At 51.9% G+C, this 70,353-nt stretch overlaps 1 protein-coding gene across 26 annotated transcripts; it reads right to left on the bottom strand.

Moving 5' to 3' along the window:
- Positions 1–23,341: 23,341 nt before the first annotated feature.
- On the bottom strand, positions 23,342–41,666 carry LOC111771974 (uncharacterized). 26 transcript variants are annotated; one of them, XR_011421845.1, is made up of 5 exons: positions 32,000–32,189; positions 27,183–28,165; positions 26,768–27,019; positions 25,537–25,982; positions 23,342–25,447 (listed from the first exon to the last, which is right to left on the bottom strand). XR_011421845.1 is itself a non-coding variant. In XM_070222957.1 (4 exons), exons 1-4 carry the CDS (start codon positions 38,241–38,243, stop codon positions 25,386–25,388), a joined length of 417 nt encoding a protein of 138 aa, XP_070079058.1. In that variant the 5' UTR covers positions 38,244–38,368; the 3' UTR covers positions 23,342–25,385. The 26 variants fall into 26 exon arrangements, 1 of the variants encoding a protein (XP_070079058.1); XR_011421847.1 differs by lacking the exon at positions 32,000–32,189 and adding an exon at positions 28,975–29,080; XR_011421837.1 differs by lacking the exon at positions 32,000–32,189 and adding an exon at positions 28,729–28,935 and having other exon boundaries at positions 25,675–25,982.
- Positions 41,667–70,353: the final 28,687 nt, after the last annotated feature.

The raw sequence follows: 70,353 nt of genomic DNA, 5'->3' as shown, positions 1-70,353 counted from the left end.
AGTACGAGGGGAGGGGCGGGGGTGCGAGGGGAAAAGGGTGGGACTAGCACCAGTTGTTTCCAAAGGAAAATCAACGAAGGCAGAAAAGCAAATCCCTCGCGGCTTAAGAAAGCTTCTCCACTGAGATCACGGGCTCCGCAGGGTCTCGGCCATGGGCACAGCGCCTCATCCTGCCCTCCGAGCTGGGCGCGTGCACGAGCCCTCCGGCCCTGGACATGGAGCCAGACCCGCTGCGGCTCAGCTCTCAGCCGCCTGAACAATCACAGCCAAATCACAAAGGGAACCCAAAACTCAAAAACCAAAGGAAAAGAGACGTCCATCGCCGGCCAGCCTTAGCCCCATTCCGGGCAGAGGTGCCGCTGGGGCTCCGGCCCCGCAGGGAGTCAGGGCATCGCCCCATTGGGCTGCCGGCTGCCGACAGGCGGCAAGATTTGCCGAGCACCGTCTCCGAGCGAAAGAGCGGCACGGCGCGGCCCTGGGCTCCGGCCCCCATCTCCCCAACCCCACCTCCAGCCCGCACTCCACTCACCAGCCCTGGGAAGCTCTGCAGCCTGGGCTGTGCTCAGGCCCCGCCTCCGCACACACTGCCCTCCGGGCCCGACACACCGGCTTCTCAGGGCCCTCGACCCCAGCCCCAGCTGCATCTCCACTCCAGCCCAAGCCTTGGCACTACCGGCCTCTGCCGGCCCGCCGCCTGCCAGCCACCCTGGGGCCCCTCTCGCACAGCCACTTCCCCCAATCCCCGGGCTCGGGGCAACTTCCTGTCTTCACTCACTTCGTCGCTCCTCTCTCAACTCTGCAAACCTCAGCTTCTTGGCTTGGCTTTCAGCACACACCTAGTGCCCTGGGCCCGCGGCTCAAACTCACGAAGACACTGCCTTCCCGTCTAGAAGCAGCAGCTTAGAGAGAATCAAGGGTGTCGGTTCTGAAGGTTTTCAGGAGCGCATTTCCACGTTCGCCCACACGGAAGGCTACTCAGAGCGCTTCCCTGTGGCTCCTATCGCCGGGCACCACACCCTCTTTGCCCAGCACCACACCAACGTCTCTTCTCAAAGTCCAGGAACCAGACAGTGGAAACCGGCCTTCCATGGCTGCCGTGGGCTCAGTCGAGCTCCTGACAGAGGCCCTCAATTATTGCAAACAAGTAAACTAAATACATATCAGTAAGATGGAAATGTTGGGTGAACTTTTGAACAACAATTAGCTGTTCTGGTGTATGTACTGAACTTCGAAACCTTTGGTTCCTTGAAACCTTCGAGTTTTGTTAAATTCAGTCAAATGATAGAAATTTATTGAATCTCTAGATCATTTCCAAATAAGATAATATATTAGACAGTAATTCTTAGATAGAGGTTTAGCTACTTTGGGCTTATTTGGACACAGAAACCAAAAGAGGTTTGGGTCTGTTGGGAAACATGTCTTGCATTTTTATCTGAAGATTGTACCATGAAGCAGTATGTTTCTGGAAATTATAAATATATTTATAAATTTGCAAAGCCACAGAATGGCAGTGGAAGGGACCGTTTATAATTGCTTCCTTCTTGGTTTTTACTGAAAACAAGGTCTGTAAAGGCTGAGACTTCGAAGGAAGAGATGAGATTAAAGCTACTCAAAATCAAGAAGCAAGACATCTTTGTGCTCTAAGGAAAGTAAGGTGTATGCTTTCAGTCGAGCAGACTTAAGGAATGGAAATATTTTTCTTGGTTTTGGTAAGAAAGATAAATGGGTCCTAAAAAAGGAAAGAAGCCCTAGGACAAATTTTTCATGTCAAAAGAAGCTTCTAGAGTGATGGGGGAAGAAACTCAAAGAAAACAGTTTTGTGCATGATCCAAATGGCTGATGTTGAAAAGTAGTTGAACCGAGTCAATGAGCTTTCCTATCAAAGGGAAGCTGTTGCTAAATTAGATTTTGGTTTTTGCCCTCTCTTAAAAGGATCATTTTCTTAAACTTTTCTTCTTTTCTGGGGAAAGAGATTAGGAAAGATTTTGATGTCTTATCAAAATAAATTTCCAGTATTGTTTTGATGAGGTCTTGAATCACACCAAGTGGCTAAGATGTTTCACACACCCGTTTGATTTTCTGCACTTGCCTGAAAAACTTTCATGGTCACCGTGTTTCAATGCATAGCTAAGCATGGTTTCCTAGGGATCTAGGCTATGCTGTGGGTAAATGTTTCTAGAAGGGTTTTAAAAATTAGATAACATTCCTAAAATGCTGATTTATCCTGGTTAGCACTCATCACTCTAATTGTTATCTCAAAGTGTTCTGGGTCACAAAAATAACCAAATTTCTTTGTCCATTGCCATTTTGAAATCCTTTGTCATTTACAGACTGTTTGGTTTGACTCTGTTTCTGCAAGTCTCTTTCGTCTTCAGAGAGGGTCACAGAAAGGACTTTGAAATTGACTCTAGAAGACAGGCTTCTGACCAACTTTCAGATCATAAAGTTGAGCTGGTTGAGAAAGTGCAGAACTCTAATGCAGAGACTGAAGACTTCAGGAAACCGCAAAAGAAGCTCAAGCTCCGGCAAGATGTGATCACGTGGGACTGAAGGCACTCTGCTCTCTCAAATCTGGAGAAGTCGGGCTCCTAGCCATAAATCGAATATACGAGCGGCTTCAATTTCCTACTTGGCCTTGCCCACAAGATGCTCTGCTGTGTGAGTCAGCCAGAAACCGAGCAGGGAGGGGGCAGGTGTGGGGGAACCTGCCGGCCAGAGCACAGAGGCCAGAAGCCTGACAGCTTCTGTTGATGTTGCAGCTGAGGGGAGGGGTGCTGAGCACAAGCCCACCCACCGAGCCCACGCCCACCTGGGACCTCAAGAAAAGCCCCACTCTCAGAGCCTCCAGCGTCCTCGCCGGGACTGAAGCAAACCGCCACACTCACTGTGCTCTCCGACAACGCCATGATTGCCTTCCTAAAACACAGAGCCACCGAATTCATGGTGGACCTTGTGGCTACCTTCCTCGTGCAGAAGGGGAAAACGTATCTCACAGAGGCATTGATCGACATGTGGTCGATATGGTTGTTCGAACAGATGGCTACGTTTCTGCTGAAGATGATTCTGATGTTGGCTCTGGGCCGCATGGCTCTGGTGGTGCACCACCTGACTCTCGCTCGAACTTTGCACCGCCAATGTGCCCTGGGTTCTGCCAACGAAGAAGGCAGCCCCGAAAGCATCACTTGTCATGGTGGTCCCCTGAATCGGGAGCAAGCCAGCAGGCAAGATGTCTCCCTCTCTGGGAGAGAATGATCGCTTTCCTGGCCTCGATTCAGCCAGTGGCTGGAAGGGTCTGTCCCCAGTTCTTCCATTACAGCGGCACCACTTGTTTCCAAATGATAATCAATGAAGGCAGAAAAGCAAATCGATCGCGGCTTAAGAAGGCTTCTCCACTGAGATCACGGGCTCCGCAGGGTCTCGGCCGTGGGCACAGCGCCTCATCCTGCCCTCCGAGCTGGGCGCGTGCACGAGCCCTCCGGCCCTGGACATGGAGCCAGACCATCCGCGGCTCAGCTCTCAGCCCCGTGAACAATCACAGCCAAATCACAAAGGGAACCCAAAACTCAAAAACCAAAAGAAAAGAGACATCCATCGCCGGCCAGCCTTAGCCCCATTCCGGGCAGAGATGCCACTGAGGCTCCGGCCCCGCAGGGAGTCAGGGCATCGCCCCATTGGGCTGCCGGCTGCCGACAGGCGGCAAGATTTGCCCAGCACCGTCTCCGAGCGAAAGAGCGGCACGCGCGGCCCTGGGCTCCGGCCCCCATCTCCCCAACCCCACCTCCAGCCCGCACTCCACTCACCAGCCCTGGGAAGCTCTGCCGCCTGGGCTTTGCCCAGGCCCCGCCTCCGCACACACTGCCCTCCGGGCCCGACACACCGGCTTCTCAGGGCCCTCGACGCCAGCCCCAGCTGCATCTCCACTCCAGCCAAGCCTTGGCACTGCCGGCCTCTGCCAGCCCGCCGCCTGCCAGCCACCCTGGGGCCCCTCTCACACAGCCACTTCCCCCCCTCCCTGGCTAGGGGCAACTTCCTGCTTCACTCACGTCCTGGCTCCTCTCTCAACTCTCCAAACCTCAGCTTCTTGGCTTGGCTTTCAGCACACACCCTAGCGCTCTGGGCCCGCGGCTCAAACTCACGAAGACACTGGCTTCCCCGCTAGAAGCAGCAGCTTGGAGAGAAGCAAGGGTTTCGGCTCTCAAGGTTTTCAAGGGCGCATTTCCATGTTCGCCCGCATGGAAGGCTACTCGGAGCGCTTCCCTGTGGCTCCTGACGCCGGGCACCACACCATCTTTGCCCAGCTGACGCCGGGCACCACACCATCTTTGCCCAGCACCACACCAATGTCTCTTCTCAAGGTCCTGGAACCACACAGTGGAAACCGGCTTTCCAGGGCTGCCGTGGGCTCAATCGAGCTCCTGGCAGAAGCCCTCAATTATTGCAAACAAGTCAACGAAATAGATATCAGTAAGAGGAAAGGGCTGGGTGAACTTTTGAACAACAATTAGGTGTTCTGGTGTATGGACCGAACTTCACAACCTTTGGTTACTTGACACCTTCAAGTTTTATTAAGTTCAGTTGAATGATAGAAATTTATGGAGTCTCTAGATCATTTCCAAATAAGATAAAATATTAGACAGTAGTTATTAGACAGAGGTTTATCTACTTCAGGCTTATTTTGACAGAGAAACCAAAAGATCTTTGGGTCTATTAGTAAAGATGCCTTACGTTTTTATCATAAGAGTGTCCTAGGAAGTAGTATGATTCTGGAAATTATAAATATATTTATAAATTTGTAAAGCCACAGAATGCTAATGGAAAGGACAGTTTATAATTGCTTCCTTCTTAGATTCTACTGAAAACAAGGTCTGTAAAGGCTGAGACTTCTAAGGAAGAGATGTGATTAAAGCTACTCAAAATTGAGAAGGAAGACATCTTTGTGCGCTAAGGAAAGCAGGATGAATGTTCTCAGGCAAGAAAATTTAAAGAATGGAAATGTCTTTGTTGGTTTTGGTAAGAAAGATAAATGGGTCCTAAAAAAGGAAAGCAGCCCTAGGACAAATTCTTAATGTAAAAAGAAGGTTCTAGAATGTATGAGGGGAAAAAACTCAAAGAAAAGAGTTTTGTGCATGATCAAATTGGCTACTATGGAAACGAACTGAACGAAGTCAGTGAACTTTCATATCGAAGGGAAGCTGTTGCCAAATTAGATTTTGGTTTTTGCCCTCTCTTAAAAGGATCATTTGCTTAAAGTTTTCTTCTTTTCTGGGGAAAGAGATTAGGAAAGATTTTGATGCCTTATCAAAATAAATTTCCAGTATTGTTTTGATCACGAATTGAATCACACCAAGTGGCTAAGATGTTTCACTCACCCGTTTGATTTTCTACACTTGCCTGAAAAACTTTCATGGTCACCGTGTTTCCATGCATAGCTAAGCATGGTTTCCTAGGGATCTAGGCTATGCTGTGGGTAAATGTTTCTATAAGGGTTTTAAAAATCAGATAGCATTCCTAAAATGCTGATTTATCCTGGTTAGCACTCATCACTCTAATTGTTATCTGGATGTGTTCTAGGTCATAAAAATAACCAAATTTCTTTGTCCATTGCCATTTTGAAATCCTTGTCATTTACAGACAGTTTGGTTTGACTCTGTTTCTGCAAGTCTCTTTCATCTTCAGAGAGGGTCACGGAAAGGACTTTGAAACTGACTCTAGCAGACAGGCTCCTGACCAACTTTCAGATGAGAAAGTTGAACTGGTTGAGAAAGTGCAGAACTCTAATGCAGAGACTGAGGACTTCAGGAAAGTGCAAAAGAAGCTCAAGCTCAAGCAAGATGTGATCACGTGGGACTGAAGGAAGTCTGCTCCCTCAAATCTGCAGAAGTCGTGCTCCTAGCAGTAAATCGTACACAGGAACGATTTAAATTTCCTGCTGGGCCTTGCCCCCAAGTCGCTGTGCTGTGTGAGTCGGCCCGAAACCGAGCGGGGAGGGGCCTGGGGATGGGGCGGAGCATGCCGGCCCGAGCCCATAGGCCAGGAGCCTGACAGTTTCTGTTGACGTTGCAGCTGAGGGGAGGGGTGCTGAACATGAGCCCGCCTGCCTGCCGGCCCGCCGGCCCCATCACGTCGTCGGCCTTGGGTCGACTGTGAAAATAAACGCAGTCTTTTCCAAAGGAGTGGAGACCTTCCTGCGAGGTTCTGGGTTGGTGGCCCTCAGAGCAGAGCTCAAGCTCGGTGGCCGGCACCACGAGCACTGGGGGGGCTTCTCAAGGTGCACAACACCCTGCTGATGGGGCGAGAGATCTGCAACGGGGACAGAGGTGCCGAGGGTCGGCAGCCTGGACCGGGTCCCCTCAGATGGGGGTGGGGCGCTCCCAAGGCTGAAATGCTGACGCGAAGGGTCCCAAGAGGACCGTGAGAACCTCCCGTCTGCACAGGGCAAAGGCTCGGTCGGTGGCTGCTGGGCCCACGACGGGGCAGAGGGTGGGTAGCCGCATTTCCCGCTTGCAGGGGAGCCATCCAAAACAGGACCAGGCCCGAGTCAGCAGCCTCAATGGTGGGACAGAGGAGGGGCGAGAAGAAATCGGCTTCAGAGAATCCCTCCGGAGAAACCCACTTTGGGGGAGGTGGGGGCCGGTAGTCGTGAGGAAGCTGCGGGAGTGAGCAGAAGGCCCTGGATCAGGAAAGGGCGACCTGCGCGCGCGCGGGGCCGGAGAGCGCCGGCTCGCCAACCCACTCACCCCGTGTGTGGAACTCGGGGGCTCCTGGGGGCTCATCTGGCAAGGGGCAGCCTCCGAGGGGCTTCTCCTGGAACCTCCCTCCTGGGCCCAAACCCAGGAGGTTGATGGCCAGCTCTGCGGCAACAGTGCCAAGCCTACCCAGTGTCTTCTCCAACGAGACTCTCCTCAGGAGATCCTTTGGCTCCCTTGGGCCCACACCTGCTGTCAGGAGGTCTCCGAAACCCTGTGGGCACCTGCTCAGGCAGCTGGAAGAGCAGTATGCTCAAGGCTCCCGGAGGCCAGGAGACTCTCCGTCCCTCGGGCCACATCTCCACCCCTGCCTCTCAGGCCCCCTCTCGGGATCCCAGGTGCTTTCACAGCTGACCGCCCTCTAGTGGAAAGAATGCGGACTCCACGGGCTGCGGCTGGACGCTTGCCACGGCACAGGCTTGCATGGAGGCTCTGTTCTAGGGAAGGGAAGGAAAGAAAAGTGGGGGCCAAACGCTGTCAAGCCTGACAGGCCCCCCACACCCGGGAGCGGACCACCAGGCATCCAGGGCACGGGCCTCGACCCTCAGCCCTCCTCTGCGTGTCTCCTCCGGCACCCTTTGGGCTCAAGCCGGCCCTGCATTCCCTGCCGCGCACCCTGTGCCCTCCTCACCTCCCTGCCCACGTGCAACCGCTCAGCTCCTCCCAGGGGCCTCCTTCTCCTTCACGTGGGCCCAGAGCCTTGGAGCATCCCACTTGGGAATGTGCTGGCGGGGCCGGAGGAGGCCTGGGCCGAGGAGGCCAGGACTATGTGTGGCTTTGTCTCCAGCTCGGCCAGGGGGACTATGCTGAAGTGATCGGACCCACACCATGCCCTGGGAGCCAACCGCTTGGGGCTCAGCCCCGGCAGGGGCAGCGGGACTCTGCAAAAGCCTGGGCCTCGCTCCGCCTTCCCTCGACCCTCTTTCCAGCCCTACCCGCTCGCCAGCTTCACTCACCACCCTTCGCCCCGGCTGGGCTCTCACAACCCTCCTGGGCTGGGAAGCCCGCCCCCGCCACCGCCAGTCTCCCCCCAGACGCACACTGCCCTCCCTTCCTCCCTTGAAGCCCACCCCAGGGTCACCTCCACCTCGACCTCTCAGCTCTCCCCACACCCTCCGGTCCCTCCCCGTGTCCGCGTGTCCGCTCTCCGGGTCCCCCGCCACATCCTCTCCCCATCTAACCCTCGCCGCTTCACCACACGCAGGCCTCTCCCGCAGCTTGCCTGAGGAACCTCTGGACGGGAATCGAAATACCCTCCTCATCCGAGGAAGCTTAGACGTCAGGACTCCCCCGCAGCCTCGGGAACTTTGAGTGACATCCTCTCTTCCCCAGAGCCGCACAAGGCCCATCCAGGCAAACTTCGCTCCTTCCCAGGATCTGCTCCTCTCTCAACCCGTGGGGTGGGCGGGAGGCACGACTGGGACACTGGGACGTTGGATCCCCTGCTTCTAGCCCCAGCCTTGCCCATCCGATCCTGTGAACGGGGAGGACAGAGTCTTCCTGATCCTAGGCAAAGAACTCCATTGCCCTCAAGATAGGAAGACTCAACAAGGCTTTAGGAATCCTTCAGGTGGAAGCAGACAGGGAGAAAACAAATCCGTGTTTTATTGGGACTTACAGAAGGAGAGTCTACTCACTGGGGATGGGTGCGGAACGGCACAAGCCAAAGGAGAAAGGGAGTCTTCTCTCCAGAAAATACAAAGGAAAGTGTCCGCGTCGCCAGAAGAAAACCCATCATCGTCCCTCCCCAGTTCCTTCGGTGCTGTGGAATGGCGTCTGCTTGCGCTCCATCTCTGGGGAGCGCTCTCACGTCCCCATCGGAAATGCAGCCCCGCTGCCCTGGGACCACGTCCAAGTCACTGAAGCCGTGTCATGAGAAGCCTGTGCCCACGAGGACCCAGGCAACGTCCTTGGCCACCGCTCTCTGAGACAGTCTCTTGCGTGGGAGATGGAGCACCTTGGCCCATGGCTGGCACATGAGCGCCCTCGGGGAAGCACCGCCACTAATCCAGCAACAAATCTCCAGATGCCAGGGGATGCCTGACGGCTGTGCTTCCCTTAGGAACGATCAGCTCCCAAGTGAAAGGGCCCATGAGACTTGCTGACCCAACTCATGCCACTGACAAGCACACCACTTCGCTTCGTCTCTGTGGCTGCAAAACTGGCCAAGCCTGAAGACTTCACGCCGCGAGAACACAATCGCAGCGCACAACAGGCGAGAAACACAGATCTCTCCAAACGGAGAAGACTTGGCTTTCCTCCTTCATCACGGACACCAGCGAGTCGTTGCAAAGCACCCAAAGGATGCCGAAAGACAGACTCTGGGCCTGGGATCCGTGGGGGCAGACACACTTTTCTCTGGCCCTCCTAAGTCAGGAGGGTGGCTCTGTGCACCTAGCCCTTGGGGGACTGCCTCCAGGGCCCCTGTGGGTGGGGATCTGGGTCCTGGGTCCAGTGGCACATCGTCAGTGTCTTCAAAGATCAGATGCTTTTCTCTTACCTTCACCCATGTTCTGCTGCCAGCGAAACGACCTGTTCTGGAAAGAGCCCAACTCTGGGACGTCGCCTTCCAAAGTGCAAGAAGGAGAGAGCCATTGCGTCCCCGTCCCCGTCCCCGGAGCTGAAAAAGACAAGATATGTGGCGGTTCCTTCTGAGTACGAGGGGAGGGGCGGGGGTGCGAGGGGAAAAGGGTGGGACTAGCACCAGTTGTTTCCAAAGGAAAATCAACGAAGGCAGAAAAGCAAATCCCTCGCGGCTTAAGAAAGCTTCTCCACTGAGATCACGGGCTCCGCAGGGTCTCGGCCATGGGCACAGCGCCTCATCCTGCCCTCCGAGCTGGGCGCGTGCACGAGCCCTCCGGCCCTGGACATGGAGCCAGACCCGCTGCGGCTCAGCTCTCAGCCGCCTGAACAATCACAGCCAAATCACAAAGGGAACCCAAAACTCAAAAACCAAAGGAAAAGAGACGTCCATCGCCGGCCAGCCTTAGCCCCATTCCGGGCAGAGGTGCCGCTGGGGCTCCGGCCCCGCAGGGAGTCAGGGCATCGCCCCATTGGGCTGCCGGCTGCCGACAGGCGGCAAGATTTGCCGAGCACCGTCTCCGAGCGAAAGAGCGGCACGGCGCGGCCCTGGGCTCCGGCCCCCATCTCCCCAACCCCACCTCCAGCCCGCACTCCACTCACCAGCCCTGGGAAGCTCTGCAGCCTGGGCTGTGCTCAGGCCCCGCCTCCGCACACACTGCCCTCCGGGCCCGACACACCGGCTTCTCAGGGCCCTCGACCCCAGCCCCAGCTGCATCTCCACTCCAGCCCAAGCCTTGGCACTACCGGCCTCTGCCGGCCCGCCGCCTGCCAGCCACCCTGGGGCCCCTCTCGCACAGCCACTTCCCCCAATCCCCGGGCTCGGGGCAACTTCCTGTCTTCACTCACTTCGTCGCTCCTCTCTCAACTCTGCAAACCTCAGCTTCTTGGCTTGGCTTTCAGCACACACCTAGTGCCCTGGGCCCGCGGCTCAAACTCACGAAGACACTGCCTTCCCGTCTAGAAGCAGCAGCTTAGAGAGAATCAAGGGTGTCGGTTCTGAAGGTTTTCAGGAGCGCATTTCCACGTTCGCCCACACGGAAGGCTACTCAGAGCGCTTCCCTGTGGCTCCTATCGCCGGGCACCACACCCTCTTTGCCCAGCACCACACCAACGTCTCTTCTCAAAGTCCAGGAACCAGACAGTGGAAACCGGCCTTCCATGGCTGCCGTGGGCTCAGTCGAGCTCCTGACAGAGGCCCTCAATTATTGCAAACAAGTAAACTAAATACATATCAGTAAGATGGAAATGTTGGGTGAACTTTTGAACAACAATTAGCTGTTCTGGTGTATGTACTGAACTTCGAAACCTTTGGTTCCTTGAAACCTTCGAGTTTTGTTAAATTCAGTCAAATGATAGAAATTTATTGAATCTCTAGATCATTTCCAAATAAGATAATATATTAGACAGTAATTCTTAGATAGAGGTTTAGCTACTTTGGGCTTATTTGGACACAGAAACCAAAAGAGGTTTGGGTCTGTTGGGAAACATGTCTTGCATTTTTATCTGAAGATTGTACCATGAAGCAGTATGTTTCTGGAAATTATAAATATATTTATAAATTTGCAAAGCCACAGAATGGCAGTGGAAGGGACCGTTTATAATTGCTTCCTTCTTGGTTTTTACTGAAAACAAGGTCTGTAAAGGCTGAGACTTCGAAGGAAGAGATGAGATTAAAGCTACTCAAAATCAAGAAGCAAGACATCTTTGTGCTCTAAGGAAAGTAAGGTGTATGCTTTCAGTCGAGCAGACTTAAGGAATGGAAATATTTTTCTTGGTTTTGGTAAGAAAGATAAATGGGTCCTAAAAAAGGAAAGAAGCCCTAGGACAAATTTTTCATGTCAAAAGAAGCTTCTAGAGTGATGGGGGAAGAAACTCAAAGAAAACAGTTTTGTGCATGATCCAAATGGCTGATGTTGAAAAGTAGTTGAACCGAGTCAATGAGCTTTCCTATCAAAGGGAAGCTGTTGCTAAATTAGATTTTGGTTTTTGCCCTCTCTTAAAAGGATCATTTTCTTAAACTTTTCTTCTTTTCTGGGGAAAGAGATTAGGAAAGATTTTGATGTCTTATCAAAATAAATTTCCAGTATTGTTTTGATGAGGTCTTGAATCACACCAAGTGGCTAAGATGTTTCACACACCCGTTTGATTTTCTGCACTTGCCTGAAAAACTTTCATGGTCACCGTGTTTCAATGCATAGCTAAGCATGGTTTCCTAGGGATCTAGGCTATGCTGTGGGTAAATGTTTCTAGAAGGGTTTTAAAAATTAGATAACATTCCTAAAATGCTGATTTATCCTGGTTAGCACTCATCACTCTAATTGTTATCTCAAAGTGTTCTGGGTCACAAAAATAACCAAATTTCTTTGTCCATTGCCATTTTGAAATCCTTTGTCATTTACAGACTGTTTGGTTTGACTCTGTTTCTGCAAGTCTCTTTCGTCTTCAGAGAGGGTCACAGAAAGGACTTTGAAATTGACTCTAGAAGACAGGCTTCTGACCAACTTTCAGATCATAAAGTTGAGCTGGTTGAGAAAGTGCAGAACTCTAATGCAGAGACTGAAGACTTCAGGAAACCGCAAAAGAAGCTCAAGCTCCGGCAAGATGTGATCACGTGGGACTGAAGGCACTCTGCTCTCTCAAATCTGGAGAAGTCGGGCTCCTAGCCATAAATCGAATATACGAGCGGCTTCAATTTCCTACTTGGCCTTGCCCACAAGATGCTCTGCTGTGTGAGTCAGCCAGAAACCGAGCAGGGAGGGGGCAGGTGTGGGGGAACCTGCCGGCCAGAGCACAGAGGCCAGAAGCCTGACAGCTTCTGTTGATGTTGCAGCTGAGGGGAGGGGTGCTGAGCACAAGCCCACCCACCGAGCCCACGCCCACCTGGGACCTCAAGAAAAGCCCCACTCTCAGAGCCTCCAGCGTCCTCGCCGGGACTGAAGCAAACCGCCACACTCACTGTGCTCTCCGACAACGCCATGATTGCCTTCCTAAAACACAGAGCCACCGAATTCATGGTGGACCTTGTGGCTACCTTCCTCGTGCAGAAGGGGAAAACGTATCTCACAGAGGCATTGATCGACATGTGGTCGATATGGTTGTTCGAACAGATGGCTACGTTTCTGCTGAAGATGATTCTGATGTTGGCTCTGGGCCGCATGGCTCTGGTGGTGCACCACCTGACTCTCGCTCGAACTTTGCACCGCCAATGTGCCCTGGGTTCTGCCAACGAAGAAGGCAGCCCCGAAAGCATCACTTGTCATGGTGGTCCCCTGAATCGGGAGCAAGCCAGCAGGCAAGATGTCTCCCTCTCTGGGAGAGAATGATCGCTTTCCTGGCCTCGATTCAGCCAGTGGCTGGAAGGGTCTGTCCCCAGTTCTTCCATTACAGCGGCACCACTTGTTTCCAAATGATAATCAATGAAGGCAGAAAAGCAAATCGATCGCGGCTTAAGAAGGCTTCTCCACTGAGATCACGGGCTCCGCAGGGTCTCGGCCGTGGGCACAGCGCCTCATCCTGCCCTCCGAGCTGGGCGCGTGCACGAGCCCTCCGGCCCTGGACATGGAGCCAGACCATCCGCGGCTCAGCTCTCAGCCCCGTGAACAATCACAGCCAAATCACAAAGGGAACCCAAAACTCAAAAACCAAAAGAAAAGAGACATCCATCGCCGGCCAGCCTTAGCCCCATTCCGGGCAGAGATGCCACTGAGGCTCCGGCCCCGCAGGGAGTCAGGGCATCGCCCCATTGGGCTGCCGGCTGCCGACAGGCGGCAAGATTTGCCCAGCACCGTCTCCGAGCGAAAGAGCGGCACGCGCGGCCCTGGGCTCCGGCCCCCATCTCCCCAACCCCACCTCCAGCCCGCACTCCACTCACCAGCCCTGGGAAGCTCTGCCGCCTGGGCTTTGCCCAGGCCCCGCCTCCGCACACACTGCCCTCCGGGCCCGACACACCGGCTTCTCAGGGCCCTCGACGCCAGCCCCAGCTGCATCTCCACTCCAGCCAAGCCTTGGCACTGCCGGCCTCTGCCAGCCCGCCGCCTGCCAGCCACCCTGGGGCCCCTCTCACACAGCCACTTCCCCCCCTCCCTGGCTAGGGGCAACTTCCTGCTTCACTCACGTCCTGGCTCCTCTCTCAACTCTCCAAACCTCAGCTTCTTGGCTTGGCTTTCAGCACACACCCTAGCGCTCTGGGCCCGCGGCTCAAACTCACGAAGACACTGGCTTCCCCGCTAGAAGCAGCAGCTTGGAGAGAAGCAAGGGTTTCGGCTCTCAAGGTTTTCAAGGGCGCATTTCCATGTTCGCCCGCATGGAAGGCTACTCGGAGCGCTTCCCTGTGGCTCCTGACGCCGGGCACCACACCATCTTTGCCCAGCTGACGCCGGGCACCACACCATCTTTGCCCAGCACCACACCAATGTCTCTTCTCAAGGTCCTGGAACCACACAGTGGAAACCGGCTTTCCAGGGCTGCCGTGGGCTCAATCGAGCTCCTGGCAGAAGCCCTCAATTATTGCAAACAAGTCAACGAAATAGATATCAGTAAGAGGAAAGGGCTGGGTGAACTTTTGAACAACAATTAGGTGTTCTGGTGTATGGACCGAACTTCACAACCTTTGGTTACTTGACACCTTCAAGTTTTATTAAGTTCAGTTGAATGATAGAAATTTATGGAGTCTCTAGATCATTTCCAAATAAGATAAAATATTAGACAGTAGTTATTAGACAGAGGTTTATCTACTTCAGGCTTATTTTGACAGAGAAACCAAAAGATCTTTGGGTCTATTAGTAAAGATGCCTTACGTTTTTATCATAAGAGTGTCCTAGGAAGTAGTATGATTCTGGAAATTATAAATATATTTATAAATTTGTAAAGCCACAGAATGCTAATGGAAAGGACAGTTTATAATTGCTTCCTTCTTAGATTCTACTGAAAACAAGGTCTGTAAAGGCTGAGACTTCTAAGGAAGAGATGTGATTAAAGCTACTCAAAATTGAGAAGGAAGACATCTTTGTGCGCTAAGGAAAGCAGGATGAATGTTCTCAGGCAAGAAAATTTAAAGAATGGAAATGTCTTTGTTGGTTTTGGTAAGAAAGATAAATGGGTCCTAAAAAAGGAAAGCAGCCCTAGGACAAATTCTTAATGTAAAAAGAAGGTTCTAGAATGTATGAGGGGAAAAAACTCAAAGAAAAGAGTTTTGTGCATGATCAAATTGGCTACTATGGAAACGAACTGAACGAAGTCAGTGAACTTTCATATCGAAGGGAAGCTGTTGCCAAATTAGATTTTGGTTTTTGCCCTCTCTTAAAAGGATCATTTGCTTAAAGTTTTCTTCTTTTCTGGGGAAAGAGATTAGGAAAGATTTTGATGCCTTATCAAAATAAATTTCCAGTATTGTTTTGATCACGAATTGAATCACACCAAGTGGCTAAGATGTTTCACTCACCCGTTTGATTTTCTACACTTGCCTGAAAAACTTTCATGGTCACCGTGTTTCCATGCATAGCTAAGCATGGTTTCCTAGGGATCTAGGCTATGCTGTGGGTAAATGTTTCTATAAGGGTTTTAAAAATCAGATAGCATTCCTAAAATGCTGATTTATCCTGGTTAGCACTCATCACTCTAATTGTTATCTGGATGTGTTCTAGGTCATAAAAATAACCAAATTTCTTTGTCCATTGCCATTTTGAAATCCTTGTCATTTACAGACAGTTTGGTTTGACTCTGTTTCTGCAAGTCTCTTTCATCTTCAGAGAGGGTCACGGAAAGGACTTTGAAACTGACTCTAGCAGACAGGCTCCTGACCAACTTTCAGATGAGAAAGTTGAACTGGTTGAGAAAGTGCAGAACTCTAATGCAGAGACTGAGGACTTCAGGAAAGTGCAAAAGAAGCTCAAGCTCAAGCAAGATGTGATCACGTGGGACTGAAGGAAGTCTGCTCCCTCAAATCTGCAGAAGTCGTGCTCCTAGCAGTAAATCGTACACAGGAACGATTTAAATTTCCTGCTGGGCCTTGCCCCCAAGTCGCTGTGCTGTGTGAGTCGGCCCGAAACCGAGCGGGGAGGGGCCTGGGGATGGGGCGGAGCATGCCGGCCCGAGCCCATAGGCCAGGAGCCTGACAGTTTCTGTTGACGTTGCAGCTGAGGGGAGGGGTGCTGAACATGAGCCCGCCTGCCTGCCGGCCCGCCGGCCCCATCACGTCGTCGGCCTTGGGTCGACTGTGAAAATAAACGCAGTCTTTTCCAAAGGAGTGGAGACCTTCCTGCGAGGTTCTGGGTTGGTGGCCCTCAGAGCAGAGCTCAAGCTCGGTGGCCGGCACCACGAGCACTGGGGGGGCTTCTCAAGGTGCACAACACCCTGCTGATGGGGCGAGAGATCTGCAACGGGGACAGAGGTGCCGAGGGTCGGCAGCCTGGACCGGGTCCCCTCAGATGGGGGTGGGGCGCTCCCAAGGCTGAAATGCTGACGCGAAGGGTCCCAAGAGGACCGTGAGAACCTCCCGTCTGCACAGGGCAAAGGCTCGGTCGGTGGCTGCTGGGCCCACGACGGGGCAGAGGGTGGGTAGCCGCATTTCCCGCTTGCAGGGGAGCCATCCAAAACAGGACCAGGCCCGAGTCAGCAGCCTCAATGGTGGGACAGAGGAGGGGCGAGAAGAAATCGGCTTCAGAGAATCCCTCCGGAGAAACCCACTTTGGGGGAGGTGGGGGCCGGTAGTCGTGAGGAAGCTGCGGGAGTGAGCAGAAGGCCCTGGATCAGGAAAGGGCGACCTGCGCGCGCGCGGGGCCGGAGAGCGCCGGCTCGCCAACCCACTCACCCCGTGTGTGGAACTCGGGGGCTCCTGGGGGCTCATCTGGCAAGGGGCAGCCTCCGAGGGGCTTCTCCTGGAACCTCCCTCCTGGGCCCAAACCCAGGAGGTTGATGGCCAGCTCTGCGGCAACAGTGCCAAGCCTACCCAGTGTCTTCTCCAACGAGACTCTCCTCAGGAGATCCTTTGGCTCCCTTGGGCCCACACCTGCTGTCAGGAGGTCTCCGAAACCCTGTGGGCACCTGCTCAGGCAGCTGGAAGAGCAGTATGCTCAAGGCTCCCGGAGGCCAGGAGACTCTCCGTCCCTCGGGCCACATCTCCACCCCTGCCTCTCAGGCCCCCTCTCGGGATCCCAGGTGCTTTCACAGCTGACCGCCCTCTAGTGGAAAGAATGCGGACTCCACGGGCTGCGGCTGGACGCTTGCCACGGCACAGGCTTGCATGGAGGCTCTGTTCTAGGGAAGGGAAGGAAAGAAAAGTGGGGGCCAAACGCTGTCAAGCCTGACAGGCCCCCCACACCCGGGAGCGGACCACCAGGCATCCAGGGCACGGGCCTCGACCCTCAGCCCTCCTCTGCGTGTCTCCTCCGGCACCCTTTGGGCTCAAGCCGGCCCTGCATTCCCTGCCGCGCACCCTGTGCCCTCCTCACCTCCCTGCCCACGTGCAACCGCTCAGCTCCTCCCAGGGGCCTCCTTCTCCTTCACGTGGGCCCAGAGCCTTGGAGCATCCCACTTGGGAATGTGCTGGCGGGGCCGGAGGAGGCCTGGGCCGAGGAGGCCAGGACTATGTGTGGCTTTGTCTCCAGCTCGGCCAGGGGGACTATGCTGAAGTGATCGGACCCACACCATGCCCTGGGAGCCAACCGCTTGGGGCTCAGCCCCGGCAGGGGCAGCGGGACTCTGCAAAAGCCTGGGCCTCGCTCCGCCTTCCCTCGACCCTCTTTCCAGCCCTACCCGCTCGCCAGCTTCACTCACCACCCTTCGCCCCGGCTGGGCTCTCACAACCCTCCTGGGCTGGGAAGCCCGCCCCCGCCACCGCCAGTCTCCCCCCAGACGCACACTGCCCTCCCTTCCTCCCTTGAAGCCCACCCCAGGGTCACCTCCACCTCGACCTCTCAGCTCTCCCCACACCCTCCGGTCCCTCCCCGTGTCCGCGTGTCCGCTCTCCGGGTCCCCCGCCACATCCTCTCCCCATCTAACCCTCGCCGCTTCACCCCACGCAGGCCTCTCCCGCAGCTTGCCTGAGGAACCTCTGGACGGGAATTGAAATACCCTCCTCATCCGAGGAAGCTTAGACGTCAGGACTCCCCCGCAGCCTCGGGAACTTTGAGTGACATCCTCTCTTCCCCAGAGCCGCACAAGGCCCATCCAGGCAAACTTCGCTCCTTCCCAGGATCTGCTCCTCTCTCAACCCGTGGGGTGGGCGGGAGGCACGACTGGGACACTGGGACGTTGGATCCCCTGCTTCTAGCCCCAGCCTTGCCCATCCGATCCTGTGAACGGGGAGGACAGAGTCTTCCTGATCCTAGGCAAAGAACTCCATTGCCCTCAAGATAGGAAGACTCAACAAGGCTTTAGGAATCCTTCAGGTGGAAGCAGACAGGGAGAAAACAAATCCGTGTTTTATTGGGACTTACAGAAGGAGAGTCTACTCACTGGGGATGGGTGCGGAACGGCACAAGCCAAAGGAGAAAGGGAGTCTTCTCTCCAGAAAATACAAAGGAAAGTGTCCGCGTCGCCAGAAGAAAACCCATCATCGTCCCTCCCCAGTTCCTTCGGTGCTGTGGAATGGCGTCTGCTTGCGCTCCATCTCTGGGGAGCGCTCTCACGTCCCCATCGGAAATGCAGCCCCGCTGCCCTGGGACCACGTCCAAGTCACTGAAGCCGTGTCATGAGAAGCCTGTGCCCACGAGGACCCAGGCAACGTCCTTGGCCACCGCTCTCTGAGACAGTCTCTTGCGTGGGAGATGGAGCACCTTGGCCCATGGCTGGCACATGAGCGCCCTCGGGGAAGCACCGCCACTAATCCAGCAACAAATCTCCAGATGCCAGGGGATGCCTGACGGCTGTGCTTCCCTTAGGAACGATCAGCTCCCAAGTGAAAGGGCCCATGAGACTTGCTGACCCAACTCATGCCACTGACAAGCACACCACTTCGCTTCGTCTCTGTGGCTGCAAAACTGGCCAAGCCTGAAGACTTCACGCCGCGAGAACACAATCGCAGCGCACAACAGGCGAGAAACACAGATCTCTCCAAACGGAGAAGACTTGGCTTTCCTCCTTCATCACGGACACCAGCGAGTCGTTGCAAAGCACCCAAAGGATGCCGAAAGACAGACTCTGGGCCTGGGATCCGTGGGGGCAGACACACTTTTCTCTGGCCCTCCTAAGTCAGGAGGGTGGCTCTGTGCACCTAGCCCTTGGGGGACTGCCTCCAGGGCCCCAGTGGGTGGGGATCTGGGTCCTGGGTCCAGTGGCACATCGTCAGTGTCTTCAAAGATCAGATGCTTTTCTCTTACCTTCACCCATGTTCTGCTGCCAGCGAAACGACCTGTTCTGGAAAGAGCCCAACTCTGGGACGTCGCCTTCCAAAGTGCAAGAAGGAGAGAGCCACTGCGTCCCCGTCCCCGTCCCCGGAGCTGAAAAAGACAAGATATGTGGCGGTTCCTTCTGAGTACGAGGGGAGGGGCGGGGGTGCGAGGGGAAAAGGGTGGGACTAGCACCAGTTGTTTCCAAAGGAAAATCAACGAAGGCAGAAAAGCAAATCCCTCGCGGCTTAAGAAAGCTTCTCCACTGAGATCACGGGCTCCGCAGGGTCTCGGCCATGGGCACAGCGCCTCATCCTGCCCTCCGAGCTGGGCGCGTGCACGAGCCCTCCGGCCCTGGACATGGAGCCAGACCCGCTGCGGCTCAGCTCTCAGCCGCCTGAACAATCACAGCCAAATCACAAAGGGAACCCAAAACTCAAAAACCAAAGGAAAAGAGACGTCCATCGCCGGCCAGCCTTAGCCCCATTCCGGGCAGAGGTGCCGCTGGGGCTCCGGCCCCGCAGGGAGTCAGGGCATCGCCCCATTGGGCTGCCGGCTGCCGACAGGCGGCAAGATTTGCCGAGCACCGTCTCCGAGCGAAAGAGCGGCACGGCGCGGCCCTGGGCTCCGGCCCCCATCTCCCCAACCCCACCTCCAGCCCGCACTCCACTCACCAGCCCTGGGAAGCTCTGCAGCCTGGGCTGTGCTCAGGCCCCGCCTCCGCACACACTGCCCTCCGGGCCCGACACACCGGCTTCTCAGGGCCCTCGACCCCAGCCCCAGCTGCATCTCCACTCCAGCCCAAGCCTTGGCACTACCGGCCTCTGCCGGCCCGCCGCCTGCCAGCCACCCTGGGGCCCCTCTCGCACAGCCACTTCCCCCAATCCCCGGGCTCGGGGCAACTTCCTGTCTTCACTCACTTCGTCGCTCCTCTCTCAACTCTGCAAACCTCAGCTTCTTGGCTTGGCTTTCAGCACACACCTAGTGCCCTGGGCCCGCGGCTCAAACTCACGAAGACACTGCCTTCCCGTCTAGAAGCAGCAGCTTAGAGAGAATCAAGGGTGTCGGTTCTGAAGGTTTTCAGGAGCGCATTTCCACGTTCGCCCACACGGAAGGCTACTCAGAGCGCTTCCCTGTGGCTCCTATCGCCGGGCACCACACCCTCTTTGCCCAGCACCACACCAACGTCTCTTCTCAAAGTCCAGGAACCAGACAGTGGAAACCGGCCTTCCATGGCTGCCGTGGGCTCAGTCGAGCTCCTGACAGAGGCCCTCAATTATTGCAAACAAGTAAACTAAATACATATCAGTAAGATGGAAATGTTGGGTGAACTTTTGAACAACAATTAGCTGTTCTGGTGTATGTACTGAACTTCGAAACCTTTGGTTCCTTGAAACCTTCGAGTTTTGTTAAATTCAGTCAAATGATAGAAATTTATTGAATCTCTAGATCATTTCCAAATAAGATAATATATTAGACAGTAATTCTTAGATAGAGGTTTAGCTACTTTGGGCTTATTTGGACACAGAAACCAAAAGAGGTTTGGGTCTGTTGGGAAACATGTCTTGCATTTTTATCTGAAGATTGTACCATGAAGCAGTATGTTTCTGGAAATTATAAATATATTTATAAATTTGCAAAGCCACAGAATGGCAGTGGAAGGGACCGTTTATAATTGCTTCCTTCTTGGTTTTTACTGAAAACAAGGTCTGTAAAGGCTGAGACTTCGAAGGAAGAGATGAGATTAAAGCTACTCAAAATCAAGAAGCAAGACATCTTTGTGCTCTAAGGAAAGTAAGGTGTATGCTTTCAGTCGAGCAGACTTAAGGAATGGAAATATTTTTCTTGGTTTTGGTAAGAAAGATAAATGGGTCCTAAAAAAGGAAAGAAGCCCTAGGACAAATTTTTCATGTCAAAAGAAGCTTCTAGAGTGATGGGGGAAGAAACTCAAAGAAAACAGTTTTGTGCATGATCCAAATGGCTGATGTTGAAAAGTAGTTGAACCGAGTCAATGAGCTTTCCTATCAAAGGGAAGCTGTTGCTAAATTAGATTTTGGTTTTTGCCCTCTCTTAAAAGGATCATTTTCTTAAACTTTTCTTCTTTTCTGGGGAAAGAGATTAGGAAAGATTTTGATGTCTTATCAAAATAAATTTCCAGTATTGTTTTGATGAGGTCTTGAATCACACCAAGTGGCTAAGATGTTTCACACACCCGTTTGATTTTCTGCACTTGCCTGAAAAACTTTCATGGTCACCGTGTTTCAATGCATAGCTAAGCATGGTTTCCTAGGGATCTAGGCTATGCTGTGGGTAAATGTTTCTAGAAGGGTTTTAAAAATTAGATAACATTCCTAAAATGCTGATTTATCCTGGTTAGCACTCATCACTCTAATTGTTATCTCAAAGTGTTCTGGGTCACAAAAATAACCAAATTTCTTTGTCCATTGCCATTTTGAAATCCTTTGTCATTTACAGACTGTTTGGTTTGACTCTGTTTCTGCAAGTCTCTTTCGTCTTCAGAGAGGGTCACAGAAAGGACTTTGAAATTGACTCTAGAAGACAGGCTTCTGACCAACTTTCAGATCATAAAGTTGAGCTGGTTGAGAAAGTGCAGAACTCTAATGCAGAGACTGAAGACTTCAGGAAACCGCAAAAGAAGCTCAAGCTCCGGCAAGATGTGATCACGTGGGACTGAAGGCACTCTGCTCTCTCAAATCTGGAGAAGTCGGGCTCCTAGCCATAAATCGAATATACGAGCGGCTTCAATTTCCTACTTGGCCTTGCCCACAAGATGCTCTGCTGTGTGAGTCAGCCAGAAACCGAGCAGGGAGGGGGCAGGTGTGGGGGAACCTGCCGGCCAGAGCACAGAGGCCAGAAGCCTGACAGCTTCTGTTGATGTTGCAGCTGAGGGGAGGGGTGCTGAGCACAAGCCCACCCACCGAGCCCACGCCCACCTGGGACCTCAAGAAAAGCCCCACTCTCAGAGCCTCCAGCGTCCTCGCCGGGACTGAAGCAAACCGCCACACTCACTGTGCTCTCCGACAACGCCATGATTGCCTTCCTAAAACACAGAGCCACCGAATTCATGGTGGACCTTGTGGCTACCTTCCTCGTGCAGAAGGGGAAAACGTATCTCACAGAGGCATTGATCGACATGTGGTCGATATGGTTGTTCGAACAGATGGCTACGTTTCTGCTGAAGATGATTCTGATGTTGGCTCTGGGCCGCATGGCTCTGGTGGTGCACCACCTGACTCTCGCTCGAACTTTGCACCGCCAATGTGCCCTGGGTTCTGCCAACGAAGAAGGCAGCCCCGAAAGCATCACTTGTCATGGTGGTCCCCTGAATCGGGAGCAAGCCAGCAGGCAAGATGTCTCCCTCTCTGGGAGAGAATGATCGCTTTCCTGGCCTCGATTCAGCCAGTGGCTGGAAGGGTCTGTCCCCAGTTCTTCCATTACAGCGGCACCACTTGTTTCCAAATGATAATCAATGAAGGCAGAAAAGCAAATCGATCGCGGCTTAAGAAGGCTTCTCCACTGAGATCACGGGCTCCGCAGGGTCTCGGCCGTGGGCACAGCGCCTCATCCTGCCCTCCGAGCTGGGCGCGTGCACGAGCCCTCCGGCCCTGGACATGGAGCCAGACCATCCGCGGCTCAGCTCTCAGCCCCGTGAACAATCACAGCCAAATCACAAAGGGAACCCAAAACTCAAAAACCAAAAGAAAAGAGACATCCATCGCCGGCCAGCCTTAGCCCCATTCCGGGCAGAGATGCCACTGAGGCTCCGGCCCCGCAGGGAGTCAGGGCATCGCCCCATTGGGCTGCCGGCTGCCGACAGGCGGCAAGATTTGCCCAGCACCGTCTCCGAGCGAAAGAGCGGCACGCGCGGCCCTGGGCTCCGGCCCCCATCTCCCCAACCCCACCTCCAGCCCGCACTCCACTCACCAGCCCTGGGAAGCTCTGCCGCCTGGGCTTTGCCCAGGCCCCGCCTCCGCACACACTGCCCTCCGGGCCGACACACCGGCTTCTCAGGGCCCTCGACGCCAGCCCCAGCTGCATCTCCACTCCAGCCAAGCCTTGGCACTGCCGGCCTCTGCCAGCCCGCCGCCTGCCAGCCACCCTGGGGCCCCTCTCACACAGCCACTTCCCCCCCTCCCTGGCTAGGGGCAACTTCCTGCTTCACTCACGTCCTGGCTCCTCTCTCAACTCTCCAAACCTCAGCTTCTTGGCTTGGCTTTCAGCACACACCCTAGCGCTCTGGGCCCGCGGCTCAAACTCACGAAGACACTGGCTTCCCCGCTAGAAGCAGCAGCTTGGAGAGAAGCAAGGGTTTCGGCTCTCAAGGTTTTCAAGGGCGCATTTCCATGTTCGCCCGCATGGAAGGCTACTCGGAGCGCTTCCCTGTGGCTCCTGACGCCGGGCACCACACCATCTTTGCCCAGCTGACGCCGGGCACCACACCATCTTTGCCCAGCACCACACCAATGTCTCTTCTCAAGGTCCTGGAACCACACAGTGGAAACCGGCTTTCCAGGGCTGCCGTGGGCTCAATCGAGCTCCTGGCAGAAGCCCTCAATTATTGCAAACAAGTCAACGAAATAGATATCAGTAAGAGGAAAGGGCTGGGTGAACTTTTGAACAACAATTAGGTGTTCTGGTGTATGGACCGAACTTCACAACCTTTGGTTACTTGACACCTTCAAGTTTTATTAAGTTCAGTTGAATGATAGAAATTTATGGAGTCTCTAGATCATTTCCAAATAAGATAAAATATTAGACAGTAGTTATTAGACAGAGGTTTATCTACTTCAGGCTTATTTTGACAGAGAAACCAAAAGATCTTTGGGTCTATTAGTAAAGATGCCTTACGTTTTTATCATAAGAGTGTCCTAGGAAGTAGTATGATTCTGGAAATTATAAATATATTTATAAATTTGTAAAGCCACAGAATGCTAATGGAAAGGACAGTTTATAATTGCTTCCTTCTTAGATTCTACTGAAAACAAGGTCTGTAAAGGCTGAGACTTCTAAGGAAGAGATGTGATTAAAGCTACTCAAAATTGAGAAGGAAGACATCTTTGTGCGCTAAGGAAAGCAGGATGAATGTTCTCAGGCAAGAAAATTTAAAGAATGGAAATGTCTTTGTTGGTTTTGGTAAGAAAGATAAATGGGTCCTAAAAAAGGAAAGCAGCCCTAGGACAAATTCTTAATGTAAAAAGAAGGTTCTAGAATGTATGAGGGGAAAAAACTCAAAGAAAAGAGTTTTGTGCATGATCAAATTGGCTACTATGGAAACGAACTGAACGAAGTCAGTGAACTTTCATATCGAAGGGAAGCTGTTGCCAAATTAGATTTTGGTTTTTGCCCTCTCTTAAAAGGATCATTTGCTTAAAGTTTTCTTCTTTTCTGGGGAAAGAGATTAGGAAAGATTTTGATGCCTTATCAAAATAAATTTCCAGTATTGTTTTGATCACGAATTGAATCACACCAAGTGGCTAAGATGTTTCACTCACCCGTTTGATTTTCTACACTTGCCTGAAAAACTTTCATGGTCACCGTGTTTCCATGCATAGCTAAGCATGGTTTCCTAGGGATCTAGGCTATGCTGTGGGTAAATGTTTCTATAAGGGTTTTAAAAATCAGATAGCATTCCTAAAATGCTGATTTATCCTGGTTAGCACTCATCACTCTAATTGTTATCTGGATGTGTTCTAGGTCATAAAAATAACCAAATTTCTTTGTCCATTGCCATTTTGAAATCCTTGTCATTTACAGACAGTTTGGTTTGACTCTGTTTCTGCAAGTCTCTTTCATCTTCAGAGAGGGTCACGGAAAGGACTTTGAAACTGACTCTAGCAGACAGGCTCCTGACCAACTTTCAGATGAGAAAGTTGAACTGGTTGAGAAAGTGCAGAACTCTAATGCAGAGACTGAGGACTTCAGGAAAGTGCAAAAGAAGCTCAAGCTCAAGCAAGATGTGATCACGTGGGACTGAAGGAAGTCTGCTCCCTCAAATCTGCAGAAGTCGTGCTCCTAGCAGTAAATCGTACACAGGAACGATTTAAATTTCCTGCTGGGCCTTGCCCCCAAGTCGCTGTGCTGTGTGAGTCGGCCCGAAACCGAGCGGGGAGGGGCCTGGGGATGGGGCGGAGCATGCCGGCCCGAGCCCATAGGCCAGGAGCCTGACAGTTTCTGTTGACGTTGCAGCTGAGGGGAGGGGTGCTGAACATGAGCCCGCCTGCCTGCCGGCCCGCCGGCCCCATCACGTCGTCGGCCTTGGGTCGACTGTGAAAATAAACGCAGTCTTTTCCAAAGGAGTGGAGACCTTCCTGCGAGGTTCTGGGTTGGTGGCCCTCAGAGCAGAGCTCAAGCTCGGTGGCCGGCACCACGAGCACTGGGGGGGCTTCTCAAGGTGCACAACACCCTGCTGATGGGGCGAGAGATCTGCAACGGGGACAGAGGTGCCGAGGGTCGGCAGCCTGGACCGGGTTCCCTCAGATGGGGGTGGGGCGCTCCCAAGGCTGAAATGCTGACGCGAAGGGTCCCAAGAGGACCGTGAGAACCTCCCGTCTGCACAGGGCAAAGGCTCGGTCGGTGGCTGCTGGGCCCACGACGGGGCAGAGGGTGGGTAGCCGCATTTCCCGCTTGCAGGGGAGCCATCCAAAACAGGACCAGGCCCGAGTCAGCAGCCTCAATGGTGGGACAGAGGAGGGGCGAGAAGAAATCGGCTTCAGAGAATCCCTCCGGAGAAACCCACTTTGGGGGAGGTGGGGGCCGGTAGTCGTGAGGAAGCTGCGGGAGTGAGCAGAAGGCCCTGGATCAGGAAAGGGCGACCTGCGCGCGCGCGGGGCCGGAGAGCGCCGGCTCGCCAACCCACTCACCCCGTGTGTGGAACTCGGGGGCTCCTGGGGGCTCATCTGGCAAGGGGCAGCCTCCGAGGGGCTTCTCCTGGAACCTCCCTCCTGGGCCCAAACCCAGGAGGTTGATGGCCAGCTCTGCGGCAACAGTGCCAAGCCTACCCAGTGTCTTCTCCAACGAGACTCTCCTCAGGAGATCCTTTGGCTCCCTTGGGCCCACACCTGCTGTCAGGAGGTCTCCGAAACCCTGTGGGCACCTGCTCAGGCAGCTGGAAGAGCAGTATGCTCAAGGCTCCCGGAGGCCAGGAGACTCTCCGTCCCTCGGGCCACATCTCCACCCCTGCCTCTCAGGCCCCCTCTCGGGATCCCAGGTGCTTTCACAGCTGACCGCCCTCTAGTGGAAAGAATGCGGACTCCACGGGCTGCGGCTGGACGCTTGCCACGGCACAGGCTTGCATGGAGGCTCTGTTCTAGGGAAGGGAAGGAAAGAAAAGTGGGGGCCAAACGCTGTCAAGCCTGACAGGCCCCCCACACCCGGGAGCGGACCACCAGGCATCCAGGGCACGGGCCTCGACCCTCAGCCCTCCTCTGCGTGTCTCCTCCGGCACCCTTTGGGCTCAAGCCGGCCCTGCATTCCCTGCCGTGCACCCTGTGCCCTCCTCACCTCCCTGCCCACGTGCAACCGCTCAGCTCCTCCCAGGGGCCTCCTTCTCCTTCACGTGGGCCCAGAGCCTTGGAGCATCCCACTTGGGAATGTGCTGGCGGGGCCGGAGGAGGCCTGGGCCGAGGAGGCCAGGACTATGTGTGGCTTTGTCTCCAGCTCGGCCAGGGGGACTATGCTGAAGTGATCGGACCCACACCATGCCCTGGGAGCCAACCGCTTGGGGCTCAGCCCCGGCAGGGGCAGCGGGACTCTGCAAAAGCCTGGGCCTCGCTCCGCCTTCCCTCGACCCTCTTTCCAGCCCTACCCGCTCGCCAGCTTCACTCACCACCCTTCGCCCCGGCTGGGCTCTCACAACCCTCCTGGGCTGGGAAGCCCGCCCCCGCCACCGCCAGTCTCCCCCCAGACGCACACTGTCCTCCCTTCCTCCCTTGAAGCCCACCCCAGGGTCACCTCCACCTCGACCTCTCAGCTCTCCCCACACCCTCCGGTCCCTCCCCGTGTCCGCGTGTCCGCTCTCCGGGTCCCCCGCCACATCCTCTCCCCATCTAACCCTCGCCGCTTCACCCCACGCAGGCCTCTCCCGCAGCTTGCCTGAGGAACCTCTGGACGGGAATTGAAATACCCTCCTCATCCGAGGAAGCTTAGACGTCAGGACTCCCCCGCAGCCTCGGGAACTTTGAGTGACATCCTCTCTTCCCCAGAGCCGCACAAGGCCCATCCAGGCAAACTTCGCTCCTTCCCAGGATCTGCTCCTCTCTCAACCCGTGGGGTGGGCGGGAGGCACGACTGGGACACTGGGACGTTGGATCCCCTGCTTCTAGCCCCAGCCTTGCCCATCCGATCCTGTGAACGGGGAGGACAGAGTCTTCCTGATCCTAGGCAAAGAACTCCATTGCCCTCAAGATAGGAAGACTCAACAAGGCTTTAGGAATCCTTCAGGTGGAAGCAGACAGGGAGAAAACAAATCCGTGTTTTATTGGGACTTACAGAAGGAGAGTCTACTCACTGGGGATGGGTGCGGAACGGCACAAGCCAAAGGAGAAAGGGAGTCTTCTCTCCAGAAAATACAAAGGAAAGTGTCCGCGTCGCCAGAAGAAAACCCATCATCGTCCCTCCCCAGTTCCTTCGGTGCTGTGGAATGGCGTCTGCTTGCGCTCCATCTCTGGGGAGCGCTCTCACGTCCCCATCGGAAATGCAGCCCCGCTGCCCTGGGACCACGTCCAAGTCACTGAAGCCGTGTCATGAGAAGCCTGTGCCCACGAGGACCCAGGCAACGTCCTTGGCCACCGCTCTCTGAGACAGTCTCTTGCGTGGGAGATGGAGCACCTTGGCCCATGGCTGGCACATGAGCGCCCTCGGGGAAGCACCGCCACTAATCCAGCAACAAATCTCCAGATGCCAGGGGATGCCTGACGGCTGTGCTTCCCTTAGGAACGATCAGCTCCCAAGTGAAAGGGCCCATGAGACTTGCTGACCCAACTCATGCCACTGACAAGCACACCACTTCGCTTCGTCTCTGTGGCTGCAAAACTGGCCAAGCCTGAAGACTTCACGCCGCGAGAACACAATCGCAGCGCACAACAGGCGAGAAACACAGATCTCTCCAAACGGAGAAGACTTGGCTTTCCTCCTTCATCACGGACACCAGCGAGTCGTTGCAAAGCACCCAAAGGATGCCGAAAGACAGACTCTGGGCCTGGGATCCGTGGGGGCAGACACACTTTTCTCTGGCCCTCCTAAGTCAGGAGGGTGGCTCTGTGCACCTAGCCCTTGGGGGACTGCCTCCAGGGCCCCTGTGGGTGGGGATCTGGGTCCTGGGTCCAGTGGCACATCGTCAGTGTCTTCAAAGATCAGATGCTTTTCTCTTACCTTCACCCATGTTCTGCTGCCAGCGAAACGACCTGTTCTGGAAAGAGCCCAACTCTGGGACGTCGCCTTCCAAAGTGCAAGAAGGAGAGAGCCACTGCGTCCCCGTCCCCGTCCCCGGAGCTGAAAAAGACAAGATATGTGGCGGTTCCTTCTGAGTACGAGGGGAGGGGCGGGGGTGCGAGGGGAAAAGGGTGGGACTAGCACCAGTTGTTTCCAAAGGAAAATCAACGAAGGCAGAAAAGCAAATCCCTCGCGGCTTAAGAAAGCTTCTCCACTGAGATCACGGGCTCCGCAGGGTCTCGGCCATGGGCACAGCGCCTCATCCTGCCCTCCGAGCTGGGCGCGTGCACGAGCCCTCCGGCCCTGGACATGGAGCCAGACCCGCTGCGGCTCAGCTCTCAGCCGCCTGAACAATCACAGCCAAATCACAAAGGGAACCCAAAACTCAAAAACCAAAGGAAAAGAGACGTCCATCGCCGGCCAGCCTTAGCCCCATTCCGGGCAGAGGTGCCGCTGGGGCTCCGGCCCCGCAGGGAGTCAGGGCATCGCCCCATTGGGCTGCCGGCTGCCGACAGGCGGCAAGATTTGCCGAGCACCGTCTCCGAGCGAAAGAGCGGCACGGCGCGGCCCTGGGCTCCGGCCCCCATCTCCCCAACCCCACCTCCAGCCCGCACTCCACTCACCAGCCCTGGGAAGCTCTGCAGCCTGGGCTGTGCTCAGGCCCCGCCTCCGCACACACTGCCCTCCGGGCCCGACACACCGGCTTCTCAGGGCCCTCGACCCCAGCCCCAGCTGCATCTCCACTCCAGCCCAAGCCTTGGCACTACCGGCCTCTGCCGGCCCGCCGCCTGCCAGCCACCCTGGGGCCCCTCTCGCACAGCCACTTCCCCCAATCCCCGGGCTCGGGGCAACTTCCTGTCTTCACTCACTTCGTCGCTCCTCTCTCAACTCTGCAAACCTCAGCTTCTTGGCTTGGCTTTCAGCACACACCTAGTGCCCTGGGCCCGCGGCTCAAACTCACGAAGACACTGCCTTCCCGTCTAGAAGCAGCAGCTTAGAGAGAATCAAGGGTGTCGGTTCTGAAGGTTTTCAGGAGCGCATTTCCACGTTCGCCCACACGGAAGGCTACTCAGAGCGCTTCCCTGTGGCTCCTATCGCCGGGCACCACACCCTCTTTGCCCAGCACCACACCAACGTCTCTTCTCAAAGTCCAGGAACCAGACAGTGGAAACCGGCCTTCCATGGCTGCCGTGGGCTCAGTCGAGCTCCTGACAGAGGCCCTCAATTATTGCAAACAAGTAAACTAAATACATATCAGTAAGATGGAAATGTTGGGTGAACTTTTGAACAACAATTAGCTGTTCTGGTGTATGTACTGAACTTCGAAACCTTTGGTTCCTTGAAACCTTCGAGTTTTGTTAAATTCAGTCAAATGATAGAAATTTATTGAATCTCTAGATCATTTCCAAATAAGATAATATATTAGACAGTAATTCTTAGATAGAGGTTTAGCTACTTTGGGCTTATTTGGACACAGAAACCAAAAGAGGTTTGGGTCTGTTGGGAAACATGTCTTGCATTTTTATCTGAAGATTGTACCATGAAGCAGTATGTTTCTGGAAATTATAAATATATTTATAAATTTGCAAAGCCACAGAATGGCAGTGGAAGGGACCGTTTATAATTGCTTCCTTCTTGGTTTTTACTGAAAACAAGGTCTGTAAAGGCTGAGACTTCGAAGGAAGAGATGAGATTAAAGCTACTCAAAATCAAGAAGCAAGACATCTTTGTGCTCTAAGGAAAGTAAGGTGTATGCTTTCAGTCGAGCAGACTTAAGGAATGGAAATATTTTTCTTGGTTTTGGTAAGAAAGATAAATGGGTCCTAAAAAAGGAAAGAAGCCCTAGGACAAATTTTTCATGTCAAAAGAAGCTTCTAGAGTGATGGGGGAAGAAACTCAAAGAAAACAGTTTTGTGCATGATCCAAATGGCTGATGTTGAAAAGTAGTTGAACCGAGTCAATGAGCTTTCCTATCAAAGGGAAGCTGTTGCTAAATTAGATTTTGGTTTTTGCCCTCTCTTAAAAGGATCATTTTCTTAAACTTTTCTTCTTTTCTGGGGAAAGAGATTAGGAAAGATTTTGATGTCTTATCAAAATAAATTTCCAGTATTGTTTTGATGAGGTCTTGAATCACACCAAGTGGCTAAGATGTTTCACACACCCGTTTGATTTTCTGCACTTGCCTGAAAAACTTTCATGGTCACCGTGTTTCAATGCATAGCTAAGCATGGTTTCCTAGGGATCTAGGCTATGCTGTGGGTAAATGTTTCTAGAAGGGTTTTAAAAATTAGATAACATTCCTAAAATGCTGATTTATCCTGGTTAGCACTCATCACTCTAATTGTTATCTCAAAGTGTTCTGGGTCACAAAAATAACCAAATTTCTTTGTCCATTGCCATTTTGAAATCCTTTGTCATTTACAGACTGTTTGGTTTGACTCTGTTTCTGCAAGTCTCTTTCGTCTTCAGAGAGGGTCACAGAAAGGACTTTGAAATTGACTCTAGAAGACAGGCTTCTGACCAACTTTCAGATCATAAAGTTGAGCTGGTTGAGAAAGTGCAGAACTCTAATGCAGAGACTGAAGACTTCAGGAAACCGCAAAAGAAGCTCAAGCTCCGGCAAGATGTGATCACGTGGGACTGAAGGCACTCTGCTCTCTCAAATCTGGAGAAGTCGGGCTCCTAGCCATAAATCGAATATACGAGCGGCTTCAATTTCCTACTTGGCCTTGCCCACAAGATGCTCTGCTGTGTGAGTCAGCCAGAAACCGAGCAGGGAGGGGGCAGGTGTGGGGGAACCTGCCGGCCAGAGCACAGAGGCCAGAAGCCTGACAGCTTCTGTTGATGTTGCAGCTGAGGGGAGGGGTGCTGAGCACAAGCCCACCCACCGAGCCCACGCCCACCTGGGACCTCAAGAAAAGCCCCACTCTCAGAGCCTCCAGCGTCCTCGCCGGGACTGAAGCAAACCGCCACACTCACTGTGCTCTCCGACAACGCCATGATTGCCTTCCTAAAACACAGAGCCACCGAATTCATGGTGGACCTTGTGGCTACCTTCCTCGTGCAGAAGGGGAAAACGTATCTCACAGAGGCATTGATCGACATGTGGTCGATATGGTTGTTCGAACAGATGGCTACGTTTCTGCTGAAGATGATTCTGATGTTGGCTCTGGGCCGCATGGCTCTGGTGGTGCACCACCTGACTCTCGCTCGAACTTTGCACCGCCAATGTGCCCTGGGTTCTGCCAACGAAGAAGGCAGCCCCGAAAGCATCACTTGTCATGGTGGTCCCCTGAATCGGGAGCAAGCCAGCAGGCAAGATGTCTCCCTCTCTGGGAGAGAATGATCGCTTTCCTGGCCTCGATTCAGCCAGTGGCTGGAAGGGTCTGTCCCCAGTTCTTCCATTACAGCGGCACCACTTGTTTCCAAATGATAATCAATGAAGGCAGAAAAGCAAATCGATCGCGGCTTAAGAAGGCTTCTCCACTGAGATCACGGGCTCCGCAGGGTCTCGGCCGTGGGCACAGCGCCTCATCCTGCCCTCCGAGCTGGGCGCGTGCACGAGCCCTCCGGCCCTGGACATGGAGCCAGACCATCCGCGGCTCAGCTCTCAGCCCCGTGAACAATCACAGCCAAATCACAAAGGGAACCCAAAACTCAAAAACCAAAAGAAAAGAGACATCCATCGCCGGCCAGCCTTAGCCCCATTCCGGGCAGAGATGCCACTGAGGCTCCGGCCCCGCAGGGAGTCAGGGCATCGCCCCATTGGGCTGCCGGCTGCCGACAGGCGGCAAGATTTGCCCAGCACCGTCTCCGAGCGAAAGAGCGGCACGCGCGGCCCTGGGCTCCGGCCCCCATCTCCCCAACCCCACCTCCAGCCCGCACTCCACTCACCAGCCCTGGGAAGCTCTGCCGCCTGGGCTTTGCCCAGGCCCCGCCTCCGCACACACTGCCCTCCGGGCCCGACACACCGGCTTCTCAGGGCCCTCGACGCCAGCCCCAGCTGCATCTCCACTCCAGCCAAGCCTTGGCACTGCCGGCCTCTGCCAGCCCGCCGCCTGCCAGCCACCCTGGGGCCCCTCTCACACAGCCACTTCCCCCCCTCCCTGGCTAGGGGCAACTTCCTGCTTCACTCACGTCCTGGCTCCTCTCTCAACTCTCCAAACCTCAGCTTCTTGGCTTGGCTTTCAGCACACACCCTAGCGCTCTGGGCCCGCGGCTCAAACTCACGAAGACACTGGCTTCCCCGCTAGAAGCAGCAGCTTGGAGAGAAGCAAGGGTTTCGGCTCTCAAGGTTTTCAAGGGCGCATTTCCATGTTCGCCCGCATGGAAGGCTACTCGGAGCGCTTCCCTGTGGCTCCTGACGCCGGGCACCACACCATCTTTGCCCAGCTGACGCCGGGCACCACACCATCTTTGCCCAGCACCACACCAATGTCTCTTCTCAAGGTCCTGGAACCACACAGTGGAAACCGGCTTTCCAGGGCTGCCGTGGGCTCAATCGAGCTCCTGGCAGAAGCCCTCAATTATTGCAAACAAGTCAACGAAATAGATATCAGTAAGAGGAAAGGGCTGGGTGAACTTTTGAACAACAATTAGGTGTTCTGGTGTATGGACCGAACTTCACAACCTTTGGTTACTTGACACCTTCAAGTTTTATTAAGTTCAGTTGAATGATAGAAATTTATGGAGTCTCTAGATCATTTCCAAATAAGATAAAATATTAGACAGTAGTTATTAGACAGAGGTTTATCTACTTCAGGCTTATTTTGACAGAGAAACCAAAAGATCTTTGGGTCTATTAGTAAAGATGCCTTACGTTTTTATCATAAGAGTGTCCTAGGAAGTAGTATGATTCTGGAAATTATAAATATATTTATAAATTTGTAAAGCCACAGAATGCTAATGGAAAGGACAGTTTATAATTGCTTCCTTCTTAGATTCTACTGAAAACAAGGTCTGTAAAGGCTGAGACTTCTAAGGAAGAGATGTGATTAAAGCTACTCAAAATTGAGAAGGAAGACATCTTTGTGCGCTAAGGAAAGCAGGATGAATGTTCTCAGGCAAGAAAATTTAAAGAATGGAAATGTCTTTGTTGGTTTTGGTAAGAAAGATAAATGGGTCCTAAAAAAGGAAAGCAGCCCTAGGACAAATTCTTAATGTAAAAAGAAGGTTCTAGAATGTATGAGGGGAAAAAACTCAAAGAAAAGAGTTTTGTGCATGATCAAATTGGCTACTATGGAAACGAACTGAACGAAGTCAGTGAACTTTCATATCGAAGGGAAGCTGTTGCCAAATTAGATTTTGGTTTTTGCCCTCTCTTAAAAGGATCATTTGCTTAAAGTTTTCTTCTTTTCTGGGGAAAGAGATTAGGAAAGATTTTGATGCCTTATCAAAATAAATTTCCAGTATTGTTTTGATCACGAATTGAATCACACCAAGTGGCTAAGATGTTTCACTCACCCGTTTGATTTTCTACACTTGCCTGAAAAACTTTCATGGTCACCGTGTTTCCATGCATAGCTAAGCATGGTTTCCTAGGGATCTAGGCTATGCTGTGGGTAAATGTTTCTATAAGGGTTTTAAAAATCAGATAGCATTCCTAAAATGCTGATTTATCCTGGTTAGCACTCATCACTCTAATTGTTATCTGGATGTGTTCTAGGTCATAAAAATAACCAAATTTCTTTGTCCATTGCCATTTTGAAATCCTTGTCATTTACAGACAGTTTGGTTTGACTCTGTTTCTGCAAGTCTCTTTCATCTTCAGAGAGGGTCACGGAAAGGACTTTGAAACTGACTCTAGCAGACAGGCTCCTGACCAACTTTCAGATGAGAAAGTTGAACTGGTTGAGAAAGTGCAGAACTCTAATGCAGAGACTGAGGACTTCAGGAAAGTGCAAAAGAAGCTCAAGCTCAAGCAAGATGTGATCACGTGGGACTGAAGGAAGTCTGCTCCCTCAAATCTGCAGAAGTCGTGCTCCTAGCAGTAAATCGTACACAGGAACGATTTAAATTTCCTGCTGGGCCTTGCCCCCAAGTCGCTGTGCTGTGTGAGTCGGCCCGAAACCGAGCGGGGAGGGGCCTGGGGATGGGGCGGAGCATGCCGGCCCGAGCCCATAGGCCAGGAGCCTGACAGTTTCTGTTGACGTTGCAGCTGAGGGGAGGGGTGCTGAACATGAGCCCGCCTGCCTGCCGGCCCGCCGGCCCCATCACGTCGTCGGCCTTGGGTCGACTGTGAAAATAAACGCAGTCTTTTCCAAAGGAGTGGAGACCTTCCTGCGAGGTTCTGGGTTGGTGGCCCTCAGAGCAGAGCTCAAGCTCGGTGGCCGGCACCACGAGCACTGGGGGGGCTTCTCAAGGTGCACAACACCCTGCTGATGGGGCGAGAGATCTGCAACGGGGACAGAGGTGCCGAGGGTCGGCAGCCTGGACCGGGTCCCCTCAGATGGGGGTGGGGCGCTCCCAAGGCTGAAATGCTGACGCGAAGGGTCCCAAGAGGACCGTGAGAACCTCCCGTCTGCACAGGGCAAAGGCTCGGTCGGTGGCTGCTGGGCCCACGACGGGGCAGAGGGTGGGTAGCCGCATTTCCCGCTTGCAGGGGAGCCATCCAAAACAGGACCAGGCCCGAGTCAGCAGCCTCAATGGTGGGACAGAGGAGGGGCGAGAAGAAATCGGCTTCAGAGAATCCCTCCGGAGAAACCCACTTTGGGGGAGGTGGGGGCCGGTAGTCGTGAGGAAGCTGCGGGAGTGAGCAGAAGGCCCTGGATCAGGAAAGGGCGACCTGCGCGCGCGCGGGGCCGGAGAGCGCCGGCTCGCCAACCCACTCACCCCGTGTGTGGAACTCGGGGGCTCCTGGGGGCTCATCTGGCAAGGGGCAGCCTCCGAGGGGCTTCTCCTGGAACCTCCCTCCTGGGCCCAAACCCAGGAGGTTGATGGCCAGCTCTGCGGCAACAGTGCCAAGCCTACCCAGTGTCTTCTCCAACGAGACTCTCCTCAGGAGATCCTTTGGCTCCCTTGGGCCCACACCTGCTGTCAGGAGGTCTCCGAAACCCTGTGGGCACCTGCTCAGGCAGCTGGAAGAGCAGTATGCTCAAGGCTCCCGGAGGCCAGGAGACTCTCCGTCCCTCGGGCCACATCTCCACCCCTGCCTCTCAGGCCCCCTCTCGGGATCCCAGGTGCTTTCACAGCTGACCGCCCTCTAGTGGAAAGAATGCGGACTCCACGGGCTGCGGCTGGACGCTTGCCACGGCACAGGCTTGCATGGAGGCTCTGTTCTAGGGAAGGGAAGGAAAGAAAAGTGGGGGCCAAACGCTGTCAAGCCTGACAGGCCCCCCACACCCGGGAGCGGACCACCAGGCATCCAGGGCACGGGCCTCGACCCTCAGCCCTCCTCTGCGTGTCTCCTCCGGCACCCTTTGGGCTCAAGCCGGCCCTGCATTCCCTGCCGCGCACCCTGTGCCCTCCTCACCTCCCTGCCCACGTGCAACCGCTCAGCTCCTCCCAGGGGCCTCCTTCTCCTTCACGTGGGCCCAGAGCCTTGGAGCATCCCACTTGGGAATGTGCTGGCGGGGCCGGAGGAGGCCTGGGCCGAGGAGGCCAGGACTATGTGTGGCTTTGTCTCCAGCTCGGCCAGGGGGACTATGCTGAAGTGATCGGACCCACACCATGCCCTGGGAGCCAACCGCTTGGGGCTCAGCCCCGGCAGGGGCAGCGGGACTCTGCAAAAGCCTGGGCCTCGCTCCGCCTTCCCTCGACCCTCTTTCCAGCCCTACCCGCTCGCCAGCTTCACTCACCACCCTTCGCCCCGGCTGGGCTCTCACAACCCTCCTGGGCTGGGAAGCCCGCCCCCGCCACCGCCAGTCTCCCCCCAGACGCACACTGCCCTCCCTTCCTCCCTTGAAGCCCACCCCAGGGTCACCTCCACCTCGACCTCTCAGCTCTCCCCACACCCTCCGGTCCCTCCCCGTGTCCGCGTGTCCGCTCTCCGGGTCCCCCGCCACATCCTCTCCCCATCTAACCCTCGCCGCTTCACCACACGCAGGCCTCTCCCGCAGCTTGCCTGAGGAACCTCTGGACGGGAATCGAAATACCCTCCTCATCCGAGGAAGCTTAGACGTCAGGACTCCCCCGCAGCCTCGGGAACTTTGAGTGACATCCTCTCTTCCCCAGAGCCGCACAAGGCCCATCCAGGCAAACTTCGCTCCTTCCCAGGATCTGCTCCTCTCTCAACCCGTGGGGTGGGCGGGAGGCACGACTGGGACACTGGGACGTTGGATCCCCTGCTTCTAGCCCCAGCCTTGCCCATCCGATCCTGTGAACGGGGAGGACAGAGTCTTCCTGATCCTAGGCAAAGAACTCCATTGCCCTCAAGATAGGAAGACTCAACAAGGCTTTAGGAATCCTTCAGGTGGAAGCAGACAGGGAGAAAACAAATCCGTGTTTTATTGGGACTTACAGAAGGAGAGTCTACTCACTGGGGATGGGTGCGGAACGGCACAAGCCAAAGGAGAAAGGGAGTCTTCTCTCCAGAAAATACAAAGGAAAGTGTCCGCGTCGCCAGAAGAAAACCCATCATCGTCCCTCCCCAGTTCCTTCGGTGCTGTGGAATGGCGTCTGCTTGCGCTCCATCTCTGGGGAGCGCTCTCACGTCCCCATCGGAAATGCAGCCCCGCTGCCCTGGGACCACGTCCAAGTCACTGAAGCCGTGTCATGAGAAGCCTGTGCCCACGAGGACCCAGGCAACGTCCTTGGCCACCGCTCTCTGAGACAGTCTCTTGCGTGGGAGATGGAGCACCTTGGCCCATGGCTGGCACATGAGCGCCCTCGGGGAAGCACCGCCACTAATCCAGCAACAAATCTCCAGATGCCAGGGGATGCCTGACGGCTGTGCTTCCCTTAGGAACGATCAGCTCCCAAGTGAAAGGGCCCATGAGACTTGCTGACCCAACTCATGCCACTGACAAGCACACCACTTCGCTTCGTCTCTGTGGCTGCAAAACTGGCCAAGCCTGAAGACTTCACGCCGCGAGAACACAATCGCAGCGCACAACAGGCGAGAAACACAGATCTCTCCAAACGGAGAAGACTTGGCTTTCCTCCTTCATCACGGACACCAGCGAGTCGTTGCAAAGCACCCAAAGGATGCCGAAAGACAGACTCTGGGCCTGGGATCCGTGGGGGCAGACACACTTTTCTCTGGCCCTCCTAAGTCAGGAGGGTGGCTCTGTGCACCTAGCCCTTGGGGGACTGCCTCCAGGGCCCCTGTGGGTGGGGATCTGGGTCCTGGGTCCAGTGGCACATCGTCAGTGTCTTCAAAGATCAGATGCTTTTCTCTTACCTTCACCCATGTTCTGCTGCCAGCGAAACGACCTGTTCTGGAAAGAGCCCAACTCTGGGACGTCGCCTTCCAAAGTGCAAGAAGGAGAGAGCCATTGCGTCCCCGTCCCCGTCCCCGGAGCTGAAAAAGACAAGATATGTGGCGGTTCCTTCTGAGTACGAGGGGAGGGGCGGGGGTGCGAGGGGAAAAGGGTGGGACTAGCACCAGTTGTTTCCAAAGGAAAATCAACGAAGGCAGAAAAGCAAATCCCTCGCGGCTTAAGAAAGCTTCTCCACTGAGATCACGGGCTCCGCAGGGTCTCGGCCATGGGCACAGCGCCTCATCCTGCCCTCCGAGCTGGGCGCGTGCACGAGCCCTCCGGCCCTGGACATGGAGCCAGACCCGCTGCGGCTCAGCTCTCAGCCGCCTGAACAATCACAGCCAAATCACAAAGGGAACCCAAAACTCAAAAACCAAAGGAAAAGAGACGTCCATCGCCGGCCAGCCTTAGCCCCATTCCGGGCAGAGGTGCCGCTGGGGCTCCGGCCCCGCAGGGAGTCAGGGCATCGCCCCATTGGGCTGCCGGCTGCCGACAGGCGGCAAGATTTGCCGAGCACCGTCTCCGAGCGAAAGAGCGGCACGGCGCGGCCCTGGGCTCCGGCCCCCATCTCCCCAACCCCACCTCCAGCCCGCACTCCACTCACCAGCCCTGGGAAGCTCTGCAGCCTGGGCTGTGCTCAGGCCCCGCCTCCGCACACACTGCCCTCCGGGCCCGACACACCGGCTTCTCAGGGCCCTCGACCCCAGCCCCAGCTGCATCTCCACTCCAGCCCAAGCCTTGGCACTACCGGCCTCTGCCGGCCCGCCGCCTGCCAGCCACCCTGGGGCCCCTCTCGCACAGCCACTTCCCCCAATCCCCGGGCTCGGGGCAACTTCCTGTCTTCACTCACTTCGTCGCTCCTCTCTCAACTCTGCAAACCTCAGCTTCTTGGCTTGGCTTTCAGCACACACCTAGTGCCCTGGGCCCGCGGCTCAAACTCACGAAGACACTGCCTTCCCGTCTAGAAGCAGCAGCTTAGAGAGAATCAAGGGTGTCGGTTCTGAAGGTTTTCAGGAGCGCATTTCCACGTTCGCCCACACGGAAGGCTACTCAGAGCGCTTCCCTGTGGCTCCTATCGCCGGGCACCACACCCTCTTTGCCCAGCACCACACCAACGTCTCTTCTCAAAGTCCAGGAACCAGACAGTGGAAACCGGCCTTCCATGGCTGCCGTGGGCTCAGTCGAGCTCCTGACAGAGGCCCTCAATTATTGCAAACAAGTAAACTAAATACATATCAGTAAGATGGAAATGTTGGGTGAACTTTTGAACAACAATTAGCTGTTCTGGTGTATGTACTGAACTTCGAAACCTTTGGTTCCTTGAAACCTTCGAGTTTTGTTAAATTCAGTCAAATGATAGAAATTTATTGAATCTCTAGATCATTTCCAAATAAGATAATATATTAGACAGTAATTCTTAGATAGAGGTTTAGCTACTTTGGGCTTATTTGGACACAGAAACCAAAAGAGGTTTGGGTCTGTTGGGAAACATGTCTTGCATTTTTATCTGAAGATTGTACCATGAAGCAGTATGTTTCTGGAAATTATAAATATATTTATAAATTTGCAAAGCCACAGAATGGCAGTGGAAGGGACCGTTTATAATTGCTTCCTTCTTGGTTTTTACTGAAAACAAGGTCTGTAAAGGCTGAGACTTCGAAGGAAGAGATGAGATTAAAGCTACTCAAAATCAAGAAGCAAGACATCTTTGTGCTCTAAGGAAAGTAAGGTGTATGCTTTCAGTCGAGCAGACTTAAGGAATGGAAATATTTTTCTTGGTTTTGGTAAGAAAGATAAATGGGTCCTAAAAAAGGAAAGAAGCCCTAGGACAAATTTTTCATGTCAAAAGAAGCTTCTAGAGTGATGGGGGAAGAAACTCAAAGAAAACAGTTTTGTGCATGATCCAAATGGCTGATGTTGAAAAGTAGTTGAACCGAGTCAATGAGCTTTCCTATCAAAGGGAAGCTGTTGCTAAATTAGATTTTGGTTTTTGCCCTCTCTTAAAAGGATCATTTTCTTAAACTTTTCTTCTTTTCTGGGGAAAGAGATTAGGAAAGATTTTGATGTCTTATCAAAATAAATTTCCAGTATTGTTTTGATGAGGTCTTGAATCACACCAAGTGGCTAAGATGTTTCACACACCCGTTTGATTTTCTGCACTTGCCTGAAAAACTTTCATGGTCACCGTGTTTCAATGCATAGCTAAGCATGGTTTCCTAGGGATCTAGGCTATGCTGTGGGTAAATGTTTCTAGAAGGGTTTTAAAAATTAGATAACATTCCTAAAATGCTGATTTATCCTGGTTAGCACTCATCACTCTAATTGTTATCTCAAAGTGTTCTGGGTCACAAAAATAACCAAATTTCTTTGTCCATTGCCATTTTGAAATCCTTTGTCATTTACAGACTGTTTGGTTTGACTCTGTTTCTGCAAGTCTCTTTCGTCTTCAGAGAGGGTCACAGAAAGGACTTTGAAATTGACTCTAGAAGACAGGCTTCTGACCAACTTTCAGATCATAAAGTTGAGCTGGTTGAGAAAGTGCAGAACTCTAATGCAGAGACTGAAGACTTCAGGAAACCGCAAAAGAAGCTCAAGCTCCGGCAAGATGTGATCACGTGGGACTGAAGGCACTCTGCTCTCTCAAATCTGGAGAAGTCGGGCTCCTAGCCATAAATCGAATATACGAGCGGCTTCAATTTCCTACTTGGCCTTGCCCACAAGATGCTCTGCTGTGTGAGTCAGCCAGAAACCGAGCAGGGAGGGGGCAGGTGTGGGGGAACCTGCCGGCCAGAGCACAGAGGCCAGAAGCCTGACAGCTTCTGTTGATGTTGCAGCTGAGGGGAGGGGTGCTGAGCACAAGCCCACCCACCGAGCCCACGCCCACCTGGGACCTCAAGAAAAGCCCCACTCTCAGAGCCTCCAGCGTCCTCGCCGGGACTGAAGCAAACCGCCACACTCACTGTGCTCTCCGACAACGCCATGATTGCCTTCCTAAAACACAGAGCCACCGAATTCATGGTGGACCTTGTGGCTACCTTCCTCGTGCAGAAGGGGAAAACGTATCTCACAGAGGCATTGATCGACATGTGGTCGATATGGTTGTTCGAACAGATGGCTACGTTTCTGCTGAAGATGATTCTGATGTTGGCTCTGGGCCGCATGGCTCTGGTGGTGCACCACCTGACTCTCGCTCGAACTTTGCACCGCCAATGTGCCCTGGGTTCTGCCAACGAAGAAGGCAGCCCCGAAAGCATCACTTGTCATGGTGGTCCCCTGAATCGGGAGCAAGCCAGCAGGCAAGATGTCTCCCTCTCTGGGAGAGAATGATCGCTTTCCTGGCCTCGATTCAGCCAGTGGCTGGAAGGGTCTGTCCCCAGTTCTTCCATTACAGCGGCACCACTTGTTTCCAAATGATAATCAATGAAGGCAGAAAAGCAAATCGATCGCGGCTTAAGAAGGCTTCTCCACTGAGATCACGGGCTCCGCAGGGTCTCGGCCGTGGGCACAGCGCCTCATCCTGCCCTCCGAGCTGGGCGCGTGCACGAGCCCTCCGGCCCTGGACATGGAGCCAGACCATCCGCGGCTCAGCTCTCAGCCCCGTGAACAATCACAGCCAAATCACAAAGGGAACCCAAAACTCAAAAACCAAAAGAAAAGAGACATCCATCGCCGGCCAGCCTTAGCCCCATTCCGGGCAGAGATGCCACTGAGGCTCCGGCCCCGCAGGGAGTCAGGGCATCGCCCCATTGGGCTGCCGGCTGCCGACAGGCGGCAAGATTTGCCCAGCACCGTCTCCGAGCGAAAGAGCGGCACGCGCGGCCCTGGGCTCCGGCCCCCATCTCCCCAACCCCACCTCCAGCCCGCACTCCACTCACCAGCCCTGGGAAGCTCTGCCGCCTGGGCTTTGCCCAGGCCCCGCCTCCGCACACACTGCCCTCCGGGCCGACACACCGGCTTCTCAGGGCCCTCGACGCCAGCCCCAGCTGCATCTCCACTCCAGCCAAGCCTTGGCACTGCCGGCCTCTGCCAGCCCGCCGCCTGCCAGCCACCCTGGGGCCCCTCTCACACAGCCACTTCCCCCCCTCCCTGGCTAGGGGCAACTTCCTGCTTCACTCACGTCCTGGCTCCTCTCTCAACTCTCCAAACCTCAGCTTCTTGGCTTGGCTTTCAGCACACACCCTAGCGCTCTGGGCCCGCGGCTCAAACTCACGAAGACACTGGCTTCCCCGCTAGAAGCAGCAGCTTGGAGAGAAGCAAGGGTTTCGGCTCTCAAGGTTTTCAAGGGCGCATTTCCATGTTCGCCCGCATGGAAGGCTACTCGGAGCGCTTCCCTGTGGCTCCTGACGCCGGGCACCACACCATCTTTGCCCAGCTGACGCCGGGCACCACACCATCTTTGCCCAGCACCACACCAATGTCTCTTCTCAAGGTCCTGGAACCACACAGTGGAAACCGGCTTTCCAGGGCTGCCGTGGGCTCAATCGAGCTCCTGGCAGAAGCCCTCAATTATTGCAAACAAGTCAACGAAATAGATATCAGTAAGAGGAAAGGGCTGGGTGAACTTTTGAACAACAATTAGGTGTTCTGGTGTATGGACCGAACTTCACAACCTTTGGTTACTTGACACCTTCAAGTTTTATTAAGTTCAGTTGAATGATAGAAATTTATGGAGTCTCTAGATCATTTCCAAATAAGATAAAATATTAGACAGTAGTTATTAGACAGAGGTTTATCTACTTCAGGCTTATTTTGACAGAGAAACCAAAAGATCTTTGGGTCTATTAGTAAAGATGCCTTACGTTTTTATCATAAGAGTGTCCTAGGAAGTAGTATGATTCTGGAAATTATAAATATATTTATAAATTTGTAAAGCCACAGAATGCTAATGGAAAGGACAGTTTATAATTGCTTCCTTCTTAGATTCTACTGAAAACAAGGTCTGTAAAGGCTGAGACTTCTAAGGAAGAGATGTGATTAAAGCTACTCAAAATTGAGAAGGAAGACATCTTTGTGCGCTAAGGAAAGCAGGATGAATGTTCTCAGGCAAGAAAATTTAAAGAATGGAAATGTCTTTGTTGGTTTTGGTAAGAAAGATAAATGGGTCCTAAAAAAGGAAAGCAGCCCTAGGACAAATTCTTAATGTAAAAAGAAGGTTCTAGAATGTATGAGGGGAAAAAACTCAAAGAAAAGAGTTTTGTGCATGATCAAATTGGCTACTATGGAAACGAACTGAACGAAGTCAGTGAACTTTCATATCGAAGGGAAGCTGTTGCCAAATTAGATTTTGGTTTTTGCCCTCTCTTAAAAGGATCATTTGCTTAAAGTTTTCTTCTTTTCTGGGGAAAGAGATTAGGAAAGATTTTGATGCCTTATCAAAATAAATTTCCAGTATTGTTTTGATCACGAATTGAATCACACCAAGTGGCTAAGATGTTTCACTCACCCGTTTGATTTTCTACACTTGCCTGAAAAACTTTCATGGTCACCGTGTTTCCATGCATAGCTAAGCATGGTTTCCTAGGGATCTAGGCTATGCTGTGGGTAAATGTTTCTATAAGGGTTTTAAAAATCAGATAGCATTCCTAAAATGCTGATTTATCCTGGTTAGCACTCATCACTCTAATTGTTATCTGGATGTGTTCTAGGTCATAAAAATAACCAAATTTCTTTGTCCATTGCCATTTTGAAATCCTTGTCATTTACAGACAGTTTGGTTTGACTCTGTTTCTGCAAGTCTCTTTCATCTTCAGAGAGGGTCACGGAAAGGACTTTGAAACTGACTCTAGCAGACAGGCTCCTGACCAACTTTCAGATGAGAAAGTTGAACTGGTTGAGAAAGTGCAGAACTCTAATGCAGAGACTGAGGACTTCAGGAAAGTGCAAAAGAAGCTCAAGCTCAAGCAAGATGTGATCACGTGGGACTGAAGGAAGTCTGCTCCCTCAAATCTGCAGAAGTCGTGCTCCTAGCAGTAAATCGTACACAGGAACGATTTAAATTTCCTGCTGGGCCTTGCCCCCAAGTCGCTGTGCTGTGTGAGTCGGCCCGAAACCGAGCGGGGAGGGGCCTGGGGATGGGGCGGAGCATGCCGGCCCGAGCCCATAGGCCAGGAGCCTGACAGTTTCTGTTGACGTTGCAGCTGAGGGGAGGGGTGCTGAACATGAGCCCGCCTGCCTGCCGGCCCGCCGGCCCCATCACGTCGTCGGCCTTGGGTCGACTGTGAAAATAAACGCAGTCTTTTCCAAAGGAGTGGAGACCTTCCTGCGAGGTTCTGGGTTGGTGGCCCTCAGAGCAGAGCTCAAGCTCGGTGGCCGGCACCACGAGCACTGGGGGGGCTTCTCAAGGTGCACAACACCCTGCTGATGGGGCGAGAGATCTGCAACGGGGACAGAGGTGCCGAGGGTCGGCAGCCTGGACCGGGTCCCCTCAGATGGGGGTGGGGCGCTCCCAAGGCTGAAATGCTGACGCGAAGGGTCCCAAGAGGACCGTGAGAACCTCCCGTCTGCACAGGGCAAAGGCTCGGTCGGTGGCTGCTGGGCCCACGACGGGGCAGAGGGTGGGTAGCCGCATTTCCCGCTTGCAGGGGAGCCATCCAAAACAGGACCAGGCCCGAGTCAGCAGCCTCAATGGTGGGACAGAGGAGGGGCGAGAAGAAATCGGCTTCAGAGAATCCCTCCGGAGAAACCCACTTTGGGGGAGGTGGGGGCCGGTAGTCGTGAGGAAGCTGCGGGAGTGAGCAGAAGGCCCTGGATCAGGAAAGGGCGACCTGCGCGCGCGCGGGGCCGGAGAGCGCCGGCTCGCCAACCCACTCACCCCGTGTGTGGAACTCGGGGGCTCCTGGGGGCTCATCTGGCAAGGGGCAGCCTCCGAGGGGCTTCTCCTGGAACCTCCCTCCTGGGCCCAAACCCAGGAGGTTGATGGCCAGCTCTGCGGCAACAGTGCCAAGCCTACCCAGTGTCTTCTCCAACGAGACTCTCCTCAGGAGATCCTTTGGCTCCCTTGGGCCCACACCTGCTGTCAGGAGGTCTCCGAAACCCTGTGGGCACCTGCTCAGGCAGCTGGAAGAGCAGTATGCTCAAGGCTCCCGGAGGCCAGGAGACTCTCCGTCCCTCGGGCCACATCTCCACCCCTGCCTCTCAGGCCCCCTCTCGGGATCCCAGGTGCTTTCACAGCTGACCGCCCTCTAGTGGAAAGAATGCGGACTCCACGGGCTGCGGCTGGACGCTTGCCACGGCACAGGCTTGCATGGAGGCTCTGTTCTAGGGAAGGGAAGGAAAGAAAAGTGGGGGCCAAACGCTGTCAAGCCTGACAGGCCCCCCACACCCGGGAGCGGACCACCAGGCATCCAGGGCACGGGCCTCGACCCTCAGCCCTCCTCTGCGTGTCTCCTCCGGCACCCTTTGGGCTCAAGCCGGCCCTGCATTCCCTGCCGCGCACCCTGTGCCCTCCTCACCTCCCTGCCCACGTGCAACCGCTCAGCTCCTCCCAGGGGCCTCCTTCTCCTTCACGTGGGCCCAGAGCCTTGGAGCATCCCACTTGGGAATGTGCTGGCGGGGCCGGAGGAGGCCTGGGCCGAGGAGGCCAGGACTATGTGTGGCTTTGTCTCCAGCTCGGCCAGGGGGACTATGCTGAAGTGATCGGACCCACACCATGCCCTGGGAGCCAACCGCTTGGGGCTCAGCCCCGGCAGGGGCAGCGGGACTCTGCAAAAGCCTGGGCCTCGCTCCGCCTTCCCTCGACCCTCTTTCCAGCCCTACCCGCTCGCCAGCTTCACTCACCACCCTTCGCCCCGGCTGGGCTCTCACAACCCTCCTGGGCTGGGAAGCCCGCCCCCGCCACCGCCAGTCTCCCCCCAGACGCACACTGCCCTCCCTTCCTCCCTTGAAGCCCACCCCAGGGTCACCTCCACCTCGACCTCTCAGCTCTCCCCACACCCTCCGGTCCCTCCCCGTGTCCGCGTGTCCGCTCTCCGGGTCCCCCGCCACATCCTCTCCCCATCTAACCCTCGCCGCTTCACCCCACGCAGGCCTCTCCCGCAGCTTGCCTGAGGAACCTCTGGACGGGAATTGAAATACCCTCCTCATCCGAGGAAGCTTAGACGTCAGGACTCCCCCGCAGCCTCGGGAACTTTGAGTGACATCCTCTCTTCCCCAGAGCCGCACAAGGCCCATCCAGGCAAACTTCGCTCCTTCCCAGGATCTGCTCCTCTCTCAACCCGTGGGGTGGGCGGGAGGCACGACTGGGACACTGGGACGTTGGATCCCCTGCTTCTAGCCCCAGCCTTGCCCATCCGATCCTGTGAACGGGGAGGACAGAGTCTTCCTGATCCTAGGCAAAGAACTCCATTGCCCTCAAGATAGGAAGACTCAACAAGGCTTTAGGAATCCTTCAGGTGGAAGCAGACAGGGAGAAAACAAATCCGTGTTTTATTGGGACTTACAGAAGGAGAGTCTACTCACTGGGGATGGGTGCGGAACGGCACAAGCCAAAGGAGAAAGGGAGTCTTCTCTCCAGAAAATACAAAGGAAAGTGTCCGCGTCGCCAGAAGAAAACCCATCATCGTCCCTCCCCAGTTCCTTCGGTGCTGTGGAATGGCGTCTGCTTGCGCTCCATCTCTGGGGAGCGCTCTCACGTCCCCATCGGAAATGCAGCCCCGCTGCCCTGGGACCACGTCCAAGTCACTGAAGCCGTGTCATGAGAAGCCTGTGCCCACGAGGACCCAGGCAACGTCCTTGGCCACCGCTCTCTGAGACAGTCTCTTGCGTGGGAGATGGAGCACCTTGGCCCATGGCTGGCACATGAGCGCCCTCGGGGAAGCACCGCCACTAATCCAGCAACAAATCTCCAGATGCCAGGGGATGCCTGACGGCTGTGCTTCCCTTAGGAACGATCAGCTCCCAAGTGAAAGGGCCCATGAGACTTGCTGACCCAACTCATGCCACTGACAAGCACACCACTTCGCTTCGTCTCTGTGGCTGCAAAACTGGCCAAGCCTGAAGACTTCACGCCGCGAGAACACAATCGCAGCGCACAACAGGCGAGAAACACAGATCTCTCCAAACGGAGAAGACTTGGCTTTCCTCCTTCATCACGGACACCAGCGAGTCGTTGCAAAGCACCCAAAGGATGCCGAAAGACAGACTCTGGGCCTGGGATCCGTGGGGGCAGACACACTTTTCTCTGGCCCTCCTAAGTCAGGAGGGTGGCTCTGTGCACCTAGCCCTTGGGGGACTGCCTCCAGGGCCCCTGTGGGTGGGGATCTGGGTCCTGGGTCCAGTGGCACATCGTCAGTGTCTTCAAAGATCAGATGCTTTTCTCTTACCTTCACCCATGTTCTGCTGCCAGCGAAACGACCTGTTCTGGAAAGAGCCCAACTCTGGGACGTCGCCTTCCAAAGTGCAAGAAGGAGAGAGCCACTGCGTCCCCGTCCCCGTCCCCGGAGCTGAAAAAGACAAGATATGTGGCGGTTCCTTCTGAGTACGAGGGGAGGGGCGGGGGTGCGAGGGGAAAAGGGTGGGACTAGCACCAGTTGTTTCCAAAGGAAAATCAACGAAGGCAGAAAAGCAAATCCCTCGCGGCTTAAGAAAGCTTCTCCACTGAGATCACGGGCTCCGCAGGGTCTCGGCCATGGGCACAGCGCCTCATCCTGCCCTCCGAGCTGGGCGCGTGCACGAGCCCTCCGGCCCTGGACATGGAGCCAGACCCGCTGCGGCTCAGCTCTCAGCCGCCTGAACAATCACAGCCAAATCACAAAGGGAACCCAAAACTCAAAAACCAAAGGAAAAGAGACGTCCATCGCCGGCCAGCCTTAGCCCCATTCCGGGCAGAGGTGCCGCTGGGGCTCCGGCCCCGCAGGGAGTCAGGGCATCGCCCCATTGGGCTGCCGGCTGCCGACAGGCGGCAAGATTTGCCGAGCACCGTCTCCGAGCGAAAGAGCGGCACGGCGCGGCCCTGGGCTCCGGCCCCCATCTCCCCAACCCCACCTCCAGCCCGCACTCCACTCACCAGCCCTGGGAAGCTCTGCAGCCTGGGCTGTGCTCAGGCCCCGCCTCCGCACACACTGCCCTCCGGGCCCGACACACCGGCTTCTCAGGGCCCTCGACCCCAGCCCCAGCTGCATCTCCACTCCAGCCCAAGCCTTGGCACTACCGGCCTCTGCCGGCCCGCCGCCTGCCAGCCACCCTGGGGCCCCTCTCGCACAGCCACTTCCCCCAATCCCCGGGCTCGGGGCAACTTCCTGTCTTCACTCACTTCGTCGCTCCTCTCTCAACTCTGCAAACCTCAGCTTCTTGGCTTGGCTTTCAGCACACACCTAGTGCCCTGGGCCCGCGGCTCAAACTCACGAAGACACTGCCTTCCCGTCTAGAAGCAGCAGCTTAGAGAGAATCAAGGGTGTCGGTTCTGAAGGTTTTCAGGAGCGCATTTCCACGTTCGCCCACACGGAAGGCTACTCAGAGCGCTTCCCTGTGGCTCCTATCGCCGGGCACCACACCCTCTTTGCCCAGCACCACACCAACGTCTCTTCTCAAAGTCCAGGAACCAGACAGTGGAAACCGGCCTTCCATGGCTGCCGTGGGCTCAGTCGAGCTCCTGACAGAGGCCCTCAATTATTGCAAACAAGTAAACTAAATACATATCAGTAAGATGGAAATGTTGGGTGAACTTTTGAACAACAATTAGCTGTTCTGGTGTATGTACTGAACTTCGAAACCTTTGGTTCCTTGAAACCTTCGAGTTTTGTTAAATTCAGTCAAATGATAGAAATTTATTGAATCTCTAGATCATTTCCAAATAAGATAATATATTAGACAGTAATTCTTAGATAGAGGTTTAGCTACTTTGGGCTTATTTGGACACAGAAACCAAAAGAGGTTTGGGTCTGTTGGGAAACATGTCTTGCATTTTTATCTGAAGATTGTACCATGAAGCAGTATGTTTCTGGAAATTATAAATATATTTATAAATTTGCAAAGCCACAGAATGGCAGTGGAAGGGACCGTTTATAATTGCTTCCTTCTTGGTTTTTACTGAAAACAAGGTCTGTAAAGGCTGAGACTTCGAAGGAAGAGATGAGATTAAAGCTACTCAAAATCAAGAAGCAAGACATCTTTGTGCTCTAAGGAAAGTAAGGTGTATGCTTTCAGTCGAGCAGACTTAAGGAATGGAAATATTTTTCTTGGTTTTGGTAAGAAAGATAAATGGGTCCTAAAAAAGGAAAGAAGCCCTAGGACAAATTTTTCATGTCAAAAGAAGCTTCTAGAGTGATGGGGGAAGAAACTCAAAGAAAACAGTTTTGTGCATGATCCAAATGGCTGATGTTGAAAAGTAGTTGAACCGAGTCAATGAGCTTTCCTATCAAAGGGAAGCTGTTGCTAAATTAGATTTTGGTTTTTGCCCTCTCTTAAAAGGATCATTTTCTTAAACTTTTCTTCTTTTCTGGGGAAAGAGATTAGGAAAGATTTTGATGTCTTATCAAAATAAATTTCCAGTATTGTTTTGATGAGGTCTTGAATCACACCAAGTGGCTAAGATGTTTCACACACCCGTTTGATTTTCTGCACTTGCCTGAAAAACTTTCATGGTCACCGTGTTTCAATGCATAGCTAAGCATGGTTTCCTAGGGATCTAGGCTATGCTGTGGGTAAATGTTTCTAGAAGGGTTTTAAAAATTAGATAACATTCCTAAAATGCTGATTTATCCTGGTTAGCACTCATCACTCTAATTGTTATCTCAAAGTGTTCTGGGTCACAAAAATAACCAAATTTCTTTGTCCATTGCCATTTTGAAATCCTTTGTCATTTACAGACTGTTTGGTTTGACTCTGTTTCTGCAAGTCTCTTTCGTCTTCAGAGAGGGTCACAGAAAGGACTTTGAAATTGACTCTAGAAGACAGGCTTCTGACCAACTTTCAGATCATAAAGTTGAGCTGGTTGAGAAAGTGCAGAACTCTAATGCAGAGACTGAAGACTTCAGGAAACCGCAAAAGAAGCTCAAGCTCCGGCAAGATGTGATCACGTGGGACTGAAGGCACTCTGCTCTCTCAAATCTGGAGAAGTCGGGCTCCTAGCCATAAATCGAATATACGAGCGGCTTCAATTTCCTACTTGGCCTTGCCCACAAGATGCTCTGCTGTGTGAGTCAGCCAGAAACCGAGCAGGGAGGGGGCAGGTGTGGGGGAACCTGCCGGCCAGAGCACAGAGGCCAGAAGCCTGACAGCTTCTGTTGATGTTGCAGCTGAGGGGAGGGGTGCTGAGCACAAGCCCACCCACCGAGCCCACGCCCACCTGGGACCTCAAGAAAAGCCCCACTCTCAGAGCCTCCAGCGTCCTCGCCGGGACTGAAGCAAACCGCCACACTCACTGTGCTCTCCGACAACGCCATGATTGCCTTCCTAAAACACAGAGCCACCGAATTCATGGTGGACCTTGTGGCTACCTTCCTCGTGCAGAAGGGGAAAACGTATCTCACAGAGGCATTGATCGACATGTGGTCGATATGGTTGTTCGAACAGATGGCTACGTTTCTGCTGAAGATGATTCTGATGTTGGCTCTGGGCCGCATGGCTCTGGTGGTGCACCACCTGACTCTCGCTCGAACTTTGCACCGCCAATGTGCCCTGGGTTCTGCCAACGAAGAAGGCAGCCCCGAAAGCATCACTTGTCATGGTGGTCCCCTGAATCGGGAGCAAGCCAGCAGGCAAGATGTCTCCCTCTCTGGGAGAGAATGATCGCTTTCCTGGCCTCGATTCAGCCAGTGGCTGGAAGGGTCTGTCCCCAGTTCTTCCATTACAGCGGCACCACTTGTTTCCAAATGATAATCAATGAAGGCAGAAAAGCAAATCGATCGCGGCTTAAGAAGGCTTCTCCACTGAGATCACGGGCTCCGCAGGGTCTCGGCCGTGGGCACAGCGCCTCATCCTGCCCTCCGAGCTGGGCGCGTGCACGAGCCCTCCGGCCCTGGACATGGAGCCAGACCATCCGCGGCTCAGCTCTCAGCCCCGTGAACAATCACAGCCAAATCACAAAGGGAACCCAAAACTCAAAAACCAAAAGAAAAGAGACATCCATCGCCGGCCAGCCTTAGCCCCATTCCGGGCAGAGATGCCACTGAGGCTCCGGCCCCGCAGGGAGTCAGGGCATCGCCCCATTGGGCTGCCGGCTGCCGACAGGCGGCAAGATTTGCCCAGCACCGTCTCCGAGCGAAAGAGCGGCACGCGCGGCCCTGGGCTCCGGCCCCCATCTCCCCAACCCCACCTCCAGCCCGCACTCCACTCACCAGCCCTGGGAAGCTCTGCCGCCTGGGCTTTGCCCAGGCCCCGCCTCCGCACACACTGCCCTCCGGGCCCGACACACCGGCTTCTCAGGGCCCTCGACGCCAGCCCCAGCTGCATCTCCACTCCAGCCAAGCCTTGGCACTGCCGGCCTCTGCCAGCCCGCCGCCTGCCAGCCACCCTGGGGCCCCTCTCACACAGCCACTTCCCCCCCTCCCTGGCTAGGGGCAACTTCCTGCTTCACTCACGTCCTGGCTCCTCTCTCAACTCTCCAAACCTCAGCTTCTTGGCTTGGCTTTCAGCACACACCCTAGCGCTCTGGGCCCGCGGCTCAAACTCACGAAGACACTGGCTTCCCCGCTAGAAGCAGCAGCTTGGAGAGAAGCAAGGGTTTCGGCTCTCAAGGTTTTCAAGGGCGCATTTCCATGTTCGCCCGCATGGAAGGCTACTCGGAGCGCTTCCCTGTGGCTCCTGACGCCGGGCACCACACCATCTTTGCCCAGCTGACGCCGGGCACCACACCATCTTTGCCCAGCACCACACCAATGTCTCTTCTCAAGGTCCTGGAACCACACAGTGGAAACCGGCTTTCCAGGGCTGCCGTGGGCTCAATCGAGCTCCTGGCAGAAGCCCTCAATTATTGCAAACAAGTCAACGAAATAGATATCAGTAAGAGGAAAGGGCTGGGTGAACTTTTGAACAACAATTAGGTGTTCTGGTGTATGGACCGAACTTCACAACCTTTGGTTACTTGACACCTTCAAGTTTTATTAAGTTCAGTTGAATGATAGAAATTTATGGAGTCTCTAGATCATTTCCAAATAAGATAAAATATTAGACAGTAGTTATTAGACAGAGGTTTATCTACTTCAGGCTTATTTTGACAGAGAAACCAAAAGATCTTTGGGTCTATTAGTAAAGATGCCTTACGTTTTTATCATAAGAGTGTCCTAGGAAGTAGTATGATTCTGGAAATTATAAATATATTTATAAATTTGTAAAGCCACAGAATGCTAATGGAAAGGACAGTTTATAATTGCTTCCTTCTTAGATTCTACTGAAAACAAGGTCTGTAAAGGCTGAGACTTCTAAGGAAGAGATGTGATTAAAGCTACTCAAAATTGAGAAGGAAGACATCTTTGTGCGCTAAGGAAAGCAGGATGAATGTTCTCAGGCAAGAAAATTTAAAGAATGGAAATGTCTTTGTTGGTTTTGGTAAGAAAGATAAATGGGTCCTAAAAAAGGAAAGCAGCCCTAGGACAAATTCTTAATGTAAAAAGAAGGTTCTAGAATGTATGAGGGGAAAAAACTCAAAGAAAAGAGTTTTGTGCATGATCAAATTGGCTACTATGGAAACGAACTGAACGAAGTCAGTGAACTTTCATATCGAAGGGAAGCTGTTGCCAAATTAGATTTTGGTTTTTGCCCTCTCTTAAAAGGATCATTTGCTTAAAGTTTTCTTCTTTTCTGGGGAAAGAGATTAGGAAAGATTTTGATGCCTTATCAAAATAAATTTCCAGTATTGTTTTGATCACGAATTGAATCACACCAAGTGGCTAAGATGTTTCACTCACCCGTTTGATTTTCTACACTTGCCTGAAAAACTTTCATGGTCACCGTGTTTCCATGCATAGCTAAGCATGGTTTCCTAGGGATCTAGGCTATGCTGTGGGTAAATGTTTCTATAAGGGTTTTAAAAATCAGATAGCATTCCTAAAATGCTGATTTATCCTGGTTAGCACTCATCACTCTAATTGTTATCTGGATGTGTTCTAGGTCATAAAAATAACCAAATTTCTTTGTCCATTGCCATTTTGAAATCCTTGTCATTTACAGACAGTTTGGTTTGACTCTGTTTCTGCAAGTCTCTTTCATCTTCAGAGAGGGTCACGGAAAGGACTTTGAAACTGACTCTAGCAGACAGGCTCCTGACCAACTTTCAGATGAGAAAGTTGAACTGGTTGAGAAAGTGCAGAACTCTAATGCAGAGACTGAGGACTTCAGGAAAGTGCAAAAGAAGCTCAAGCTCAAGCAAGATGTGATCACGTGGGACTGAAGGAAGTCTGCTCCCTCAAATCTGCAGAAGTCGTGCTCCTAGCAGTAAATCGTACACAGGAACGATTTAAATTTCCTGCTGGGCCTTGCCCCCAAGTCGCTGTGCTGTGTGAGTCGGCCCGAAACCGAGCGGGGAGGGGCCTGGGGATGGGGCGGAGCATGCCGGCCCGAGCCCATAGGCCAGGAGCCTGACAGTTTCTGTTGACGTTGCAGCTGAGGGGAGGGGTGCTGAACATGAGCCCGCCTGCCTGCCGGCCCGCCGGCCCCATCACGTCGTCGGCCTTGGGTCGACTGTGAAAATAAACACAGTCTTTTCCAAAGGAGTGGACACCTTCCTGCGAGGTTCTGGGTTGGTGGCCCTCAGAGCAGAGCTCAAGCTCGGTGGCCGGCACCACGAGCACTGGGGGGGCTTCTCAAGGTGCACAACACCCTGCTGATGGGGCGAGAGATCTGCAACGGGGACAGAGGTGCCGAGGGTCGGCAGCCTGGACCGGGTCCCCTCAGATGGGGGTGGGGCGCTCCCAAGGCTGAAATGCTGACGCGAAGGGTCCCAAGAGGACCGTGAGAACCTCCCGTCTGCACAGGGCAAAGGCTCGGTCGGTGGCTGCTGGGCCCACGACGGGGCAGAGGGTGGGTAGCCGCATTTCCCGCTTGCAGGGGAGCCATCCAAAACAGGACCAGGCCCGAGTCAGCAGCCTCAATGGTGGGACAGAGGAGGGGCGAGAAGAAATCGGCTTCAGAGAATCCCTCCGGAGAAACCCACTTTGGGGGAGGTGGGGGCCGGTAGTCGTGAGGAAGCTGCGGGAGTGAGCAGAAGGCCCTGGATCAGGAAAGGGCGACCTGCGCGCGCGCGGGGCCGGAGAGCGCCGGCTCGCCAACCCACTCACCCCGTGTGTGGAACTCGGGGGCTCCTGGGGGCTCATCTGGCAAGGGGCAGCCTCCGAGGGGCTTCTCCTGGAACCTCCCTCCTGGGCCCAAACCCAGGAGGTTGATGGCCAGCTCTGCGGCAACAGTGCCAAGCCTACCCAGTGTCTTCTCCAACGAGACTCTCCTCAGGAGATCCTTTGGCTCCCTTGGGCCCACACCTGCTGTCAGGAGGTCTCCGAAACCCTGTGGGCACCTGCTCAGGCAGCTGGAAGAGCAGTATGCTCAAGGCTCCCGGAGGCCAGGAGACTCTCCGTCCCTCGGGCCACATCTCCACCCCTGCCTCTCAGGCCCCCTCTCGGGATCCCAGGTGCTTTCACAGCTGACCGCCCTCTAGTGGAAAGAATGCGGACTCCACGGGCTGCGGCTGGACGCTTGCCACGGCACAGGCTTGCATGGAGGCTCTGTTCTAGGGAAGGGAAGGAAAGAAAAGTGGGGGCCAAACGCTGTCAAGCCTGACAGGCCCCCCACACCCGGGAGCGGACCACCAGGCATCCAGGGCACGGGCCTCGACCCTCAGCCCTCCTCTGCGTGTCTCCTCCGGCACCCTTTGGGCTCAAGCCGGCCCTGCATTCCCTGCCGCGCACCCTGTGCCCTCCTCACCTCCCTGCCCACGTGCAACCGCTCAGCTCCTCCCAGGGGCCTCCTTCTCCTTCACGTGGGCCCAGAGCCTTGGAGCATCCCACTTGGGAATGTGCTGGCGGGGCCGGAGGAGGCCTGGGCCGAGGAGGCCAGGACTATGTGTGGCTTTGTCTCCAGCTCGGCCAGGGGGACTATGCTGAAGTGATCGGACCCACACCATGCCCTGGGAGCCAACCGCTTGGGGCTCAGCCCCGGCAGGGGCAGCGGGACTCTGCAAAAGCCTGGGCCTCGCTCCACCTTCCCTCGACCCTCTTTCCAGCCCTACCCGCTCGCCAGCTTCACTCACCACCCTTCGCCCCGGCTGGGCTCTCACAACCCTCCTGGGCTGGGAAGCCCGCCCCCGCCACCGCCAGTCTCCCCCCAGACGCACACTGCCCTCCCTTCCTCCCTTGAAGCCCACCCCAGGGTCACCTCCACCTCGACCTCTCAGCTCTCCCCACACCCTCCGGTCCCTCCCCGTGTCCGCGTGTCCGCTCTCCGGGTCCCCCGCCACATCCTCTCCCCATCTAACCCTCGCCGCTTCACCACACGCAGGCCTCTCCCGCAGCTTGCCTGAGGAACCTCTGGACGGGAATCGAAATACCCTCCTCATCCGAGGAAGCTTAGACGTCAGGACTCCCCCGCAGCCTCGGGAACTTTGAGTGACATCCTCTCTTCCCCAGAGCCGCACAAGGCCCATCCAGGCAAACTTCGCTCCTTCCCAGGATCTGCTCCTCTCTCAACCCGTGGGGTGGGCGGGAGGCACGACTGGGACACTGGGACGTTGGATCCCCTGCTTCTAGCCCCAGCCTTGCCCATCCGATCCTGTGAACGGGGAGGACAGAGTCTTCCTGATCCTAGGCAAAGAACTCCATTGCCCTCAAGATAGGAAGACTCAACAAGGCTTTAGGAATCCTTCAGGTGGAAGCAGACAGGGAGAAAACAAATCCGTGTTTTATTGGGACTTACAGAAGGAGAGTCTACTCACTGGGGATGGGTGCGGAACGGCACAAGCCAAAGGAGAAAGGGAGTCTTCTCTCCAGAAAATACAAAGGAAAGTGTCCGCGTCGCCAGAAGAAAACCCATCATCGTCCCTCCCCAGTTCCTTCGGTGCTGTGGAATGGCGTCTGCTTGCGCTCCATCTCTGGGGAGCGCTCTCACGTCCCCATCGGAAATGCAGCCCCGCTGCCCTGGGACCACGTCCAAGTCACTGAAGCCGTGTCATGAGAAGCCTGTGCCCACGAGGACCCAGGCAACGTCCTTGGCCACCGCTCTCTGAGACAGTCTCTTGCGTGGGAGATGGAGCACCTTGGCCCATGGCTGGCACATGAGCGCCCTCGGGGAAGCACCGCCACTAATCCAGCAACAAATCTCCAGATGCCAGGGGATGCCTGACGGCTGTGCTTCCCTTAGGAACGATCAGCTCCCAAGTGAAAGGGCCCATGAGACTTGCTGACCCAACTCATGCCACTGACAAGCACACCACTTCGCTTCGTCTCTGTGGCTGCAAAACTGGCCAAGCCTGAAGACTTCACGCCGCGAGAACACAATCGCAGCGCACAACAGGCGAGAAACACAGATCTCTCCAAACGGAGAAGACTTGGCTTTCCTCCTTCATCACGGACACCAGCGAGTCGTTGCAAAGCACCCAAAGGATGCCGAAAGACAGACTCTGGGCCTGGGATCCGTGGGGGCAGACACACTTTTCTCTGGCCCTCCTAAGTCAGGAGGGTGGCTCTGTGCACCTAGCCCTTGGGGGACTGCCTCCAGGGCCCCTGTGGGTGGGGATCTGGGTCCTGGGTCCAGTGGCACATCGTCAGTGTCTTCAAAGATCAGATGCTTTTCTCTTACCTTCACCCATGTTCTGCTGCCAGCGAAACGACCTGTTCTGGAAAGAGCCCAACTCTGGGACGTCGCCTTCCAAAGTGCAAGAAGGAGAGAGCCATTGCGTCCCCGTCCCCGTCCCCGGAGCTGAAAAAGACAAGATATGTGGCGGTTCCTTCTGAGTACGAGGGGAGGGGCGGGGGTGCGAGGGGAAAAGGGTGGGACTAGCACCAGTTGTTTCCAAAGGAAAATCAACGAAGGCAGAAAAGCAAATCCCTCGCGGCTTAAGAAAGCTTCTCCACTGAGATCACGGGCTCCGCAGGGTCTCGGCCATGGGCACAGCGCCTCATCCTGCCCTCCGAGCTGGGCGCGTGCACGAGCCCTCCGGCCCTGGACATGGAGCCAGACCCGCTGCGGCTCAGCTCTCAGCCGCCTGAACAATCACAGCCAAATCACAAAGGGAACCCAAAACTCAAAAACCAAAGGAAAAGAGACGTCCATCGCCGGCCAGCCTTAGCCCCATTCCGGGCAGAGGTGCCGCTGGGGCTCCGGCCCCGCAGGGAGTCAGGGCATCGCCCCATTGGGCTGCCGGCTGCCGACAGGCGGCAAGATTTGCCGAGCACCGTCTCCGAGCGAAAGAGCGGCACGGCGCGGCCCTGGGCTCCGGCCCCCATCTCCCCAACCCCACCTCCAGCCCGCACTCCACTCACCAGCCCTGGGAAGCTCTGCAGCCTGGGCTGTGCTCAGGCCCCGCCTCCGCACACACTGCCCTCCGGGCCCGACACACCGGCTTCTCAGGGCCCTCGACCCCAGCCCCAGCTGCATCTCCACTCCAGCCCAAGCCTTGGCACTACCGGCCTCTGCCGGCCCGCCGCCTGCCAGCCACCCTGGGGCCCCTCTCGCACAGCCACTTCCCCCAATCCCCGGGCTCGGGGCAACTTCCTGTCTTCACTCACTTCGTCGCTCCTCTCTCAACTCTGCAAACCTCAGCTTCTTGGCTTGGCTTTCAGCACACACCTAGTGCCCTGGGCCCGCGGCTCAAACTCACGAAGACACTGCCTTCCCGTCTAGAAGCAGCAGCTTAGAGAGAATCAAGGGTGTCGGTTCTGAAGGTTTTCAGGAGCGCATTTCCACGTTCGCCCACACGGAAGGCTACTCAGAGCGCTTCCCTGTGGCTCCTATCGCCGGGCACCACACCCTCTTTGCCCAGCACCACACCAACGTCTCTTCTCAAAGTCCAGGAACCAGACAGTGGAAACCGGCCTTCCATGGCTGCCGTGGGCTCAGTCGAGCTCCTGACAGAGGCCCTCAATTATTGCAAACAAGTAAACTAAATACATATCAGTAAGATGGAAATGTTGGGTGAACTTTTGAACAACAATTAGCTGTTCTGGTGTATGTACTGAACTTCGAAACCTTTGGTTCCTTGAAACCTTCGAGTTTTGTTAAATTCAGTCAAATGATAGAAATTTATTGAATCTCTAGATCATTTCCAAATAAGATAATATATTAGACAGTAATTCTTAGATAGAGGTTTAGCTACTTTGGGCTTATTTGGACACAGAAACCAAAAGAGGTTTGGGTCTGTTGGGAAACATGTCTTGCATTTTTATCTGAAGATTGTACCATGAAGCAGTATGTTTCTGGAAATTATAAATATATTTATAAATTTGCAAAGCCACAGAATGGCAGTGGAAAGGACCGTTTATAATTGCTTCCTTCTTGGTTTTTACTGAAAACAAGGTCTGTAAAGGCTGAGACTTCGAAGGAAGAGATGAGATTAAAGCTACTCAAAATCAAGAAGCAAGACATCTTTGTGCTCTAAGGAAAGTAAGGTGTATGCTTTCAGTCGAGCAGACTTAAGGAATGGAAATATTTTTCTTGGTTTTGGTAAGAAAGATAAATGGGTCCTAAAAAAGGAAAGAAGCCCTAGGACAAATTTTTCATGTCAAAAGAAGCTTCTAGAGTGATGGGGGAAGAAACTCAAAGAAAACAGTTTTGTGCATGATCCAAATGGCTGATGTTGAAAAGTAGTTGAACCGAGTCAATGAGCTTTCCTATCAAAGGGAAGCTGTTGCTAAATTAGATTTTGGTTTTTGCCCTCTCTTAAAAGGATCATTTTCTTAAACTTTTCTTCTTTTCTGGGGAAAGAGATTAGGAAAGATTTTGATGTCTTATCAAAATAAATTTCCAGTATTGTTTTGATGAGGTCTTCAATCACACCAAGTGGCTAAGATGTTTCATACACCCGTTTGATTTTCTGCACTTGCCTGAAAAACTTTCATGGTCACCGTGTTTCAATGCATAGCTAAGCATGGTTTCCTAGGGATCTAGGCTATGCTGTGGGTAAATGTTTCTAGAAGGGTTTTAAAAATTAGATAACATTCCTAAAATGCTGATTTGTCCTGGTTAGCACTCATCACTCTAATTGTTATCTTAAAGTGTTCTGGGTCACAAAAATAACCAAATTTCTTCATCCATTGCCATTTTGAAATCCTTTGTCATTTACAGACAGTTTGGTTTGACTCTGTTTCTGCAAGTCTCTTTCGTCTTCAGAGAGAGTCACAGAAAGGACTTTGAAATTAGCTCTAGAAGACAGGCTTCTGACCAACTTTCAGATCATAAAGTTGAGCTGGTTGAGAAAGTGCAGAACTCTAATGCAGAGACTGACTACTTCAGGAAACCGCAAAAGAAGCTCAAGCTCAAGCAAGTGATCAGCTGGGACTGAAGGCACTCTGCTCTCTCAAATCTGCAGAAGTCGGGCTCCTAGAAGTAAATCATAAACAGGAACGATTTAAATTTCGTGCTGGGCCTTGCCCACAAGTCGCTGTGCTGTGTGAGTCAGCTGGAAACACAGTGGAAACCGGCCTTCCAGGGCTGCCGTGGACTCAATCGAGCTCCTGGCAGAGGCCCTCAATTATTGCAAACAAGTCAACGAAATAGATATCAGTAAGAGGAAAGTGTTGGGGGAACTTTTGAACAACAATTGGGCGTTCTGGTGTATGGACCGAACTTCACAACCTTTGGTTACTTTACACCTTCATGTTTTGTTAAATTCACTTGAATGATAGAAATTTATTGAATCTCTAGATCATTACCAAATAAGATAAAGTATTAGACAGTAATTCTTAGATAGAGGTTTAGCTACTTTGGGCTTATTTGGACACAGAAACCAAAAGAGGTTTGGGTCTGTTGGGAAACATGTCTTGCATTTTTATCTGAAGATTGTACCATGAAGTAGTATGTTTCTGGAAATTATAGATGTACTTATAAATTTGCAAAGCCACAGAATGCTAGTGGAAAGAACCATTTATAATTGCTTCCTTCTTGGTTTTTACTGAAAACAAGGTCTGTAAAGGCTGAGACTTCGAAGGAAGAGATGTGATTAAAGCTACTCAAAATCAAGAAGCAAGACATCTTTGTGCTCTAAGGAAAGCGAGGTGTATGTTTTCAGTGGAGAAGATTTAAGGAATGGAAATATTTTTGTTGGTTTTGTTAAGAAAAATAAATGGGTCCTAAAAAAGGAAAGAAGCCCTAGGACAAATTTTTCATGTCAAAAAAAGCATCTAGAGTGTCTGGGGGAAGAAACTCGAAGAAAAGTTTTTGGTGCATGATCAAATTGGCTCATATGGAAATGAACTGAACGAAATCAATGAGCTTTCCTATCAAAGGGAAGCTGTTGCCAAATTAGATTTTGGTTTTTGCCCTCTCTTAAAAAGATCATTTGCTTAAACTTTTCTTCTTTTCTGGGGAAAGTAATTATGAAACATTTTGATGCCTTATCAAAATAAATTTCCAGTATTGTTTTGATCAGGTCTTGAATCACACCAAGTGGCTAAGATGTTTCACACACCCGTTTGATTTTCTGCACTTGCCTGAAAAACTTTCATGGTCACCATGTTTCCATGGATAGCTAAGCATGGTTTCCTCAGGATCTAGGCTATGCTGTGGGTAAATGTTTCTAGAAGGGTTTTAAAAATTAGATAGCATTCCTAAAATGCTGATTTATCCTGGTTAACACTCATCATTGTAATTGTTATCTTCAAGTGTTCTAGGTCACAAAAATAACCAAATTTCTTCATCCATTGCCATTTTGAAATCCTTTGTCCTTTACAGACAGTTTGGTTTGACTCTGTTTTTGCAAGTCTCTTTCATCTTCAGAGAGGGTCACGGAAAGGACTTTGAAACTGACTCCGGAGGACAGGCTTCTGACCAACTTTCAGATCAGAAAGTTGAACTGTTTGAGAAAGTGCAGAACTCTATTGCAGAGACTGACTACTTCAGGAAACCGCAAAAGAAGCTCAAGCTCAAGCGAGATGCGATCAGCTGGGACTGAGGGCACTCTGCTCTGTCAAATCTGCAGAAGTCGTGCTCCTAGCAGTAAATCGTACATAGGAACGGTTTAAATTTCGTGCTGGGCCTTGCCCACAAGTCACTGTGCTGTGTGAGTCAGCCAGAAATCGAGTGTGGAGTGGGCTGGAGGGTTGGAGCCTGCCGGCCAGAGCCCATAGGCCAGGAGCTTGACAGTTTTTTTTCACGTTGCAGCTGAGGCGAGGGGTGGGGAGCATGAGCCCACCTACTGACCCCCACCCACCTGGGACCTCAAGAAAAGCCCCACTCTCAGAGCCTCCAGCGTCCTCGCCGGGACTGAAGCAAACCGCCACACTCACTGTGCTCTCCGACAACGCCATGATTGCCTTCCTAAAACACAGAGCCACCAAATTCATGGTGGACCTCGTGGCTACCTTCCTGGTGCAGAAGGGGAAAATGTATCTCACAGAGGCATTCACAACACATCAAGAGACATGGTCGATATGGCTGTTTGAACACATGGCTACGTTTCTGCTGAAGATGACTCTGATGTTGGCTCTGGGTGGCATGGCTCCAGTGGTACACCACCTCATTCTCGGTCGACCTTGTCAACACCAACATTTGATGGGTGTGAGCCTGGATGGGCTTTAGAGGATGGGAAGGTTTTAAAGGTAAAGTTCTGGAGTGGAGTCTTGAGGAGGCATTGAAAATCTACTGCCTCAGTATGCGGAGCAGGCACAGGCCCCGTAATTAAGATGGGTTGCTTGGAGAAGGCATTTCCTGGTTTGACAGGAAGACTGAAAATGGAACCTGAGGAGAAATGGTGCCATGATGAGTCAGTGGAATGAACAGGCCCCAAGCATGTTGCTTGGGATGGAAGTCTTCAAGGGAAAAACCACGGTGGGACAGAGGGAGTGGACACTTTGAGCATGGAGGTTTGGTCAGAAGTAGAGGAACAGACCTTGAAGGGAGAAGAGTGTGGACTTGAACATGCCTCTCTGCTGTCCGAGAGAGGCTGGTTAGGCTGGGTGTTTCAACAGCTCAGGATAGGGTGGAGGTCACTTTGTGCAGGAAGAAGGGAAACTGTGGACAAGCTGTCTCAACCCCTGAGTGAGATTCTTCACCTCGATAAAGTCACCCCCATTCCTTCAGAGTGGTGCCCATCTCTTCATTTTCTCCCCTTTATGCCCCTCTCCCCATCCCCCCTTCTATGCTTCTTGTGTCCATGGGGAAGCCATAAAAGGCTCATTGGTTTGAATTGCTATTAAGATCCTACTCATCAATGGCCAAATGATGGATCATTTAAGTTGGAAAAACTTCTAAGTTGGAAAAACTTTTAGAAATCTTGTCATAATTGTTTTCTTAGTACCTATGAAAAGAACGAATTAAAAAGGAAATACAAAGAAATAATGACTAACCTGCAAAACTGAACCAAATTTGGAGTCGGAGCTCCATCTCCTGATCTTACAGATGCTAATAAAAGCTACACCACCACCACCACCACCAACACCACCAACACCAACACCCCCTTCCCCGGGTAAAGTGGTCTAGAGTTGAATGGTGCACGTGGAAAGAGGGCCTTTGTTAAACACTTCGTGTAGACTTTTAAGGGTATTGTACATTGTTCTGAGGTTTGAAAATAATAGCCATGGAGTCTTTGCGTATATATGTCTAAATGGATGTCACATATGTGTAATAGTTTACCTCCAGATGGTATCATTTCTAAAGGAGCTCTATTTAATTGATTTAAAGTAAACACTTCGATAAATTATTTCTAAACATAATGAAAACTAACCCAAATATCTTTCAAGTTAACATGATATAAAAGGATCTTTGGTCAATGAAAGATTAAGTTTCTTGGTTTCATTAAAATAGGCATGTCCTCCTCAGAGTTTTGGACATGATGCAGACATGCAGCCTTTCTTAGCCAAATAAGCTCACATTATCCCTCTTACAAATTTGTCAGCAAAATAAGAGCTTAGAATGATAATTGATTCTGTCTGTTGTCTCAAAGTTTTTGTAGGGAATTGAAACAATTATTGGAAACAAGTAAACTAAATAGATATAAGTAAGATGAAAGTTTTGGGTGAACTTTTTAACAGTAATTAGGTGTTCTGGTATATGTACCAAACTTCAAAACCTTTGGTTACTTGAAACCTTCGAGTTTTGTTAAATTCAGTTGAATGATAGAAATTTATTGAATCTCTAGATCATTTCCAATTTAGATAAAATATTAGACAGTAGTTATTAGATAGAGGTTTAACTACTTCAGGCTTATTCGGACAGAGAAACAAAAGAGGTTTGGGTCTATTAGGAAACATGTCTTGCATTTTTCTCAGAAGATTGTACTATGAAGTCGTATGTTTCTGGAAATTATAAATATATTTATAAATTTGCAAAGCCGCAGAATGCTAGAGGAAAGGACAGTTTATAATTGCTTCCTTCTTAGTTTTTACTGAAAACAAAGTCTGTAAAGGCTGAGACTTCTAAGGAATAGATGTGATTGAAGCTACTAAAAATTAAGAAGGAAGACATCTTTGTGCTCTAAGGAAAGTAAGATGAATGTTTTCAGTCAAGAAGACTTAAGGAATGGAAATATTTTTGTTGGTTTTGTTAAGAAAGATAAATGGGTCCAAAAAAAGGAAAGCAGCCCTAGGACAAATTCTTAATGTAAAAAGAAGGTTCTAGAATGTATGGGGGAAGAAACTCGAAGAAAAGAGTTTGGTGCGTGATCAAATTGGCTAATATTGAAATGAATTGAGCTAAGTCAATGAGCTGTCATATCAAAGAGAAGCTGTTGCCAAATTAGATTTTGGTTTTTTCCCTCAGTTAAAAGGATAATTTTCTTAAACTTTTCTTCTTTTCTGGGGAAAGAGATTAGGAAAGATTTTGATGCCTTATCAAAATAAATTTCCAGTATTGTTTTGATCAGGTCTTGAATCACACCAAGTGGCTAAGATGTTTCCTACACCTGTTTGATTTTCTGCACTTGCCTGAAAAACTTTCATGGTCACCATGTTTAAATGGATAGCTAAGCATGGTTTCCTAGGGATCTAGGCTATGCTGTGGGTAAATGTTTCTGTAAGTGTTTTAAAAATTAGATAACATTCCTAAAATGCTGATTTATCCTGGTTAGCAGTCATCATTCTAATTATTATCTTAAAGTGTTCTAGGTCACAAAAATAACCAAATTTCTTTGTCCATTGCCATTTTGAATTGTTTTGTCATTTACAGACAGTTTTGTTTTACTCTGTTTTTGCAAATATCTTTCATCTTCAGAGAGATTCATGGAAAGGACTTTGAAACTTACTCAAGAAGACAATCTTCTGACAAACTTTCAGATCAGAAAGTTGAACTGGTTCAGAAACTACAGAACTCTAATGGAGAAACTGATGACTTCATGAAAGTGCAAAAAAGCTCAAGATCAAGCAAGACTTGATTACCTGAGACTGAATGAACTTATAGGATAATTATAATTTTTATGTCATTTTGTTGGAGATATTGCTCATTTTTTAATAATTTTTTTCATATTTAAGTAAAACTCTTTCTCTTTTCTCATAAGCCAGCTATGACTTGTAACAATTTGGTAAATTATACCTTTGTAAGCAGAATTGAAACTTTTTTCTTTTTCTCCCTACGTGATCTCTCTAAATTTGGAAACTCTTAGTGAGTGATTATTCTTATTCTCATTGGTATATAGTTGGCTATATATTTGCATAAGGCCTATAAGAATCTGTTCTCCGTATAAAAGGACATAATTGGAAACATTGGCTTTATTACCAAGGCTTTGACTGGAATGCCGTACTTGAGACAAACATGCATAAACTTGGACATAACCAAAACAGCTTTAAGGAACAATAATTGACTTTATGAAATAAAGCCACTTGGAAACCTTGGCCTGATAGCTTGCTTAAAGGGCTCCAAGCAACCGTACTGGATGAGTAAAGAAGGTCACTTTCCTGGTAGGTGCAAAGAAACTCAGGAAATTTGGGGCACCTTGAGAAGAGAGGAATCCACCCAAATCTATAGCTACTGCTGGAAGAGTCTGATGACAAGTCCTTGGCTTTTCTTGGCCTTGAGAGGTTTTTAAAGTTCAGTCTGAGATTCCTTATGAGAAGTTCCAGCAAAGCAGACTTAAAGGAGCTTATATGATCAATTGCTATTCTTGCTGTACTTACATAAATAATTGGGCCAATTTTATTGAAACTAGACTTATTTTGCAAAAAAAAAGTCTTAATTTGGCTATCTTTGGTAAAAACATATGTGATTTTAAGGAGAAAAATTATGTTTCAATAGAGACTATAATACACCATTGTGGATGTTAGGTTCTATTTCTGTTAATTGTTTTTGAAGTTTTTGTTTTCTACCTATAAAATGGACTGGATATGGAATTCTTTCAGTCTTCTGAAATATCTGGCTACAAATCCCCAAACTAACACTTTCCATTTTTTTCATCATTTTCATTTGGAATCATTCAGAACTGATGCCACCCTTGATCCTGAAGCCCTGAAAACTGAAGGACAACTTGATACATACTTAAGAGAGATCATCACCACAGCCCAGGTTTAGATAATCTTCATGCCTGTTGCTGTGTGAGCCTCTCAAAAGATAACTGAACACCAAATGACATTTCAACAGAGGCATTTCAACCTGCAAAAGATCCTTCCTCCTTGACGTCTAGAAATCTTCATGACTGGATGTCCCCTGGGCTCAGAAACTCGTTTGTAATTTGCTCCAACCATTAATTTTGTTTTTTATTTAGGTTTCTGTGCAAACGCTTCTTATTAAATACCTGCTTGCTTGCTTGCTTGCCTGCTTACACAATATAGAACTAACTTTGGGAGCCCATGTGCATCTCCATCTCCTGAAATAAATTTCAAGTAACTGAACTGATCTATTATCAAGACTAAGAAGGGTCAGCCCTGTGGCATAGTGGTTAAATTCACGTGCTCCACTTTGGTGGCTCAGGATTTGTGGTTTCAGATCCCAGGCACAGACCTATCAAGCCATGCTGTGGTGGCATCCCACATACAAAATAGAGGAGTATTGGCACAGATGTTAGCTCAGCAACAATTTTCCTCAAGCAAAAAGAGGAAGATTGGCAACAGATGTTAGCTCTGGGCCAATCTTATTCACCAAAAAAGAAAAGGACTAAGAGACATGTTTAGTGAGATGGAGCAATCTACCAACTCAGCTTCTGGACTCTGAAACTTCTTAAAGTTTCAAAGGTGGGACTGTGGATGATTAGAACTGGCCACCCCCAAAGTGTGCCTTTTTTGGCTTGATCACTTTTAAAGATAAAAGACTCTGAAAGAAACTTTGACTTTCCCCCTAACTGCCTAAAAGAATGTAAGATACAAGGCCTGTCCCAAGATAGGCCATCACCTTAGATAACTCTAGACCTGATAGACTAGGAGGATCCTTGTTAAGCTCATTTTTATCAAAGTTCTCTCTCTTGGGTCACATTCTCTATAGACGGCCCAGTAAATATTTATCAAACATTTGCTTTTCCATCTCTGTGTAAATTGTCTTCCTCTCCTTTGAAGTCCCAAACCACTATCCCCTGTATCCTCCTTTGTATTTAGCTGTAGGTAGTATTTAAAGTGGTGGCTTTGGTCATTTCGGCGAGTTACTTAGTTTTCCTGAGTTTCTCTCACATACATATGTTATTAAACTTTCATTTTCTCCTGTTGTTCTGTCTTGTGTCAATTTAATTCTTAGACCAGCCAAAAGGACCTAGAGGATAAAAGAATAGCTCTTCCTCCTCTACAAGAGGAACTGGAACATCTCAGCCTGGTGGAGTAAGACACTGGAAACCCAGCCTTCACTCTCAAAACTGTGTCCAACATCCCTAGTCCCCACCCCAAGCCTGTCCTTTGTTGGCTACCCTTCCCCCAACAGGCATTCAGGAAACAACTTCTGTTGACACTCCAGTGCTGAATGCCATTCCTTTTTCAAATTGGTCCACACCCTCAGCTCAGGCCTTCTGTCTATGTGGGATCCTGACTCATCCTCCAGTTCCTTCTCTGGATTTCTAACCCCATGGGGATTGGAATTTCCCTCTCCACCATTTTCCCTGTGCCCTGTCAACCTGTTCATCAGGTGTCTCTGCAGACTCCTGTACCCCTGGAGATTTGCATCTGTGTGTCCCCTAGTCTAATTCTCTCAACACACACACACTCATATGCATATGCATAAACTCGTATATACACATATACACAATCACTCACATGCATGTGCACACATACAAATGTACATATGGACACATATACACACATACACATACATAAACTCGTATATACACATATACATAATCACTCACATGCATGTGCACACATACAAATGTACATATGGACACATATACACACATACACACTCATATACACATACAAATACACATATACACACAATCACATATAAATGCACACACACACATACATACACTCAAATACACAGTTAGACATAATCACTCACATACATACACACACATATAACACACATACAGACCAAAGTGATCTCCATCACAAGGCCTTGATTCCTTGACTCTATGTGGTGCCAACACGAGGCCCATCCCTGGAAGCCACTTCTATTTGAAGTGGGAGTCCTGGGGTTCTTCCCTTCCCTTAGTGACTCTGTTTAACCCTGACTGGGCTTTGGAGCTGTTATAGTCTCTCATCTCACCTCTGTCCATAACCCCATCCTTGCTTATCACTCCTCACTGCCACCTCTAATTTCCAAGGTATCTTTTTTCTTTAAAAGTATTTACACAATGTACTGAATGCTTTTGGCTCACTGCTCAGTTCCTGTTCCCCAAGTTGTTCATTCACCCCCCCCCAAAGATGCCTCTCCTGTGGAGATTTGACCTCAGTGGGGCCACAGTCTCTTCCCTAGGCAGTTGACCCCCACCAAATTCTGAGAGCAACTAGCAGCTAGGGACACCCTGGTACAGGGCTCTAGAGCCCAATGTGAGGTGACTCGGCTTCATCATGTGCTCCAGAGCCCCTGTGGTCAGGTGCAGCAGGTCCCCACTCAGACCTGACCTTTGTCAGCTACCTTGCTCTGCCCTGCCTTGATCCATCCCAGCATCCCCTCAATGGACTTCTTGAATCCCCTCTCATGCTCTGCTTCTAGGAAACATGACCCATGAGACCATCCACACCAGACGTGGTCCTAGGAAGCTGACTCCAGAGGTAGATTCCAGGTTGGATCACTGACCAAAGATGGCAGTGAGCACCTCACACAGCTGGGAGATGGGGTGCCTATAGTCCCAGGCATGTGTCAGCTGTGAGGCCTCAAGACAATTACCCTGTGGTGAGCTGGGATGGGCACAGAGGTGCACAGCTGGTACACTGTCTCTGGGTTTGAGAAATGTGGGAAATGGTAAAGATAGAGCGTGGGAGTGAGGTCAACATCATGGCAGAGTGAACAGGCCCAGGACTCTCTCCCCTCCTACATACAACAAAAAGGGGCAACCATACTCCAATAGAAGATATCCTAAGAACACAAAAACCTCAGAGAGACAAACAGCCACACGATAGAGGGCAGAGAGGCTGAAGCCCCGCCTCAGAGGAGCTGGAATGGAGTGAGAGAGAACTTTCCTCCCTCCCGTAAAAGACTACGATCACTGCTGTGGTAGGCTCCAAGAGGGAAGGAGAAGGGGAGGAGTTGGGCATCTGTGGGGTCACCCAGGATTCCCTAGGGCCCTTGCAGCCTAGAGGGAAGCCCTCTAACAGGGCAAAAGCTTTTGCTTGGCATGACTTCATCAAGCCACGACCCCAGGAGACCAGATGGTGAGAGCTGGTTGAGAAATCATAGACAGCACGCTGGAGAAAGTGCCCCTCCCATGATGGGTTCCACCCCATCTCAGCTGAAGGCGGAGGGCTCAGAATATGTGGCTCTTGACTCCCACCTGGTGGCGATAGGCTGTAACTGCGACCAAATAATGTCGGAAAGAAAGACCCGACCTTGCAATATCAGACATTTCGTCAAATCTCCAGACCAGAGAGAAAATGACAAGCACCCAGAACTCAGTCCTGAGCACACATAAATATGTACACTAAATGACAATAAATTCAAAACAGCTATCATCAAAAAACTCAACGAGGTAAAAGACAATATAGAGAAACAATTCAACGAGTTCAGGAGCTACTTCACAAAAGATATTGAAACTATACAGAAGAATCAATCAGAAATATTAGAGATGGAAGAGATAAAACAAAATATGGATTCCCTGAATGCTCGTGTGGACATCATAGAGGAGCGAATCAGCCATAACTGAAGATAGACATGTTGAAATGATCCAGACAGAGGAGAAGAGAGAACTAAGACTAAAAAGAAATGAAGAAAGTCTCCAAGAAATATCCTACTCAATGAGGAAGTGCAACATAAGAATTACAGGTATTCAATAAGGTGAAGAGAAGGAGAATGGAGCAGAAAGCGTGTTCAAAGAAATAATAGCAGAGAATTTCCCAAATTTAGTGAAAAAGAGGGAAATATGTGTGGAGGAAGCTTCCAGATCTCCTACATTTGTCAATGTAAAGAGACCTACTGCAAGGCATATAATAGTAAAACTGGCAAAAATGAATGACAAAGAAAGAATACTCAGGGCAGCAAAGCAGAAGAAAATAACCTACAAAGGAACCCCTATCAGGCTTCAACAGATTTCTCTGAAGAAACCTTACAAGCTAGGAGAGAATGGAATGACATATGCAAAATTTTTAAAGACAAGAATGGTCAGCGAAGAATACTCTATCCAGCAAAAATATCCTTCAGATATAAGGGAGAAATTAAGTCTTTCCCAGACAAACAAAAGCTAAGGGACTTCATAGCCATGAGACCCACCCCATAAGAAATCCTCAAGAAGGCCCTCATACCTGAAAAAAGAAGAAAAAGGAGAAAGGGATCACAAAACACAGAGTAAGGAGATAAATAGTTAGAATCAGAATAGGATAGCAAATATTAAACTACAGCATTAGGCTAGAGGGAAGGAAAACACCAAAAACAAAGACAAGCTTGTCACTTTAACCACAAACTCACAACACAAGTTGGAATAAGATATGAGAAAAACAACTTAAGAGGGGAGGAGGAAAGTCTAAATCAGTTTAGACTAAGGAAATAAGAGGCCATCAGAAAATGGACTATCTTATACACAAGATTCTGACTACAAACTTCAGGGTAGCCACTAAACTAAAAAGCAGAACAGAGACACACAAAATAAATAAAGAAAAAACAAATAAACACATCATAAAAAACTGCATAATTCAATGGGTAGATGAAAACACACAGGACGAGAAACAAAGGAAATGCAGGAAAACTGGAAAACAAGTGATATAATGACAGCATTAAGTCCTCATACATCAATAATCACCCTAAACATAAATGGATTGAATTCTCCAATAAAAAGACACAGAGTAGCGAGGTGGATTGAAAAACAAGACCCAACTATTTGCTGCCTCCAGGAAACACATCTCAGCTCCAATGACAAACAAAGGCTCAGAGTGAAGGGGTGTAAAATGATACTCCAAGCTAATGGCAAACAGAAGAAAGCAGGTGTCGCAACACTTATATCAGACAAAGTAGATTTCAAGATAAGACAGCTAAAGAGAGACAAAGAGGGGCAGTATATAAGGATCAAAGGGACACTCCATCAAGAAGAAGTAACACTTATAAATATCTATGCACCCAACACAGGAGCACCAAAGTTCATAAAGCAACTATTAACAAACATAAAAGAAGGTATTAAAAATAACACAATAATAGTAGAGGACCTCAACACCCCAAGGAAACAGTGGAATTAAATGAAAAGCTAAACCAGCTGAACTTAAT

This window comes from Equus caballus, chromosome 10 (genome assembly GCF_041296265.1).
Source record: "Equus caballus isolate H_3958 breed thoroughbred chromosome 10, TB-T2T, whole genome shotgun sequence".
NCBI classification, from domain to species: Eukaryota; Metazoa; Chordata; class Mammalia; order Perissodactyla; family Equidae; genus Equus; species Equus caballus.
Note: the sequence above shows the minus strand (reverse complement) of the source record. Positions and strands in the feature narration are given on the sequence as shown.

What these genes read in the sequence shown, in the direction of transcription:
- LOC111771974 (XM_070222957.1), bottom strand. Translation starts at nt 38,243, where the DNA reads ATGCAGCTGGGGCTGGGGTCGAGGGCCCTGAGAAGCCGGTGTGTCGGG. An exon ending in TGCAGAGCTTCCCAGGGCTG is followed by an intron (nt 37,566 to 38,128) that starts GTGAGTGGAGTG and finishes TGTCTTTTTCAG; the next exon opens with CTCCGGGGACGGGGACGGGG. An exon ending in GCAGCAGAACATGGGTGAAG is followed by an intron (nt 28,166 to 37,445) that starts GTAAGAGAAAAG and finishes TGTCTTTTTCAG; the next exon opens with CTCCGGGGACGGGGACGGGG.